Here is a 72,089-nt window from a genome sequence, read left to right on the forward strand (position 1 = left end):
CTGCATACTGCAGCAGAATATTTTAAACCTCAAAATACTGCTAAGACTATACGAACGGCACGTACAGCCAAAAGATCGACATAGTGGAGAAATAACGCTAAAAAAAGAGGGGAAGGAATCGCAGAAAACCTACTTACGTCTGAGTACCTTACGTTGGCAAGTGCAGTCCGTGCTGTTGCGATGACAACTGTGTCTTGTTGGCTCACAAAGTGGTCAGAGCATCTGCCTAATAAGCAGGATACCCGGGTTCGAAACCCGGTCCAGAACAAGTTACCAACTTCCTCCACTGATTTAAATCAATGCCCACTTGCAGCCAATGTGTCATTCCTTTGTTTCTTAATATACTTTTATATTATAGCATAGTAAAACATTAGATAAACAACCACTAACTTAGACATCAACCATATACTGTTTAGCAGAATGTGTGGGGCATACGATATACAACAAAAAAGTACTAACACAGAAGTATGCAACATACTTTTATCGTATGATACAAAAAATATACCATCATTGCAAGATTACTTGTAAATGGCAAAAAACAGCCGAAACAAGCTTTGATGTAAATATAACGAATTAATAAAGTATTAGTTGCAGCATTATCTTGGAAAAAAGTATCCGTGCTAATATGTGGGTAACCGGTGGAAAATGAATAGAAGAAACATATAAATGATTTTTTTCCACCACGTACAAATTCTAGGGACTGAAGGATGGGAGGATACGGAAGAAAAAAATCTAATGGACTTGGGTCCAGAAATGCATGGCTTCCCTGCTAGAGACTATTTATTCAGTTATCCATTGTTGCAAAGACTGCAGCCTAATATGCGCTGTACCGTGCAGCCTCGGTTACAGTATGTGTTGAAAATGTGCCTCAACTCATACCTGTACGCGCCGTAGCATGTTCTGTCGCACACGTTCACATCGGCCAGACTACCTCCGAAGAGTGTCAAAGGCAGCATGAATACGCTGCTCCAGTGTCTCTAAATCTAGAATGGGCTCTGCATACACGATACTTTTGAGATGGCCACATAACCAGAAATTGCACGAGTTGAGATCCAGTGAACGAGCAGGCCATGCAACTGGACACCCTCGTCCGATCCATCGACCAGAGAAGACACGATTGAGATGCGTCCAGACGTTAATGGCGAAGTGGGCTGGAGCACTATCATGTAACAGCCACATAAACCTTTGAACCATCAGTGGTAGTTCTTTCAGCGGGTCAGACAAAATCACTCGCAAGAAACGCCGGTAGTTCCGGCCTGCTAGGTGGCACAGAACGAAGACTGGTCCCAAAATACGATCGTCAGTCATCCTGGCCCACTCATACCGGCTGCACCTGTGCTGATGATTCATTGTCACCATACCATGGGGGCTCTGCATACTATCTCACAGATTACTGTTAGGAAAGTTGAAGATACCACTCCGCGCAAATGTGGCCACACGTGTGAATAGTATGGATGATACAAATCCCGGAATCGTGGTTTCCTGGTGAAGGAACCAGTGGAAAGGCTACTCCCGATGTGGAAAGTCTGTCACTAGGAAGCCCTGCACACCCTGTAAGTGACAGGGCAGTAACAGTTGTCATGGAGAACGTTCCACACGATCGTATGGCTTACCCTGTACTGGCGGACCAACTGCCTTGTACTACTGATACGACGGTCGCCTTCCACGGTACTAATCACATTTTCCTCCAAGCCTGGTGTCCGAAAATTTCGGGTGCGTCCATCATGGTTTCCTGTTTCCTGAAATTACCCTGTATCAGACAAACGGCTAACAGTGAATGCTGTGATTGTTGTCGGCGGGGTAGGTCTCCTGATAAAACATTTCTGCCCGCCGCCCGTTGCCATTTGCATTTCCATAAGTAAACAGCATATGGGCACGCTCTCGATTCGAATATGGAACCATTGTGTACAACGCTATATAGTTTCCATTACAAGGTGAGTCAGCAAGTGAAGTGAATTGGACACATGACCAATTATTATGCCAACAGAGGACGCTAGGACGTATGAGAACAGTTCCGCCCTCTAGGAGGGAACTATGCATACTGTAAAGGTGGCCTCGTGGTTCAGTGCGCATTAGACCTGCGAGCTAATATCCCATAGATGTTAGAGCTCACATGCGGTTCCTCGTCGTCGAAATGCCTTGGCTTAAACTCGTCTAGGGGTTGAACCGCACGTGTAGCATTACACGCTCTAAATTAGACACTTGTGACCATTTAGTTAAATTGTCTGGCTGATGGCAAGTTTGCAAAATACGAAGTTACTATAACATATAATAACAGTAATAATAATATCGGGAACCCATAAATGATGTAGGCTACACAGTTGCGATTTGGTTAAAATAAAGTTTATTCAGAAAGAAAACTAATAGCGAAAGTGGTCGTATTTATAGTTACTGTTACACTCGAGCGCATATCCATGTGACACAGTTCGATCATTCTCTTTCTTATCGCGAAACACAATACTCCACCTCGATATTTACACGACAACTTAGAGTTAACTTCAGGAGCGCGGCTGCTCACCGCTCAGAGACTGTCACGCGATACCACGCACTTCCTAGGAACTATACGGCTAAAATTTATAAATTAAAAAAAATTAAAAGAGCGAGCAAGACGCTACTTACGAATAAAATCAATCAACTGAGGTCATCTTCAACCCAATGCAGTCTTGGATCCAAAGGTTCCGTATAAAAAGGGTAAAAGTGATCTAAAAAACCGAAAAAACTGACATCACGACCGGACACCAAAAATTACCAAATTAAAGAAACATAGAATTGCAATAAAATTGAGAATGGGGGAGATATCACTTACTGCATGGAATTACTTACGTGAATTCCAGAACAGCTGTTCCCCAGTGCTGCGCGACCGGGAGCTCCTTCTATAAATAATGCTAATACGGTAAATGTAGTTAAGATTACTACCGCTGTATGTCAGAGGCTACAGGCCACGACAACCTAGTACGTTGGTAAAATTATACGCTAGCCGCCACTGAATCTATCCGTTCCCTATAGGTTTCCCAGATAGTAAATAACTTCCTGTATATACTCGTATGTCCCCCTTCAACCTCACACGTGCTGTGGGACCATGAGAATGAATACCTTCGGACTTAATAAAAAACATTAAAGTATACCTTCACCACGTTCTTCCATCAAACGCTCAGACTTTTTGCATGATAATGCAGGACAGCAACGGAATGAATATTACACAGCAAAATAAGAAGTTAAACGAAGGGGAAAAATTGCGGCTTTCGCCACACAGTTCAGCCATAGGGTAATACCATTTCCATCTCTTCGGGCCACCGAAGGACGTCCGCTTTGATCCTCCAGTAATTTTGCAATATTTCGTTCACCAGTAACGAAGAGACTATTTGGGCGCTGATACCCTCGGCGTTGGACGCCTGTCAGCTCCAAACACACCACACACAAGCACGACCAGACTTTCCCTACAAGGAATAAACAGGATTATGTATCATAATTAGCAGTATAAACTGACGCTGGTAAAAGTACACAAAAAGAGAAGCGGAAACGTTTCAGTGCACGTGGCTCTGCAAACCAGCCGTTAGCGAGATATAAGCGTATACGTGCGGTTCTGAGTCGCCGCTGATATCAGTATGAAATACTGTCCAAGTTAGTGCAAATGTATTTGGAACGTAAACTGTTAGACTGAGTCGCCATCTAACTGGACTCAAATTTTACGCACGGTATGCATTAATGAGAAATACGATGCCATACTCAAAACAAATGCCCCAGAATTTTTGCCGTGAAAGCTGTTTAAGCTTTTTAAATAAAACAAACATTATTAACATCCTATCTCTCTGTTTTCGTATCTCCACATTTATTTCTCGACATAATCATCCTGGCGAACACAGTTCTCCTGACGAGAGGTCACGTTGTTGGTAGCGTCACTGTAAAATGTTCGACGGTGGTAACAGAGCCAAATCATCGTCTCCGCTTGCACCGCTTCATCAACTGTCAAGTGAAGTCCTCGGAGGTGTCCTATGATGTTTTGGTAACAGATGAGCATTGGATGGGGGCATGTCAGGATGTGGCGTTTATGCCACATCCCTGCCCACGCTTATTATAGTCTTTGTTGCTATGTTTTCATGCACAGTACGGTAAGCTTTCCTTACGGGAGGCTAGCGAGTAGCTAGGATCAAAAGGCAGAGTCATCGAACGACGCAACAGATGCTCACAATGCGTGAGAACGGCCGGGCGAGCAAGGAACCTGTCGTACTGGAGCAGACAGGGACTGTGGGGATTCACCTACCGCGCTGCGGGCCAAGCAGCAAACCGTTTATCATTTATATTTCCTATTTAAATATTAATATACAACTCCAACCGTGCTGATAATGTTGCTTGCACTGAGAACTTACTATTAATAATTGCAGTATTATTCAAGACATCAGAAAATAAGCACAAATTTTAACAGTAAGTTTAGTGCTTACTGATGGAGAAGATGGACGAATCATAAGTATGCTCTGTGAGGGCATCTCTGTATGAAATCTGATCGCATTTAAGGTGGAACAGTTAGTTGAGAAATTGTACATGTGCGATGTTGTGTTAATTCAAGGCAGACTACGATAGGTTTTCGAAGTGGCATCACACGAACTAGTTGCTGAGGTGCAACTCCGCGTAAAGACGGAATTAATTGTCAAAGTTGCTCGGAGAACATATTTGCGTGGTCTCATGTTGATTCTAAGACGGTGTGAAGCATTTTTGTAACGTTATACTGTGCTCGGATACTCATTATTAATCACCAGGAGTCGTGTTCTCAATATTAACTATAGATTAGCTCGAGAAATAGATTTATTAAATTTGCGGTTAATGAAATAAGACAAAATTAGTTAGCATCCTAACATTTTGCGATTCTTACTATGCTTAACATTTAAAACTATCCACTTGTAACATTATTATGCACTTTTTAAGGCCTAAGCATTAGATCACGTAGCTTATGGAGAAGAAACAGAGCTGACAATGGCTACGTGACATCTTCAGAAGACGTCAGGTAGGCAAGTTGCGCTACGGAAAGCGATCTCAGACATTTCTTGCTAAAACCACCGTTTTTGTTAATCCCGGTCATCCCGGATTTATGATATTTCCGAATGGTGGCAAAAACTTGACAGTAGCGCCCACTCCGACCACACCCCACCTCAGTCGACGTCAAAAATTTTAAAACAAATGTATTTTCAAAACATGTTCGCTTTGTAGCGCACCTCTTCCTGAAGAGTTTGATATACAGTATGGTACACTGATCGTGGTCGGGCCAAATATCTCACGAAATAACCGTCTAACGGAAAGACTACAAAGAAACAAACTCGTCTATCTTGAAGGGGGAAACCAGACGGCGCTATGGTTGGCCCGCTAGATGGCGCTGCCATAGGTCATACGGATATCAACTGCGTTTTTTAAAATAGGAACCCCCATTTTTATTACATATTCGTATAGTACGTAAATAAATGATTTTTTTAGTTGGACCACTTTTTTCCCTCTGTGATACATCGCTCTGTAATAGTCACAAACATATAAGTACATGGTACCACGTAATATTCCGGCAGTGCGGACGGTATTTGCTCCGTGATACATTACCCGTGTTAAAATGGACCGTTTACCAATTGCGGAAAAGGTCGATATCGTGTTGATGTATGGCTATTGTGATCAAATTCCCAACGACATCATCCAAGTGTCCCGATCGTTCGCCCGTTAGTTACGTTTTTTAAGGAAACAGGAAGTGTTCAGCCACATGTGAACGTCAACCACGACCTGCAACAAATGATGATACCCAAGAGGTGTTTTAAGCTGCTGTCGCAGCTAAGCCGCATATCAGTAGCGGACAAATTGCGCGACAATCGAAAAATCTCAAACGTCGGTGTTGAGAAAGCTACATCAACATCGACTGCACCCGTACCATATTTATATGCACCAGGAATTACATTGCAACGACTTTGAACTTCCTGTACAGTTCTGCCACTGGGCACAAAAGAGATTACGGGGCGATGACAGATTTTTTGCACGCGTTCTATTCAGCGACGAAGCGTCACTCACCAACAGCGGTAACGTAAACCTGCACAATATGCACTATTTATTGGGCAACGGAAAATCCACGATGGCTGCGACAAGTGAAACATCAGCGACCTTGGCGTGTTAACGTATGGCGCGGCATTATGGGAGGAAGGATAATTGGCCCCCATTTTCTCGATGACAGTCTAAATGGTGCAATGTATGCTGGTTTCCTATATAATGTTCTACCGATGTTACTACAAGATGTTTCACTGCATGACAGAATGGCGATGTACTTCCAACATGACGGATGTCCGGCACATAGCTCGCGTGCGGTTGAAGCGGTATTGAATAGCATATTTCATGACAGGTGGATTGGTCGTCGAAGCACCATACCACGGCCCGCATGTTCACCGGATCTGAAGTCCCCGGATTTCTTTCTGTGGGGAAAGTTGAAGGATATTTGCTATGGTTATCCACCGACAACGCCTGACAACATGCGTCAGCGCATTTTCAATGCATGTGCGAACATTACGGAAGGCGAACTACTCGCTGTTGAGAGGAATTTCGTTGCACGTATTGCCAAATGCATTGAGGTTGACGGACATCATTTTGAACATTTATTGCATTAATGTGGTATTTACAGGTAATCACGCTGTAACAGCATGCGTTCTCAAATGATAAGTTCACAAAGCTACATGTATCACATTGGAACAACCGAAATAAGATGTTCAAACGTACCTACGTTCTGCATTTAAATTTAAGAAACCTACCTGTTACCAACTGTTCGTCTGAAATTGTGAGCCATATGTTTGTGACTATTACAGCGACATCTATCACAAAGCGAAAGAAGCGGTCCAACTAAAATATTCATATTTCTTTACGTACTACACGAATTAGTAATCAAAAATGGGGGTTCTCTTTAAAAAACGCAGTTGATATCCGTGTGACCTATGGCAGCGCCATCTAGCAGGCTAACCATAGGGCCATCTGGTTTTCCCCTTCAAGCTAGATAAGTTTCGTTCTTTGTAGATTTTTCGTTTGACGCTTATTTCGTGAGATACTTGGCCCGGTCACGATCAATGGACCACCCTGTATAGAACACATATGTAAGAGGAAATGTAAGTCGCGTTATTTGGTCTTAAATGTCAAAGTGCAGTGCCATGCCTTTCCCCACAGTATTCTTCTATGGCACGTCACTGTATCCCGCTCTGTGGAATTCATGCGAAAGAATCTATTACCTCATCACAGTTCGTCAAACGTTTTGCTACACGAAAAACAAAAATTTCGCTGTCTAATAATGAAAAAGCTGTTAATAGGAATAGTACGAAAGACTGTCGTGGTTTCTCGATTTGATTACTTCTATTTTGTCACTGTCGGCTAGATAAAACGAAATAGGCCTTTCTAATATTGCAGAAGTTGTAACAAGCGCAAAATGACACTGTTTTGGCACAGATGGTAATTTTTATGTACTTACTTTATATAAATAACACAAGAGAAATAATTCACTAAGTACCAATATCAAATGTCTATTAGGCCCACTACAGGCAAAATGTTTTGTGTTAGTAAATAGTTTCACATTTCATTTATACGCTTCAGTTTCTCGAGAATGAGATTGAAAAGTAGTACTAGCACGACATTTTTATATAAATTTGGAATCGTCCAGTTCTTCCATATAATCTGTATGATTTCACAGTTGCTTCTACTTCCTCGTTCTAACACTCAATCCTATCATCGGTAATTTTTTAACTATTCCTCTCACATTCAAAACTTATTTTCCGGGTAGTTGTTATCACGTCTTCATACAATGCTTTTTCCGCTCTATTCCGAGAATAGAACTTAAGTGGCTGCTAACCGGGGACTGTGCAACTGGTCCCTGGCAGTGTAGCGGTCTGGGTGAAATTTTGTCTCACAATTTCATTTTCTCGGTTACACCGAGAAGATACCTGTTGATCCTATTAGTCGTTCATTTCCACTCTAGTAGTTTCAGTCTAAAAGTTTCGCAAATAATTATAACAGCGCTTATTATTCGCACACCTCGTAAACCGAAAGAAAAGAAAAAAAAAAAGACCGATTAGTATTCACCCGTTCGGGTTGATTTGGGTCAGCTCGTACGTATAGAGCCGTCCCCTTTGGTCTGCCGGAAAGTTTTTTATTTATTGATGCGAGGGGGATTCTCCCGGCAGACACATCACGTACACTACGCACGCTTCAAAAATCGCAGATGATTCCTTCAGAAACCAACATAGAACGTGTTCAAAAATGTTCAAAAACCCAACAGGGATGAATAATCGATACACCAACGTGCGCTGGACGCTAGGCGCTCTGTGAAAAAATGGCTCACCGGCCATTTGACCATCTTCTGTGCGGATGCACAAACAGTGCCCGAACTCTTACGGGAATCGGCAAAAAGCCGGGAGTAGCGAGTGTAATGGGCAGGGGCACTATGAATACGGTGTGGGACAATAAGTTGGGAATGTGGGTGTCACGGGAGACGTGTCAGAGATAACTCCCTGCAGGCGCACTATCCTCTGTGTCCTCGGTGGCTCAGATGGATAGAGCGTCTTTCATGTAAGCAGGACATCCCGGGTTAGAGTACCGGTCGGGGCACACGGTTTATACTGTCCCCGTTGACTTATATCAACGCCTGTTTACAGCTAGGGGTATTCATTTCATTGTAATGATATATCTCAACTGATCTTGAGAACAGAATAAATAGTTCGGGGACATTAGTTTTCAACACTTCCTTGTAAAATGCTACTTCAGTTTCACGTTACACCTTACTGACAATTTCACCTATCAATGAGCCGTTTCATGCATTATCATCGCATTTGGATGCATTTCTACACTGGCAGGGACTAACGGTTTCTTTCGAACTCCACCATATAATCCAGTAAATCTAGTGAAGACAGTACAGTTCGACGTTGCAGTTCTTTAACTTTATGTACAGGAGTGGTGTTCGCTTTTGAGATGATCCCTGAGAGAAAAAGCCGAATGACTGAGGTCGGGTGATAACGGCGTCAAAGATACGGGTCCTGCTCGTCTTACCTCGAACCGCCACAATGTTTCAGATATCTTACACCGTTTGACAACTTCTGCAGGACAAACATTGCTTGACTGGTATAATCACAGACGATGATGACGGCATGAAACAGAATGTATATGTAAGTGAGATCGAGTGGTATATTTATAATGAATCATGGTACAGACTTCAGTACGTGGAAAATCAGGAAAACAGACATAAATAACATTCATGTTTAACGCAGGTCAGATTCAACATTAACGCAAATGTCGGCTTCTCAGTAAGGAATATGTCCTACTCGAGCGCTAATGCCTATTTTGCACCTTTTACTCGTGCTGACTACCAAACTGTTGAAGAGTCCCTGGTAGATGCTGTTCCACTCCTTGCTCAAGGCGGTTTAACGTTTTTATACGGTTCTCGGAGGTGCTGCTAGTTGAGAAACACGTCTCCCAAGAGCATCTCGGGCACGTTCTGCAGGGTTCAGGTCCAGGGCGTACGCAGGTCATTGCATATGCTCAATATCTTCACTTTCCAGTGTGTTCGTCATGTCAGGGTCCTGTGCCGGTGGACATTGCCGTCCATAAACAGAAAATCAGGAACCACCGAACCCCTAAGCAGATGGATATGATACAGAATAATCTCCCTGCAGTACTGCTGTGCTGTAACGGTACCTCGCGCAAAGGTACGCAGTGTGTTCGGCCATTGTGCATAACGCCTGCCCACCTCATAACGCCTAGGCCATATCTATGACGTTCGTGAACATTCTGTGGTGTGTAAGGTGTTATTGTTCTCTCTCTCTCTCTCTCTCTCTCTCTCTCTCCCTCCCTCCCTCCCCCTCTCCCTCCCCCTCTCTACACGATCTGGTGGCCAGAATCACTAACCACACTCCAGTGGGATTTGTTGGAGAACATTCTCTGGACCACTGTTGCTGATCTCAACCTTCATGCTCCCAACAGCAAAGAACTCCCTCTTGACAATGGCTTGGTCGATGCGAGATGCATTCAATAGGCTTCTGAGCAGAGACACCTTTACCGGTAGTGGTTGCAAAGTCGGCAGCGGCCTGCCTAGGAGTGAGACATCTGTTCATTTTCGCTAGTGTGGTATGTATCGATCCTCTTGCGATGTGTAGTAATCTGTTCTAGAACGACCTATGTCAAATATCATACTACATGACCTGAGTTATTTCGTGCACAGGCTTCAATGCAGTCGACATTTGCCGCCCTCTAAATTTCCTTTACCATCATTCCTCAGCTGTTCTGTAGCGCTTGGCGGTTGTCTGCTGGCGCTTGCCGATTGTTTGCTGTCGCTTGTCGGCTGTTCGTAGCATTGTCAAGCAGTGTACATGAACATCAAAATGAGCATGTACATACCACATTCCCCAACTATGGGCTGCAGTTAAAATGTGACCCCAATTACTTACGGAGGACTTCATGAGGAAATTTACATGTCAAGTACATTTCTACCGATTTGCACTGTAGCCAGTCGCAGATCGTGACTACACTTCCGCAATTCCAAAAAACGGCTCGCTTCTGGACCTATTGTATAATTTAATCCATGTCAGTTTTGATATTAATTATTATACGCTGTGTACTCTCTGATTTTCAAAGAAAAAAAAACGTTATTCCATTAATCACGGTAACTGTATAGTACATCTTGTGATAATATGACACAGGAATTCCACAGTGTTCATTGCACCAGTAAGACAGTGTATATCTCAGTCCCAACATAAAACACGGTTTTGATACGGGAAGTCTCACCATAGGTTGAAATAGAGTACACGTACTGAAGCTCTGCGAAAATTTATTGTGCACGAGTACAAATGAAACAACAGTAAAGTCTCTCAGTCCATTTGCAAAGCGTTGAATGCCACCGATATTGCCTGTCACCGAAATACCGTGAGGATACCCACCCCAGTCTGCATAGCACTTCCCACACGATGGTTACTTCAGTTATGGAACAAAGTTGAAGTTGCATGGACTGAGGTCTGGTGAGAAGGGTGGTAGGGGAGGATTGATCACCCACACCACTGCTCACAATTATTGACGACATCTGAAATGTTGGCTTTAGCGTTATCATGGAGTATGATAGCATTATCCAGCAGTGTCGGACATTTTCACCAAAGTGTACAGCATAGATGGCACAGCAGAAAGTTGTGGTGGTATTGGGCATTGACAGTGAAGTCGGCCCTAACAGTGTGACACTCCAGAATAAAGTGGCTGTCACACTGCAGAATGAGCATGACCTTCATGGATGATGGATTCTGTTGCATCTTGTGTCGTTATTCTGACTGAGTCTCCAATTCTGGTTCACAAGTCCATGTCCAGGCTTAATCAATTCCAATAATTCGACCTTAAGTGGAACGATGACATAAAACAGTGTGAAAAGCAGATGCCAGACTCAGATTCATGGGAAGAATCCTAAGGAAACGTTACTCATCCACGAAGGCTGTGGCTTACGTGGCGCTTGTTTGACCGCTTCGCGAGTGTTGTTCATCTGTGGTGGCGTATGACTACCAGGTAAAACTAATAACAGATAGAGAAGATCCAACGAAGAGCGGCGCGTTTCGTCACGGGATCGTTCAACAGAAGTGAGAGGCGTTGTGCATCATCGAGAGATTTACTATTGAAATTTCGAGAGAGAACTTTCTGGGAAGAGAAAGACAAAATATTACTTCTCCCCCATAAATGTCTTAAGTAATGACAATGAGGAGAGAATTCGAGAAATTAAGAAAATACAGAGGCTTACCGACAGTCATTCTTCCCACTCGTTATCGCGAGCGGGCCAGGGTTGGAAGGGTCAGATAGTGGTACAAAAACTACCGTCCGCCTCACAGCATTGGGTGGCTTGCGGAGTATGATGTAGGTGTAGATGTCATTACCACTAGAGACAGCAAGGTGCAGAGTGGCTAAATCCCAGTATGGGGCATTTTGATGCTTCAGTTGCTTAAGAGGACAGGCGATGCTTCATGAAATGGCGGCGCATCAGACAGATTGCTTCTTAAATCTCTTACAGAGCCGCTGATTATTTACAATCAGTTATTACCGTAAATCTGAATACATCGGTGATCCAGAGAAAATAAGGGGCATCCAATGCGCAACAATATACTCAATATCTTCAGAACTTCACACGCCAATATTTCACAGATAATAAACATTTTCACGATGACCTTCTGAAGTAATAGCTTTTAAACACAACATGTGATTCCAACATACGATATCTCAGATGCTACCATTGCACTATAGCTATCATATCTGAAAGCTACGTATATGTAACTCTTTTATTTCTTGATTTTTGTTACATTTTCATATCTTTTCGTTATGCAAATGTTTGTCAGAACATTTTGTCCTGCAAAAGTACACAGAAAATGAATACAGCTTGAATACCTGTCATACTTCTGTATTTATTTGATGAAAAGTTCACTATTTTGACAGTAACTTAATTCAAACATACAATGCAAGTGTTGGTAATAAAGCGTGCTAATTTAAAGGTGGTCAGTAACATGTGTTAGTGGACATCAAAACTGAGAGGAGAACCAAAAGACGCTTCTATCAAGAAAATTTAAATAATTGCTTCAAGAATATTTAATGACAATCAGTTGTCATTTAATGTGAATACACTTACACATCAATAGATGAATAATTTACGATAAAATATATTTTGGAATTATTGTGAATGAGCTGAGTGTGACGCAATATTTATGATTCCTTTATTTAGATATTATTGTAATACATTAGTTCAGTACAGAAGTGGTGGAGTTAAATGATTTCTGAAAAATGTAAGAACAATATATTTTTGGTGGGGACGGTCTTCAGCTAGCGGAAAAGTAGACAGTAGTGAAATACGAGAGTCAAGTGGAGGCTCTGACTTCTCAGAGTGAAGAACTCGAAGGAGCGATGCTGGACACCTCTACGTGAGTTCTGGAAGGACGTGGACGTGCCTGTGGTATCAAGTGGTAATCGATCAGGGATCTGTTCGATTCTGGATGGTGAACAGTTGCTACCATGTTTTAACTTCTAGAGGGACTTTATATTTTGAGAGGTGTGAATGTGCCCCATAGTAGGACCCCTTCCACCTGTATTACAGAACTGAAGATGGGCTAAGTGTGGGCTCTATTCTTTGAATCACTTGCGATAATTTGTAGATCATCATGTTGACCTCGGAGCTGTTTTGAGCTGACGAATATTTCTTGTATTGTGATTACGAAATGGACTGTTTCCATATACCTTCAATCACAATTTAGATTAGGGAATTTGCTACCATTCTCATAACGCTCTCAACATAACCGCATTTCATATGCTTACTTTACATACTACATCAGTTACAGACGTTAGAACAGAACCCTTGTTAGTAAGTTATTCATTTAAATTTTATTTTAGCTTTCTGTGTATTTTATTAACTCGCAATTGTAGCCAATGCGTCGACTATTTGAGTGCAGGATCACAGCTGCAGGCAGGTTATTAGTTGCAGCGTACTAGCTGTGGGGCATGAAAGCAGACGTGCACGGCTTGACTCTCCACATCGAGCTATTCTTTCTGAACGGAGCAGTGCATAGCCCAAGTGTCGAAATTACGAGTAATTGCCAATAAAAATACAGCTGGTTTACTCATACGGGGTGCTTTTCCGAACAGCAACTACACCAGCAGTAATCTTGCACAGCCCATACCAATACGGTGGTCTCGTACTGCGACCACTTCTGCACCTGCAGTAATTGATGTGGTACCCATTTGCAGCACTTCTTCCACACCTACAAGTGCTGCCGTAAAATACGGAACACCGTTGTCCCAGACATATCCGTCCTACACAGTTCAATATCAGCCACGGTTAGGTCGGTATGGGCAGAAGTGAGCCACCCACGTCACGGCGAGTATGTCGTGGCTGTGCGACCACATGGGAAAGTCTCCATCCAACGCGCATCTCATATTTGTAAATTATGTAGTTCACACTGAACACACCAAAATTACTGAGGAAGCATGTGTCCCGCTGCTATGCAAAGTTCTTTTGATTTTAATGTGAATTATAAATATTAATTACGATAGATACGAAGACTCGGTTGTAAATCATGAAATGCATCAATTCTAGTGCTATTTCACTGTGATAGATGGCTAAGTCTACATTTTAACATGATTATAAATAAATTTGAGCCCTTACTTCCTGCCGAACCTCGTTTAACAAATAACTTGTTTTAAATACCTTAATTGCACGATGACAACGATAATGTCACTGATGAGAGTGTCACTAATGCTAAGTTACTAAACATGGTTTTCCGAAACTACTTCACAAAAGAAGACTACGAAATATTCTAGAATTCGAAGCTAGGACAACTGCCAACATCAGTAAGACAGAAGTGGATATCCTAGCTGTAGCAGATGAGGCAGTCATTTACCATCCTGTAAAAATGATCTTCACAAGATAACTGTATGGTGTGAGAAGTGTCGTCCGCAGCTCGTAGTCGTGCGGCAGCGTTCTCGCTTCCCACGCCCGGGTTCCCGGCTTAGATTCCCGGCGGGGTCAGGGATTTTCTCTGCCTCGTGATGACTGGGTGTTGTGTGATGTCCTTAGGTTAGTTAGGTTTAAGTAGTTCTAAGTTCTAGGGGACTGATGACCATCGATGTTAAGTCCCATAGTGCTCAGAGCCATTTGAACCATTTTTTGAGAAGTGGCAATTGATTCTAAATAAAGAAGAGTGTGACGTCATCCACTTGAGTACTAAACCGAATTCGCTACATTTCGGTTACACGATAAATCACTAAAATCGAAAGGCCGTGAAATCAGCTAAAACTTAGTGATTACAATTACGAATTACTCAAATAATTTTTTGGGTAAAGCAAACCAAAGACTGCGATTTATTGGCAGAACACACAGAAATGCAACAGGTCTACTAAAAGAGACGGCTTACAACGCTGTTGTCCACCTTGTTTTGGAGTATTGCTGCGTGGTGTAGGATCCACATCAGATGGAACTGATGGAGGACACTGAAAAAATCCAAAGAAGGGCAACTCATTTCTTATCACGAAATATGTTCCACGAATTGTTATGAAAGTCATTAAAACGAAGGCGTCTCTCTCTGCAGCAGGGTTTTCTCGTGAAATTTCAACCAGCAACTTTCTCATTCGATTGCGAAAATATACTGTTGGCGCCCACATACCTAGGCAGAAATGACCATCCTTATAAAACAGAAATCACAGTCCACACAGAAAGATAAAAGTGCTCGTTTCTCCTCTGTTCCGTTCGAAAGTGCAGCGCCAGAGAAATAGCTTGAAGGTGGTTCGATGAACGCTGTGCCAGGTTCTTAATTGTGAACTGCTGACTCAATAAATACATATCACTGAAAATATCTTCCACTGACAGTACGTCGTGTCACGCTAGTTGAAATCGTGCAGACAGCCTAAACATTCTCTGAAGCTTACTTAGTTCTTCATTTCAAAACACGTTATGCATACGTAAATCAAAATTAGCAGATGTTTTTTTGAAGTCACGCGTACTGTGTCAGCTTAATGTTTCCTCTTTCCGGCGTTTCTGGAATCATACACATTTAACACCGCGTGAATCCTTGCGTGAATATTTTGTGCCGCCATTTGTCACTGCGTCCCGGCGGACAGGCTGTCTCTCAGTTGATGTCGAACGCCACATCCCTGGTCCCGCGGTGGCGAGCATTTCCGTCGCACTCTTGCTGCAGCGAAATTTAATTCAGAATAATAAATTCTGTTAGCCAGTTTCTGACTCGTAAAATAAGTTTAAAATACGTGACACCAATTCCAGTTAGCGTTCCAAAAATGTTGTCGACGTAATGAAGCAATAAGTTAATACCACATTCAGCGCGGATCCCCGGAGCTGCGACAAATTGTTGCCGCGCCAGGCAATTATTTCCTCCGATTCGTTATTTAGGAGCGCAGCGCAACAGAACGCACTGCGTGCCAGTTGCGTCTCTTTGAATATCATTTCGAAAGATCCGGCGAATTTATGTTTTCGCCAGTTCGTACAACGCAAAATAATTTGCTGGAAATGGAAACCGAATGAATCGCCCCTCATTTGCGTACCATAGTTACTGTTAAGCGAATTGCAATCATAAATGGCAAAGCAATGTTACGTTACACTTTAAATCACTTTTCGATTACATGTTCTGTTGACAAAGATAACATTTATATCTGTGAACATGACCTCAATTAGCACAGATGGGATAAAAGGCAATGCATGGAACACGTTGGCCATTTGTATTTGCGTAATAGAAGAATATTAACTCGAAAATTTAGGTATCATTGTTCGTTTCTCTCTCTCTCTCTCTCTCTCTCTCTCTCTCTCTCTCTCTCTCTCTCTCTCTCCACACTTTTTCTCCTCCTCCACCCCCCTCCTCATCTCCATTGTTCTACTCTTCGAACTACTTTCTTCCCTTTGTTCAGTGTGTTTACTATTTGTAGGTTGTCCGTAATGGCTCTCGCTGAGTGACCATGGTCTTTTAGATGCATTGCAAAGGTGTATTTATCAAAGTTATTTAGCCGGAAGGCATCCATATACTCACGGTATCTTATCTTCACATATTCATGAAATATTCAAAAACAAAACCTAATTATCCTCTGATATAATAACTAAGTAATATTCTATGGAAATTCGGTGTAGCAGTCATACAACAGTTCTAGTGTGACTATAGTAATTTGTAATGGTCACATTGCAAACACAAGCTGTAACTGTCATTGTATAATTTGTAATAGCTTTCAAAATTTCATGTGTGTAACATCATTGTATTTCCTATATCTAAGTTCTCTGACAAGTGTGGCTCAAAACAGTTGTAGCTCTCATTTTTCAATTTGTAATAGCTTTTAGTAATCTAACATCATTGTACTTCCTAGATCTAAGGTCTCTGACAAAAGTGTGGATTAAAAATTTCATAATGTGTATAAAAAAACTTCGCAATCTATAATAGCTTTTTAAGTTTCTATATGTGCAACACCCTTCCACTTCATGTGGCTAAGTTCTTTGACCATAACCTACATGTTTCCGTATGAGCAACATCTTTACAACTGCTACGTCTAAGTTCTTTGATCACAGGCCACATGTTTGTTTGTAAACACAGTGTATTTCACGAATGCACATCGTAATAGTGAAATACGCGCCTAAACTTTTAAAAACTGAAATATGGACGTGAAAATAAGTGTGTAACTAAGTGGAAAAACTGTCACCACAGCCTAACTACAATAATGTTGCTTCATCTTTAAGTAAGTACAGATATATTTTCGACAAATGCTGCCTTGCCACTAATAAGTGTCCCACTTGCATCTGTTTAGTCACCAGTAAATAATTTTTTTGTATTTATACAGTGATTTCCAGCAATATAAACATGTGCCTGAATGTATAAACACGTGAGGATGGGCGCAAGCCGGAAACCGGTCGTGAGACAAATAACCTTTTATTGTGACTGGTAGCGGAAATTTTTATACACCCTCTAAAGGAACAGTCACGGAGTTCAACAGCATCCACTACGGATAAAATTCACGAAACGTTTAGAATCAAGCTTTTTTGTAATAATTGTATATTGCCGACATGATAAATAAACCAAACGATTAATATATCCAATTGCAATCAATTCCACATTCCTAATAGAAGAAAAGGACTTACACTTCATTTTTAATTTTTCTTTATTGTGTTATTTCTAGTAGTGTAGTCAGGCCTTGTGCAATAGTGAGTTGCTTATATTGTACGTTACCTAAATTCAGTTACAGGCCATTTGAGGAGAACTGATAAACACAGGTGAACGGGTAAACATTGACAGTAGAAACCTTTATCAGAACTTCTTACCTTGAAATTTTTATCTCAAAGGAAGAAATAGTAAACTTGAGCTAAGACACAATTGTTCATGAGAGAAATAAACGATGTATACTCTTTCTGGTGCGGAGTCCTTCGTGACAGCATCCTTGAATAAAAAGTTCTCGGTGAACTTGGCGTGTCAAATGAAATCCCAAGCTTTCGATAACAGCCTACATCAGTGTCAACAGGGCCTCAGCCTGACTGACAGCCAAGTGGAAGCCTCGCCTGTTTCACGACAGAGCACAGCATCCGATTCGCTGGATTACATCATGATATCAAGGAAATTGCGCATATTGGGCTGGCGCTGCCTGTATTCACAGATAAAGTTTGCCGTTTCTACACAATGCAGCGCCCCCAATTGCACATTGCGGTAAATTACGAGAAGAAAGAATGAGGACAGAAAAAGACTTCTCATTTGAAACTTCCTGGAATATCAGAACAGCGTGCAGGATCGGGACGCAAACCTGTGGACCCTTGCTTTCTGTGGACACGTACTGTATAGACGGAGCTATCTGAATATAAATCTTCGAACACACCGCTGCAGACTGAAAATTAATTCTGGAAAGAATACCCTAAGCCAGGAGTGCTAGTCCCCAAAGGTACGCAGGACATTTTCAGTGAAGTTTGGAAAGTAGGAGAGGTACTCACAGAAGTAAAACTATGAGGGCGGTTCAAATGGCTCTGAGCACTATGGGACTCAACTGCTGAGGTCATTAGTCCCCTAGAACTTAGAACTAGTTAAACCTAACTAACCTAAGGACATCACACACATCCATGCCCGAGGCAGGATTCGAACCTGCGACCGTAGCGGTCTCGCGGTTCCAGACTGCAGCGCCAGAACCGCGCGGCCACTTCGGCCGGCTATATGAGGGCGGGTGTAAGTGCTTGGATACCTCAATCGGTAGAGGAGCAGCCCGCGGAAGGTAAGGGTCCGAGTGTACGAATCCCGGTCCAGCACACACTTCCAATCTGCCAGGAAGTTTCGTACGATACAACACTCTACGTGAAGTGCATTCCTAAGTGAGTATCCGCTGTGTCTACTGAACATATTAGCACAGTCTAAGTTCAACAGCTTCTCTAACAACACAGTCGGCATAGTTTGGAGTGTGGGACAAAATTTTCGTACGTTCAAACAAAAGATTTTGTTTATTTAACAGGCTGTGCTCGGCCACCTCTGATTCTTCGAAATCCTTGTACTTATAGTGATGTTGTTCAACACAGCAATTACCAGCAATCGTTATAGACTGTTCTTATGACTTCGTACTGTTGTATTTGTTCTTCTTCAACCGCTATCTGCTTCTAAACGCTCAAGGCTTCATTATCATAATGTGCAACTGCGAAATACAAGGTGCGTCTGAATAAAGGAAACAAGAGTTACAAACAAAATCCCTTTCCTGACCACAGTAATCACCATCATCTACTACACACATCTGTCATTGGTGGCAAAGCTATTGGAAACTGTCTGCCTATGCTTCTTGCGGTATCTCTCGAAGCACCGTAGTCACGCGTTCCAGCACCGCGACTCTGTTGTAATGATGGTTTCCAAAAACTACGAATTCCGGGCACAAAGATGAGTGAAATCTCCGGACGACTTTCCATCTGTTCGCCTGTCAGCATGTACGGCTTCAAATGCTTGTGAAAAATAGTGCTCATAGTCTCTTTGCTTAAATCTTCTATCTTTGTCAAAGACAACAGCCGATTATCTCCAAGCATCCGTCGCATTCGTGCGATGTTGTCTGGGTTTGTGTGTTGACGATCGACCCGAAAGCAGCTCGACACCTCCCTTTCCGTCTCTAAAGCGTTTAAACCAATTGGGCGCACACATTGAAAGGTGGCTACACTGAGCCACAGCGCCAGAGATCGCGCTAGAGAGTATTGTTCAGCTGCCTCCACTGGCAGTGATTATTGAGATGTCGTAGTGGGCAGTGCTTGTCGAGAGGTCGTGGTGGAGAGTGCTTGTCGAGATGTTGTAGTAGGGAGTGCTTGTTTCATGTTTTATGCAGTTGTTTGATGGGCTAGACAGCAGATGTTGTTCTAATGGAGATATTGTAATGATTAGAGTGCTTTTCATCAATATATATGAAGGTAACAAAACTCGCTTTTTTTCTCATTATTTCAATGTCTTGAATAATGCGTCATTACAGGTTCAGTCAACAAAGCATCTGGCTCGTGTTCTTGTATTAGAGTGTAATTCTGGTTTTCTTGCATACTTACAGTATTTCTATTTTTTTTTTTTCAATTACTTCAGTATAAATGGTATTTAAAATTTCTTGTCTTGTTGAAGAAGAACCGTACCAGATGTGTACGTTGAATCACACTCCCACACACAGAACAATTACACTTGTGTTTTGGTTTCGTAGGTTTTATAGTTGCTGGGGACTTAATTAATTAATTGTGTTAACGAAAATTATCATTTCATTCTTTGTTGTTGTTCTATGCAGTCAGATTGCGTACAAAAACTAGTCAGGGCCAACCATTTACGATACTGCGTAATCGGACTTACAACGACTGAAAATTAAAAGTATTTGCATGCATTTTAAATAATTAAGCCCCCATGCAACATCTTAGTCTCTGCTTCAACGCCGGACACTTGAACTAAAATTACATGAGTATTCGCCGACGTTTTCCCCTTTCCAGAAGAGAAACTTCATGTTTACACGATGCTCCATTTTGCGGTCCGTTTTGCAATGACCTGAGTTCTCACTCTGACTCCATTAGCCTGGTCGCAGCGTGCATCACTGCTTCACTTTGCACAAAACAAAACCAACGAAAATTATAAAAGTCTCTTGTTTTTAATTTTCGTGTGTATTTACTGTAATGTGAACGTTCTTTCAACTGAACACTGCAAATAGTAGTCTTACGTAAAGGCTATCTAATGAAAGCAGTCGCCAAATCCATCTGAAATTGTGTAACTGTTTTCCAGCTAACTTTCAGTTTTACTGAAAATAATTTGAAAAGCTAAAACTGCAGACTAAAAACAAAAACGCTATCATGTGAAACACTATACGGTGGAGTGAATAGTGCTACAATGTGTGAAGTCACAGTATGTATCTTGCAACTCTAATGCACAAAACTAATAGAGTAAAAATCGTGCGTAACATTACAAAATAAACGTCGAAAGAACAAATACCAAAAATGCTTCCGCTAAAATGACCTCCGATTTTACGCAGCCAAACTAAATAAAATTCCGAACCTTGAATAATACACATGAGGGCCAGTAACAGAGCGTAAGACTGTCTGAGAAACGAAATGGGAACTGAATTAAACTTCAACTGAACTGACAGTGATGGTAATTTGTAATGCAGTGGTTGCCTGTAAACAATCTTACTGTGTTCTGACAGTGATTTTAAACTGGCCCAGCAAATTTTCGTGCTCTACGTTACGGGCAACGGAAACTCCTGTATTGCTCAAAAGTAGCGTATGTTAGAATGCAGTACAGTACCAAGCCAATGAAAGAAAAGCTGCCCAAATGCAGCGCAAGGAAAAGCTACGGTACTAAGTACATCATACTTTAAGCTTTCAGAAATTTTGTTCCACTAAGTGCAGTGCGGTGACACTCGATTTCAAAACAAAACTTTTGAAAAGGAACGGCGAAAGAAATTTAACCTACTGAATGATAGAGTAAGGCCTGTCATTTAAAAACTATATTATCAAACTGACTTATCGATTAGGATAGTATTTACAAAATTCACTTTTTTTATAAAAAGAAATATATCTGCCATGTAACTCGATAATCTAGATGGCAAAGGAGTAATGACTCTCGAACTCAAGTCATGTGAGCAGATAATTTTGTCTAATCTCTTCTCGACAATCAAATTAACCGACCATAATCAATAAGGAAAAATCGTACAGAAAATTTGGCTCAGTCAAACTCATGATAAATTACGCGCGGGCAAGCAACGTAGCGGCAACGTTATCAGACTGTCCTGACACTTCCAAAATCAATCTTTAGAAAACCCTGTTTCCAAAAACGAACATAATGTGCATCTGCGTCTCTGTTTTCTGGTAATCATTTTCCCAAGCAGCAGTTAGCTGTCCAGGTTTCGAGAGAGTGCGTTTCTGGATGAGATTTAGAATATATTACTTCCCCCTACTTGTAGCTCACATGGAGATCACGAATGTAAAATTAGAGAGATTCGAGCGCGCACGGAGGCTTTCCGGCAGTCATTCTTCCCGCGAACCATACGCGACTGGAACAGGAAAGGGAGGTAATGCCAGTGGCACGTAAAGTGCCCTCCGCCACACACCGTTGGGTGGCTTGTGGAGTGTAAATGTAGATGTAGAACAGCGGGACCGTCACAAGACACTGCCACTTAGTACACGCGAATGCTACGTTGGCAACGACAAACTACTAACAACAGATCACATCGCGTGTACTCAGAACCTCTGTGGACTTACATATCCAGTATTAAAAAATGTCTGAGAACTATCCAGCGTGCGAGTCTGATCTATGGCTCATCGGATAAGACGAGAACTTTTGTCACTCTTCTTCTTCTTCTTCTTCTTCTTCAGTAGAGCTACAGCCCTTGGCGAGCCTTGGCTTCTTCAACGATCTTTCTCCACTTCCCTCGGTTGTTCGTGCTCTTTTCCATCCGCGGACTCCCGTACTGATGAGATCCACAATTACGTCGCCAATCTAACATCTTCGAGGTCTCCATTTTCACCTAGCTGAATAGATCACATCTTTCATCATTTTCCTCGGAATTCTATCCTCCGCCATTCCCTCCACGTGTTCTAACCATAGTATTCGCTGTGATTACACGAATTTTACTATGTCCCTGCCTTGTATTAACACTTGTAATTCGGCGTTGTAGTATATTCTCCAGGCTTCTGCCTCTCTTATTTGACCATAGATTTGGCGTAGTGTTTCCCGCTCAAAGGTTCTTCGTGCATTTTTGTCATTTTCTGCCAACGTCCATACCTCTGACCCGTATGTGATAACTGGGCGGACTAGGGAGTTACGTATTAGCAGTTTCGTTTTTCTTGTAACAAGGGTATTTTTGAAAAGTTGCATATTTGGAAAGAAAGCTCTGTTTCTCGCTTGCATTCTTTCCCTTATAGCTTTTCCAATACTGTTATAACTTGTTATTAGGGCTCCCAAGTAGTTAAGAGAACACTCCTTCGAAGCATTTCCCATTTCTCTTTAGGTCCTTAGGGATTGTTCTGACCTCAGATTGTGACATTACCATATATTAAAACGGGAACTCGTATCACTCTCATCGGCTACCAAAACTAAATTAGAGACTATATTGTAAGCTTGTATTGTTAAGATGAAAGATGCGTGTCGGAAGGAACAGGCCCTGCGGCGACTACAGCCGTTAGGAAATACTTGGAAGGTACTCACAGTTGTGAATAAGAACAACCATCAGCTGTGTAAGGTAATGTGCCGGTCCGCAACAAACGTTCATTGTTGTCATTCCCTTGTAAGCTCACAGTTGTTAACACATTCCATATACAAGCTAGAGACCTTACATCACCTTAAAACTTCGCTGATTTGCACGACAGAGGGCGTCTGACAGGTCTTAATGCGTGTGTTTGGGTCTCATCCATACCAACGGGACCATTCGCCAGACTTCTGAGACACGGCTTGTACGTTATTTTATAGCTGTGAATCACCACCAAGCTTCCAGCTTAGCTGCTGTGGAGATTTATAACCATCCACGACTATGAAATACGAGGTATGGCTAGAAAAAAACCGGACTAGTACTGGTGAAACAATAAAACGAATGCAATAAGGCTGAAAGTCGCGTGGCCTGTCACGTGACTCTCGCTCCGCCTACTGCTCGAGTTTCATCTGCCTCCTGCACTCAGTCTGCCCGTGGCGTCTGTTTTAAGTAGTTGACGTTTTGTCCGTGCGTCGGAAAATGTTGAGTGTACAGAAAGAACAGCGTGTTAACATCAAATTTTGTTTCAAACTAGGAAAATCTGCAAGTGAAACGTTTGTAATGTTACAACAAGTGTACGGCGATGATTGTTTATCGCGAACACAAGCGTTTGAGTGGTTTAAACGATTTAAAGATGGCCGCGAAAACACTAGTGATGACACTCGCACTGGCAGACCATTGTCAGCAAAAACTGATGCAAACATTGAAAAAAATCGGTCAACTTGTTCGACAAGATCGCCGTTTAACAATCAGAGCAGTGTCTGAGTTACCAGGAGTTGACAAGGAAAGTGTCGAACAAGTTTACCGATTTTTTCAATGTTTGCATCAGTTTTTGCTGACAATGGTCTGCCAGTGCGAGTGTCATCACTGGTGTCTTCGCGGCCATCTTTAAATCGTTTAAACCACTCAAACACTTGTGTTCGCGATAAACAATCATCGCCGTACACTTGTTGTAACATTACAAACGTTTCACTTGCAGATTTTCCTAGTTTGAAACAAAATTTGATGTTAACACGCTGTTCTTTCTGTACACTCAACACTTTCCGACGCACGGACAAAACGTCAACTACTTAAAACAGACGCCACGGGCAGACTGAGTGCAGGAGGCAGATGAAACTCTAGCAGTAGGCGGAGCGAGAGTCTAGTGACAGGCCACGCGACTTTCAGCCTTATTGCATTCGTTTTATTGTTTCACCAGTACTAGTCCGGTTTTTTTCTAGCCACACCTCGTACACTTCGCGTTTGCACAATATGTCGATGGGCACTACTTGTGTCTAATGATGAAGCCTTCAGCACTTCCAGACACAGCGACTAATGAACCGCATTGCACTGAGGTGACAAAAGTTATGGATTACGTCCTAATGTTGTTTCAGAGCACCTTTTGCCCGACGTGACATGGACTCGACAAGTCGTTGCAAGTCTTCTGCAGAAATAACGGCTATGATGCCACTAAAGCTGTCCATAGTAGCGAATTTGTTGGCGGCTCTGCCGCGCGGGATTAGCCGAGCGGTCTGCGGCGCTGCTGTCATGGACTGTGCGGCTGGTCCCGGCGGAGGTTCGAGTCCTCGCTCGGGCATGGGCGTGTGTTTGTCCTTAGGATAATTTAGGTTAAGTAGTGTGTAAGGTTAGGCACTGATGACCTTAGCAGTTAAGTCCCATAAGATTTCACACACACACACACACACACACACACACACACACACACACACACACACGCACTTTTTTTCTTTTTTTTTTTTCTTTTTTGCGGCTCTGGATTTTGTGCACGAACTGACTTTTCGATTAGGTCCCATGATTTTCGGCGGGATTTGTGCCGGGCGATCTGGCTGGCCAAATCACTCGCTCAAATAGTCCAGAATGTTTTTCAGTCCAGTCACGAACAATTGTGCCCCGATGACATGGAGCATTGCTATCAATAAGTATTCCATCCTTGTTTGGGAACATGACGTCCATGAATAGCTGCAAATGATCTCCAAACGTAGCCATTTCCTGTCAATGATAGGTTCTCTTTGACCAGAAGACGCAGTCTATTCCATTTAAATACAGGTCACACCATTATGGAATCAATCACCAGCTTGCACAGTGCTTGCACTGTAGTTCCCTCTCTAGATTGTCGCACAAATGACAAAATGACAGAGGTATAGAGAAACAATTAAAATCGCTCAAAAGAGGAAAGGCAGCTGGACCTGATAGGATACCAGTTCGATTTTACACAGAACACGCGAAGGAACTTGCCCCTTCTTGCAGCGGTGTACCGTAGGTCTCTAGAAGAGCGTAGCGTTCCAAAGGATTGCACAAGGGCACAGGTCATCCCCGTTTCCGATAAGGGACGTCGAACAGATGTGCAGAACTATAGACCTATATCTCTAACATCGATCAGTTGTAGAATTTTGGAACACGTATTTTGTTCGAGTATAATGAGTTTTCTGGAGACTAGAAACCTACTCTGTAGGAATCAGCATGGGTTTCGAAAAAGACGGTCATGTGAAACCCAGCTAGCGCTATTCGTCCACGAGACTCAGATGGCCATAGACACGGGTTCCCAGGTAGATGCCGTGTTTCTTGACTTCCGCAAGGCGTTTGATACATGTACTGCGAATATATAGAAAAAAAAGATCCTTTATCATTTAGCTACAATATAGCAGGTCAGCAACTGGAAGCAGTTAATTCCATAAACTATCTGGGAGTAGGCATTAGGAGTGATTTAAAATGGAATGACCATATAAAATTAATCGTCGGTGAAGCAGATGCCACAGTGAGATTCATTGGAAGAATCCTAAGGAAATGCAATCCGAAAACAAAGGATGTAGGTTACAGTACGCTTGTTCGCCCACTACTTGAAAACTGCTCAGCAGTGTGGGATCCGTACCAGATAGGGTTGATAGAACAGATAGAGAAGATCCAATGGAGAGCAGCGCGCTTCGATACAGGATCATTTAGTAATCGAGAAAGCGTTACGGAGATGATAGATAAACTCCAGTGGACGACTCTGCAGGAGGGACACTCAGTAGCTCGGTACGGGTTTTTGTTGAAATTTCGAGAACATACCTTAATCAAGGAGTCAAACAGTATATTGCTCCCTCCTACGTATATCTCGCGAAGAGACCATGAGGATAAAATCAGAGCGCTTAGAGCCCACACAGAGGCATACCGACAATTATTCTGTCCACGAACAATACGAGACTGGAATAGAAGGGAGAACCGATAGGGGTACTCAAAGTACCCTCCGCCACACACCGTCAGGTGGCTTGCGGAGTATGGATGTAGAGGTTTCGTGGGGTCTGCGCCACTCTCGAACACTGCCGTCAGCTTTTACCAATTGAAATAGGGACTCACCTGACTAGGCCACGGTTTTCCAGTCGTCTAGGGTCCAATCGATACGGTGACGAGTCCAGGAGTGGCGCTGAGATGATATGCTGTTGGCAAGAGCAGTCGCGTCAGTCGTCCCTCATTCACGCCAGATTTCGCCACACTGTCCCAACGGATACGTTCGTCGTATGTCGTACATTGATTTCTGCCGTTTTTTTCACGCACTGACAACTATGCGCAAACGCCGCTGCTTTCAGTAGTTAAGCGAATACCTTCGGCCACTGCGTTGTGTATGGTGAAAAGTAAAGCCTGAAATTTGGTATTTTCGGCAACCTCTTGACCCTTTAGAACTCTGAATACAAAATTTCGTAACGATTTACAAATGGAATGTCCCACGTGTGTAGCTCAACTACCAATCCCTGTTCAAAGTTTGCTAATTCCCGTCGTGCGCAAATAATCACTTCGGCAACCTCTTCACACGATTAACCTGAGTAGACAGCTCTGTCAATGCACTGTCTGCAACAAAGTAACAGCACTCGCTCTGCGCAACTACGTAATTGAAGCCCAGTGCCTGAGTGGACGAGAACGATCACCTCGCTACTTTCGGATCTTGAGACGGGTGGTGTCGCGACTACTCCCTCCGCACGCACGGATTCAGTTGCGGCGTGGCGAGCGCTCCGGTAGAGGAAACGCCAACTGCGGAAGACTGGCGCCAGTTGCTGCAGTTTGCTAATCTAATGAGAACTCCCATTAGAGCAGGCGGCGCAGTTATCTGGCCCGAGCCGCGCCGCGCCTCTCCAGATGCAGCCAACTCCAGCCGCGCCTCCCCACCCCAGGTCTAGCTCCAGACGGCCTCCTCCAGCACACGGCACGGCCTGCCGGCCGCCGGGCGGTTCACTGCGCGCCCAATTTCGCCGCTTCCGCCCATTCTTTCCGGCTGAGCTGCTCTTGTTAAGGAATTAGGCGACCCGGCGCACCGTGCGCCTTTGCCGTTGGCTCGTCGCTGGACCTCAGGTAGAAGCGGAGGCAGCCGCTCACGAAATTAAAAGCGAGCCCTCACTACCTTTTGATCAGGGGACGCTGTTAAGCCGGCATGAACAGAGGAAGTCTCTAAGAGGCAAGGATTACGTCACACAGACTACTTTGGTGATATACTTTGGTCTCGTATTATTCCCTTCCTTTCTCCCCATTTCTTATTCTGACGTGGCCACTTTTCTCGGAAACGATCCACTAACATATTTCAGAGGATGATATGCAAATTCCCTCGATCAAGTTGTTCATTACATTGCTCTGTAGTTAGTGTGTGGGTGTGATGTTGACGAGTTGCACAACAGATTTATCTGAGAAGTACCCTTTGGCTCCTGCAAGAACCAATTTCCACCCCACAGTACTACAGAAGTCGGACAGATGCTCCTAACGTACCAAAATGAAATGCCTGAAAAACTTTCAGCAATAAATATTTTCTGGAGTCGTGCGCTGTAAGGAAAATGCACAAAAATATTTTATTTTCTTACGTAACTAGTGGGATACTTGCGTATTGGAGTATTACTAGTTAGTCTAAGAAAAACATTAAAACAACAGAAAATATTATTTATTGGAAAATTTAAGAAAAATCAAACGAAACTTTTATTTATAAACTGATACATAAATTTCCGGTTTTTTTTTTAATAGGTGGTCACCTCTTATGAATAGGAATCCTGTTAACGACATTTATATACAAAGTGTGGAAAAGCTCTTTTATCACTTTTCTTTAAGAATGTTATTTACTCGGCAGAATGGCTGAGAGCAGCGCCTACTCAGCTTGAATAACTATCCGACTGAATTTTTCTAAGTACAGTCAAGGCTGTCGCGTGAGAAATGTAATGGAGTGCCGTGAATGAAGTATGTTACTTCTAATGGAGGAAAGACGGGGCTCGCCTACGCTGTAGCGCACAATACCGTGAGATGCGATAACTGCTGTCTGTGTCGCTCGCCGCTGCAAAATAACAAAACTATCTCTTTCTGTCTGGATTGACCTTTGTCAATCGAACTCTCCCTACACCTTGATGAAGTCAAGACTCCTATCTGCCCCTAGTCTAAATATTGGCATGGTCATATAACCAGTCCACAGTGATGCCACTCAATGTTCGCTTACAGGCACTAACTAATACTCTGTGTTCACACCGCACATTGTCACGGCCAACACAGTGAACAAACGCTTAATCGCAAGCAACTCAATATAGAGTATCACTCCCATTCGCTAGTGACAAATGTGCTCTCTCAGTGCAGTACTAAGTAGAGACTGTTCCTCACTGTCTGTGTACACGCACGAGCACACTCGCTCCCGTTACGTGTTCCTGCTACAAGAGCGTCACCGGGACGACTTCCCTCCATGCAAAAAGCGAAAGGGTATATCATCCACTGTCTTTCCCTCACTCCTCTGGCTCATTGCATCAGAAATAGTCCACCAATCAGCATTACTCTTACAAACGGGAGAATCACGTACCATTTAAGCCGACCAATCCGTAAATATATAGCATCTGCGTTAGGCATTTACTGTCCACTTGCGAGAACACTGAAACTGCGCACTAGGTCCATCAAAAATGCGCGTTCTGGGGCTCTCCCAAACAATACAGCTGGTTTTGGTTTTAAGGTGAACACATGGGCCATTATCCCGTTTCCCTGGCAAAAACTGTTTTGGTCCGTGGTATGTAGGCCGGCCAGCACAGTTGCATGCTAACCCACCCTCGTACAGACTTTCCAATGGGCTGGTTGCCTCCGCCGAACAAAAACTCCTGTGGCCATCGTGTCTTGAATCTTTGTGTACGCCAGCCTTGACTTTTTAATCTTAATGCGCACTTGCGATTTATTCATTAGATTTGCATATCGATTAAATGGAAATATGTAAAATTGACTCAACCCTATCGAGTTTGGGCTCGAATGAAACGTCTTGATACACAGAATACGATGATGTCGGAATATGTAATAAATGAAGGCCAGGAGACCACGCTACCTTACAACCGTTCTGGATTAGCATCGTCAGTGACTGTTTTCACTTCATTGTTTGTTTCTCTCCATTTGATGGAAATTTCGTACACATGAAGGCTCACAAGTCGGGCGCACAAGAGAAGTTCCTCTTAACAGGTATTCTGTCACGTCTGGAGAGGTAAGCAGGAGGCGTTATGACTGACAGGCCTTACCTCGATCGATGCAGTCGAAGAGCGACTGTCGCATGGGCAGCTTGAAGGGCACTGTAAAGAACGTACAAGGTAATCGGGGTTTCAGGGACACAGAACTGGTGTAATTCCTCCAGGAAACCCAGGACTAAGTGAAACTCTCAATAACCAAAATTAGACGGAAGTCTTCTCCAGGCACTACTGAACAGTATTGTTCAGTACTGCATGCAGTCTACGCAGCTCCTCTGATTAGCTGCCTGCGATCTCGTGATCCATCTCCTCGATACTGCTGTTCTTCAGACATTCCCTTAACCTTAAATACTAGAAGTCCGCAGCCTGGCGACGATCGACGTCAGGGTAGCGCCGCAGGGGAGGCGAGAAATGTTGTGTGTGAGGACTTTCTCGTTAAATGAAGAATGTTTTCTCACAGTAATTTAATCTGTGCGTAGATTGTACACCGTCCATTCACATTGCGAACGCGGATTATGTTGCTCGTCAACGTGCAACAACCACCAGTAGTGGAGGGTATATGAAGCATGTAGGGGGATGTGGAAAGCAGTGCAGCCGTTGTCGTAATGCTCAAACGGAGCGATTTATCTGAAGACCATCGGCTTTCTGGCCAAAGGTGGTAGCATTTCCGAAACGGCTACAGAAGACGCCTGCTCCATGCGCCCAGGATGACTGCTGTTCATTGGCGATGAAGGCTGGAATTTGCACCCCAGTACCGCAACTGGACATCGACTGAATGGTAACAAGCGGCATTTTCAGATGAACCACGTTTAATGCTCCATAGAACAGATAGTCGTTGGCGTGCAGAACGTGAAAAGTCTGAAAGAAAGCTAATGACGAGGCGGAGGAGAGAAATTCCGCCTTATGCAAGACACCTATTTTTCGGTTTTGTTTCACCGAGGCATGTTACAACACATTTCAGTGGCTTCTTTTCTTTTCTTTTTTTTTTTTTTTTTTTAGCTGAGATGTGTCACAGAAGAGCAGTACCTTGTCACTGAAGCTGACACTTTAACAGGGAATGAGGTTCACATACTACTGTGAGGACACCTACTGGGAGTAATAGCTGCCCACCTAACACAAGAAACAACAGTCATCGTTGAACCCAGTCAAATGAAACACAGTCCCATACGCCGCCACGGAATTCCGTATGGGACTGTTTTTCATTTGACTGGGTTCAACGATGACTGTTGTTCCTTGTGTTATGTGGGCACCTATTTCTACCAGCAGGTGACATTAATTTTCCAGATTCAGAGCTATGGTCTCTCAAAGGTAAACTGCGTGAAGCTATAGTAATTATGATGTAAATAACACGAAGCAATACATCCCGCCACAAAGTAATTTTACTACTGATTTCACTTTGCAATAAAGTATCCATCGTATTATCTTCTAACCAATTATTAAAAGAAAGAGCACCGTTAATGTGGTGCTATGAGTTTTCATGACCAGATATACATTGTGCAAAATTACTTCTAATTGAAGCACAGTTAATCCATATGGAGGAGTATGATTTGCTTTGATCGTCTGCAAATAACCAGCGGAAGTGACATTACGGTTTGTTTAAAATACAAGAATATCCATAGCCATAGCCTTGGCCTTGAAATTTTTATACCAGCCCTACTGAAATACTGTATAAGTGGTGATAGGCTGAAAATCGTCGCTTCGTTTCTGGATCCTTTGGAAACGGTACTTGTGGTTTAAATGGACCCAATTAAAAAATTATTTTTCGTTCCTATTCAGTAAGGCTGTAACCAAACTGTAGGGCTAAAAATGTTGATAAAACAAGTATTTGATTTTTAAGTAATCTTTAAACAGGTCCGGCGAACCCAAGTTGTTTGACGGCCTCCCTGATAACATGCAACGTACACGCGCACGCGCAACCATTTTCCTGTCGTGCCGTACGACTGCTACGGTGGAGATTCGACGAATACCAGTGATATTTCGTGGAAGCACTTTCTTCGCTGAGTCATAGATATTCGTATGTTGTACACTCTTCTTCTAACGAATATGGCATTAACGTAAGTCGGTTCTGATACAGATATTTCCTGAGTGAGAGAAGACTGATATTTAAAGTACGGTACTTACTAAACCTGTACGGTCCTGTTACGTACACGTAGCCTTGAGGCGTAGAAAAAGTAATAATGTGCCAGAAAAGCTTTCCTCACCCTTCTAGTGATACTAGAAATTCAACTTAGCGCTCAACAAAGCGATAATAACAATAATAAAACATATGACGTAACTGATACAGCAGCGCAACACAAATGATTACTACATAGACTGGCCGATGTATCAAAGCTGTACTGAAAGTTATAAGCATCAGGGTGAGATTTCTTCAGAACATCGGGGGATCGTCAAAATACGAATAACGTAGCAGAGTACAGGGCTTAGTTTGTGCCTGAACACAGCGGAACTGCTTTTCGGCACCTGCGAGGGAAGATATTTTTGGAACCAAGTGGAGCAAGTCTGCACCGGAGATCGAAAGTAGTACACTTATTTTAAAACGTAATGTAAAACAGAATTCGCCGCTGCACAGTTACCGGTGAACGTAACAGTGATTCACCTCTGTGTTATGAAAGAGTGTTACTCATTTGATTGCAAAAAACATTCCACACGAATATCAATTCGCAATAGCTGCAAACCTGCAATATATTTGTGCTCTTCCAATTTGTCATGCTCTGTGAGATTGGTGTACATTGAGAGAGATTTCCGTTCGTTCATGCAAACTTCTGTAAAGCGTTACTTATGTACATATATTGTAGTGTTCCTGTTCTTTCTAGATCTAAAACTTGCTTTTCTTTTCTTTTCTTTTCTTTGGTGAGCTGTTTTTTCATACTCTCAGTTCGTGGCAAATGAATGTTGTAATAAACACTATGTATGCATATTGACCTACGATGTTTTCCAAGGCGCATCAAGATTAGAAACAAATATTTGTAGTAGCTTTAAGAAGTAACTAACGGTCGTGTGGAATACGTAACCAAAGTCAACACACAGAACATACATACTGGAATTTATATCGCTGATTGAGACGAACATACCATACTGGAATTTATATCGCTGATTCAGACGTTGTCGTGTAACCTATAATCCATCGATCTTATTCGAAAAAAAAATCTATTCGTACTTACAACGAATTTTCCATCTGGCCAGTTCTCCCAAGGAACTGTATTTCTGCTATTTGATGTATGAGCGCTTGTTTTCACTGTGCGTGACAAAGCGCAAGTAACTGTAACACATACTTCTATAATCTTTCGTTAAATGTACTGTAAACGCTGATAATCGCGTCTGCCGATCTACAATACGTTAGGAACGAGTCAACAGTTTGTAGTTCTGTACATTCACTACAGAAAAAAATTACTGTCACATTGTGTTAAAATGAAATTTAATTACGCTTGGGACTGAAAAAAGTTTGTAATTCACCTTAACCAAAACGAGTGTTTATCGACAAAATTATACTATTAGAACTAATGTATTCCTGCCTAGGCCAATGGTTCGTCTCCTGCGATTTCGCGATGACGAGATTAAACAGTAATGCCGTACTATATTTCTTAAAATTTTATTTTATTACATGTACACTTACTAAAATCTACATTGGCTGAGTCTATTTTTCGTCGTCTTTCCCACACCAGATGTGTTGCCTGGAAGAGATCCCTTCCTGATATAAGCTCACTGTTATAAATAAACTTAATGCATCACCGTCTTGTTAATTCTGTACGATAAAAAAAAAGAAGCGCGTGAAATTAAACATCCATGTACATACACCTAACGTGGAAAAACGTGTGTACATAAAATTATGGAATGTATTTTCTTGTAAAGGTGCATGTGTACAAACCTATCGGACGCGCTGCTTGCATATATTTAACTAGTGCGATTTGTCTGAATATATGATAGACCTAGATGCAACTGTTCAAACGCAGCTGCTCTCGACCGACATGCATCGCGCGCGCATCCTTCATCTAACCCTATGAGTTGTAACCATAATTCAAATAAAATTATGTATGATGTACATTTCCGCAATGACGTATAATGATACTTCTGAGTCCCACGCTACACAACGTAGAAAGCTACATAACGTGACCTAAATTACAAACAAGAAGTATTTTCTTCTGTGGAGATCGATAAGCTTTTAGTACTTGACATTGCAAAGTAAATCATTCACAGAACCTGGCTGCTGAAAAAAATTAAGAAATTTTGGGCAATTTCTTTAGAACTTCCTTCTTCTGTTCATTTCTTCTTTTCATAGTTCCACTGGGGTAATCTCATTTTCTTTCGCTCATTTCTTCACAATTAAACTTACTAACGAACAGATTATCACTAGATATACGAAGTTTGAGGGTCATGAACCGCGTGCACAGATTGAAATAAACGCGTGTAGATTGTTATCATTCAGCTGAAAAGGAGAAATACCGTAATCACTGTTGTCTACTGGCGTGCGCGGCGGGAAATCTGAACGATCAGTGTTACCAACATTTGGACGCCCGGAATTACACTTTACAGTCCCTCAAGTTATTTCCCCATGTCCTGCAAGAAGCCGGTGTTCTGCCGTTAGCCATCGGCTCTACTAGTGCTTCTTGGGCTGACAACATGAATTGTTCTTTTCCATGGAACCCAAGGTCAGGTGCTGCAAGGAGCCCCCATGAAACTAGCAGTCATCTTGGTGAGCCAACTGTGTGCTTACAGGAAACGCCTGGTATCCTACCAGATTTAATCGTGGCCGTAATGTTAGCTTACAGTGAAAGAACCTATTGCAATCAGCGTAAAAAGGTTTACCTTAAACCACTAAATTAAATTCATAGATCTAGTAAGACATAATTTACTCTGTAAAACGATAAGTGAAATTAATGATTCGATAGTGAAACAAAAATAATGAATGTAGAATAATATAAGGTCGCCACAAACGGAAGTGGAGGACAATTAATAGCCAAATGGCGGACGTTAAACAAATAACCCGACATTAAGTTTTATACAAAGAAGCGCCAAAAAAACTGGTATAGTCATGCATATTCAATACCCGAGACATGTAAACAGGTAGAACACGGCGCTGCGGTCGGCAACGCCTTTATATGACAACAAATGCCTGGAGCAACTGTAAGGTAGCAGATTTTGGCCCACCGGTAGGAGAGAATGGACACAGAAAAGGAAGTTGTGTGTGTCATGTCAGACTAACGAGATGGGCTCAGAGGCTGGAACACGGCCGGATCCCCTAAGGAAGGTGTTTATATAATGTCAAACTAACGGGATGGCCGCGGCCGGACTCCTTTGTCGGCTGGCACTTCAGACCACCAAAGACGTTCGGAGAGGCTGGTCCATCACAAAAAGAAGTGAGAAAGAGCTATATGCGAAAGAGAGAGAGACGATTTCGGCCACAGTGGAAAATTTGCGGAAGACTGTGATGGGGTTGGCGCAGAGCGCGTAGAGATAACGTGTTAAACGTTTGGCGGCAACAGTAACCGCGGGAGAATTCTGTGTCGTGGTTGGGTACAAACACGCACGGATCCATGCGGCGAGGAACGGCCAGGTTTGCAAAAACTCTGAAGGAGGCCTCTGGGGTCGGCTGTGGAGGAGAGCAGTCGCGGTGTCTGGCTGCCCTGCTTGTAGAGCGTGGAGAGAAGTAGGTTGGAGAAGTTACCGGCATTGAGTCCAGTGGTTACTCTCAAAGTCTGAATAGTTTAGAGCATACGACTCCACACACGTAGCATTATCTGTTCCTCTGAGGAGAGAAACAGATTTGTACTAACTTGTGGTGTTCATATGCAATCTGAAGTGTACCTTTGCTGCCGCGCACTTAAGTCGACCAACTACTCTTGGCATATGTGCAAGTAGCTTGAGCATTGACTAGTGACGGACTCCGCAATTGAACACTAACGTACAGGAGTTTACGAGCGCAAACCACGTCCACGTTAGAGATTAAAGCCAAGCTCTCTCACGGGAAAGACGGCATCACGACGTTGGCTGGGCCGACCGCCGTAATCATCACGGAGAATTACGGTGATATTAGCAATCATCAGCCAAAGTTTGGCACTGTAATTCTAAATAAGTTCGTATTCCGCTAGCTCTTTGACTGGCGCTCTCTGAGTCTGTGTCCGTTCAGGCAGAACTGCAATAGAGTCACTTGCGGGTGCAGTGTTGACTTAAGTAGTTCGGAAAAGAGGATACATTGTGCCATTGTGCTAGTTAGGTTAGCGAGTATATTGTATTGTCATGTTATGCTAGAAATATTGCTCATCCTATTCTGAATGAATCTTAATTTGGTATCATATTCTAATCACCGCATTATTGATTTCGTAGCTAGCAATCACACTAATTTTTGTTTAGTAATTAGAGTGTAATGTTAATTTCGATGAAAATGATACTGGGGCATAACCGCGTTTAAACAGAGTCAACTTAAGTCAGATAGCAACTCAAGGTCGACTAAGACTACCAATAGATATTTTTGAATATATCGATAATTTTACAATAAATCCCACGTACGTTACACAATTGTTAGCTCGGTTACTGCTGCTACAATGGCAGGCTATCAACATTTAAGTAAGATTGAACATGATGTTACATTGGATGTACGAGAGAGGGGACACAGCATCTCCGAGGTAGTGAAGAAGTGGGCATTTTCCAATATGACCATTTCACGAGCGTACAGTGAATATCAGGAATCCAGTAAAACATCAAATCTCCGACATTGCTGCGGCCGGAAAAAGATCCTACAAGAACAGCACCAACGAAGACTGAGGAGAAACCTTCAACGTGACAGAAGTGCAACCCTTCCAGAAATTACTGCAGACTTCAATGTCGGGCCATTAACCAGTGTCTGCGTGCGGACGAGCTGCGTGGGGTAGCCGCGTGGTTTAAGCCGCCTTCACACGGTTCGCGAGGCTTCCCCCGTCGGAGGTTTGAGTCCTTCCTCGGGCATGGGTGTGTGTGTTGTCCTTAGCGTTAGTTTAAGTTAGGTTACGTAGTGTGCAAGTCTACAAATGAATTAAGTCAGCAGTTTGATCCCGTAGGAAATTACCACAAATTTCCAAATTTCCGTGCGAACCATTCGACGAAACATCATCGATATTAGCTTTTGGAGCCGAAGGCCCACTCGTGTACCCTTGATGACTGCACGACACAAAGCTTTACGCCGGCATTGGACTGCTGATGATTGGAAACATGTTGCCAGGTCTCGTTTCAAATTGTACCGAGCGGATGAACCTGATCAATCCACAGACCCTGCATGTCAGCATGAGTCTGTTCAAGCTAGTGGAGGCTCTGTAATGTTGTGGGGTGTGTGCAATTGGAGTGATATTGGGCCCCTGACGACTGTGACAGGTGACACGTAAGTAAGCATCCTGTCTGATCACCTGCATCCATTCATGTCCATTGTGCATTCCGACGGACTTGGGCAATTCCAAATTCCAACAGGACAATGCGACACCCCACAGGTCCATAATTCCTACAGAGTGGCTCCAGGAACTCTCTTCTGAGTTTAAACACCACCTCCTGCTACCAAAACAAACTCCACAGACATGAATATCATTGAGCATATCTGGAATGCCTTGAACGTGCTTTTCAGAAGAGATCCCCTTCTCTCGTACTCTTACGGATTTACGAACAGCCCTGCAGGATTCATGGTGTCAGTTCCCTCCAGCACTAATTCAGACAACAGTAAAGTCCATGCTACGTCTTGTAGCGGCACTTCTGCTTGCTCGTGGGGGCCCTACACAACATTAAGCTGTACCAGTTCCCTTCTTCGGTGTAGACTAACGAAACAATAACAGAGGGCTAAACCCACAAATGGGATGTCACGGAAAAGTACAGCTACGTTGAATGTCAATAATGTCACGACTACCTCCCCATTAACTAATAACATAAGTGGTCATTACACCTTTACATTCACAAGAAGGGAAATAGAAGAATAATGCTCGTGTTACGCCGCTGAAATTCCACAACGCATATGTACTAGAATTACCCGTGAATTTAAATGTTCTGATAGAAAGTCCTTCTCCAAAGTATTGCAGAGTTACGCGCCAACCTCTCGTATGGCAATGACGTCTTTCCACTGTTAGATAGCGTACGTGGCGGCAGACAACACGCCTCGAATGTCCGCCCGAGTATGGCATTAGGCGTGGGAAGGATCGTCCGTACACAGCCAGTGCTTGCAGACTCTGCGCTCCATCGTGGGAGATGCCTTCCGAAAGAAAAAGTTTTAGACTGAGGATACAAATGGCCAAGTTACTTGCCGTCCCGGAATGAGTTTGTACTCGCCTCTCTGGCTTCTTATCTAACCATGGAACAGCGCTCAAGTCCTTCCTTCGAGGCCAATCGTAGGGAAGCCCCGAAACCGTCTTCCAGTCACAGAGAATTATAATGAACTTTTGCCCCCCTCCCTCCCTCAGTATGGTGACTGTCAACCAAACAATGAACATACTCTGCACGAAGCAGCGTCCGGCTGGCCAGATTACCACGGCGTGGCGGTCTTTCGCCCTGCTCGTAGGATTTATGGAAACACGAACGAAAAATTTTTAGGGTAATTGTTCCCGCGGAAGACTGAGTCTGCATTCTCGAGGCTGGATTAGTTTGACTAGCGAGTGGTATTCCTCTGCCTTCCAGCGGAATGTTTGTTTGTTCTCCAGCTGTCTCCCACTCCACTTTTCCTCTGATTAGCGGGGATGGCTCGTCACTCCCTGACCTTTTACTCAGGAACACTATTCTACTGACGGCATTTCGCCGAAACTCGGACTAAAGGCCCACTTTTGATTCTGCTGTAAGCGGCTTAGCCATGGTCCGGTTAGCGCTAGATTCTTCGTGTCTCGCACGGAGGTACCTGCCGAAAGTATGTGCTGAGGGTCCACTTGTATGAGAACCAATGGAGCCGCGACTTCAGACGCACCCATACGTAGCTACAGAAACTGTTCTCACGTGGCGGAAATAATAGGTAGAAAAAAGAATGTAGTACTGAAAACAAGTTAAAGAAGGTTGCAATTGAGATAAAACGAACTACAGCACCCATCAAATCTCATACTCACTCAAGTTTCATGTCCTCATTGAAACTGGAAATAAAGATTCCAGTGCGGTTCTGCGTTGTTCCAAAAACGTGAGGAAAAGCCCAAGACGAGGCCGACGCCTCACAGTCCTAACATACATACGTCCTGTCAGCCTGTCCCTTCTTCTTTTCAGTGTTTTCCGTATGTCCAGTTCTTCGCCCATCGAAGTGGGCCACGTTTGTCAGGATCCAGCTACTGCCATACGAATATGGAATCAGTGAGCTCACGAAGGCCGCACTCAGCGTTGGACAGGCGGTCAGCAGGCCTGCGTGACTAGCGCGCGAGAGGACAGACATTATTCCCTCGGCCGTGTAGAATGATACGGCCATGTCACTTACTTTGAGTCTGGAAATGGCTTTGTTAGTGAAAAGGAAGAATCCACACAGACAGTGTGATGACGTCTGGCGCGCAACAGACTGTTAGCTCGGTAAACAGTGTAGTGTTTTCCAATGACGTGGCAGCAAAGGAATTTGCTCAGATAGCGGTACGCCCAACCACAATAATGCACGAAGGAGGGACGCGACGACCTTTTTCCAGAGGTATCCCAATATAGCATCGTGATGAGTATATTCATGTCTTCTCAAAGGACAGCGGAATTTGCCAGTTTGTACTTATCATCGGGTGCCATTGTGTACACACCACCATGTAATACGTTCGTCATGCGTCAAGTCCGGTGAATGTGCCAAACTTTGAGTTGTCAGTGAAGGTATATTTCAACTCCATAATTGTTCTATTGCGTCAACTGCGTTAATGTTAGCTTGGCACTGTTGTGAGTACTGCTGACTGTCTGGTATTCGTCAGTTAGTGTTTTTATTTAACGATAAGAACTTACGTTTGCACCTACGAGGTGTGATTGTATTGTAAAGTGCCAAGAATTGGCTTGTAATTGTACAATGGTGGTATTTACATTCCTGTATGATGCATCTCCTTCAAAACACACAAAATAGTCAAATCGCTTCCCTTTCAGTGAAAATTTCAGTTTAGGAAACAGAAGTTCGTAAGGGCAAAATCAGAGGAATATGGCCGTTGTGGAAGCAAAGGAATTTTGAATTTGGTCAAAAATTATACGATGGAGAAGGCACGATGAGCCAGAGCATTGTCATGGTGTAGCACCCAATTCCTGCCTTTCCACAATTCAAACCGAGCGAGGTGGCGCAGTGGTTAGCACACTGGACTCGCATTCGGGAGGACGACGGTTCAATCCCGTCTCCGGCCATCCTGATTTAGGTTTTCCGTGATTTCCCTAAATCGCTTCAGGCAAATGCCGGGATGGTTCCTTTGAAAGGGCACGGCCGATTTCCTTCCCCATCCTTCCCTCCCCCGAGCTTGCGCTCCGTCTCTAATGACCTCGTTGTCGACGGGACGTTAAACACTAATCTCCTCCTCCTCCTCCACAATTCAACCTTTTCTTCCGCACCTTTTCACGCAAACGCTGAAGGATACATTTGTAGTATTCTTGGTTAATTGTCTGTCCTCCAGTGGTAAATTAATGATGCACAGTACCGGTAGAATCGAGAAAAAACAGCATTTTCTTCACCTTCGACCGACTTTGCCTTCTTTCCGTCTTGGTGAATCTGGAGCCTTCCACTGCGAGACTGCACTTTGGGTTCAGGCTCATGCCCATATACCCACAATTCGTCACCTGTTATTACATTATTTAACAAATCTGGGTCATTTTTAGTTAGATTAACCAGTTCTTGACACACTTCAAGTCGGTATTGTCTCTGCTCACTTGACAATACTTCTGGAATGACTTGCGCGGACACTCGACCCATGTTCAGATCGTCAGTTAAAATTGACTGAACTGCATAGAAACTTAAGTTCATCAGCCATCTCCCTAATTGTAAGTCTACCATCAGAGCTCACTAACAAGGGAGGCCGCCAATTGTGAAATTCAGATTCGATTCATACTGCGCATAATAAAAACTCTTGGCCAGAGGTGTGATGTGGCAAAGCACCAAGATGCACTTCTCAGCCGTTGTCGAGAAAATCGACAGTTAAAAGAAACCGTTGCGGTGAAATACTCTCTACGATTAATAATTTTCTACAGCGTCGTGGCGCAGCGGTAAGCGCTCGGGTTCGTAATCCGAAGGTCGCCGGATCGAATCTCGCGCCATGCAACCTTTCTTTTAGTATTTGTTTTTTTGTAATTCAAATATATATAAACTATTAATGAATTGCTTATGCATGTTGGTGAAGGCGGATTGCTCTCCAATTGTACCGCCTCCATTTTTCCGTTTGTTTAACAGTGCGGACGGGAGAGCTTTGGTACACCCTGTGAATAAATATTTGAATTACAAAAAAATAACAAAAAAATTGCATTGCGCGAGATTCGATCCGACGACCTTCGGATTACGAACCCGAGCGCTTACTGCTGCGCCACGACGCTATTGAAAATTATTAATCGTAGAGAGTATTTCACCGCAACGGTTTAACTGTCGGTTTTCTCGACAACGGCTGAGAAGTGCATCTTGGTGCTTTGCCACATTACACCTCTGGCCATGAGCTTTTATTATGCGCAGTATGAATCGAATCTAAATTTCACAATTGGCGGCCTCCCCTTGTAAGTCGCGAACTTTAACAACATTTTTATTCGTTTTTGAGGTGGAAGGACGGCCAGACCGTGGTTCATGTTCAAATGATTCGCTGTCATTTTAAAATCTGTTTAACCAGACAAAAACATTTGACTGGCTGATATAAAAATTTCCAAAAGCTTTTTTTAATAGTTCGTAAGACTCAGAAGCTGATTTCCCGATTCCAAAACAAAATTTCACACAAACTCGTTCCTCCATTTTTACGTCCTTTTTCACGCAGACAGAATCCGGCAACAAGCCCTAACAGACCAGCACTCAACCAGCTGCCACAACGAACTGAATAAAGAAAACGCAGTTCCTGTCCGAGGGCGTTCAAGGACAAGGCAATGACTCACTCCCCACCCTTCTTGTACCTGCCCGCCAACTCAGTAAGCAGTAGCGAATCCATTCTTAAAACTTTCCAATCACAACTTGTAAAACTCTCCTTATTGTTCTCCTGTGGAAACGGTAATTATGTTAATATGGCAGTTTTGTAACTACTGTTCACTGTGTGGTATTTGCTACCCAAAGCCATAAATAAATAAAAATGAAAAGTACGTTTCAACAATACAACCCAAAACGCATGTTGCCCGTGCAGTGGCGACCTGCTTCGACACACTGGTGACTGTTACCCTAGCAAGCACGCTGTCCATATCGTTCACCCACTGGCATCATTTGAGCGTGGGTTCCCGAGAGGTGGGACGCCACCACTCCCTGGCCGCAATGATTGATATACTGTAGTATAGAGTTAAAGCGGTGTGTTATCCAAACACACAGACCCGATGCACAGCTGTTCTATAGCCGTTGCTGCTGCCAGAGGGGGCAGCTTTTTGCATAATTTTTTTTTTTTCCAAAACATTTTAAAGTTCTATGATTTACTCTTCGTACTTTACGTGCACGTAGAAAGATCAGAATTTCGTTATTCGCAATAATTATTTTGGTTGGAAATGCTAATAGCCAGTAATACAAATAATAAATTGTATCATTTCGGACCTTTTTTGCTTAGATCCTTCCTGCTGCACAAACAGCTCTTTGTGTAGCCAGCGTTCGTTCTCAAACTTCTTCAGACGCTGCGAGCGTTCGAGAACTAGCGTATATTCAGCTCAACACCTCATGCATCAAAGTTGCTGCCAACAATAATGCACAGAAACATGGAAAAGAAAAATGGGTACTGTTAAAATATCAATCTGCCTTTCGTAAAAGGACAAGGCACCAGAGGAGCAGTTTCGATATTGCGCTTTATACAAGAAGCAAAACAAAAATCAGGGCATTTAATAAGATTTGTTCACCTACAAAAATCATACGACAAAATGATAGACGCAAGAAGTTAGAAATTCGGAGAAAATAGGAATAAAATATGGGAAAAGACAGGTAAAACATATGCACAAAAACCGACAACAATACTTACGGTGTACATGTCGATGTTGCACGCAAAGGAGGAGGAGATACAGAGAGCATATCATGGTATTGAACAGGTAATTCATTGCGTAATGGGAGATGAAAATCAAATTGCCACGAGGTTGTGGGATGGGGTTTGTAGGACAAGGAGTAGAAAGAAATAGTTCTGGGAGAATATGGGGTTGATTCTAGGAATGAGAGAGGAGCAAGACCAATTGAGTTATGTAACAAATTTCAGATACTCTGTTTGTGAGTCAAAAGAGGAGGTGGTATACTTGCAAAAGGCCAGGAGATACGGGAAGATTGCAGTTAGATTACATCGTCCTCAGGCAGAGACTCCGGACTCAGATACTGGGATGTACGACGTATCCAGGGGCAGATAAAGACTCAGACCACAATTTAGTGATGATGAAGAGTAGACTGAAGATTAAGAGACTATTCAGGACGAATGAATGTGCAAATAAGTGAAATATGTAAGTACTAAGCGATGACGAGACACACTTCAAGTTCTCTGAGGCTTTAAGCACTACCATAAAGAGCAGCTCAGTAGGCAGTTGAGTTGAAGACATCCCTAAAAAGGGCAAACAGTTAAGTACGAAATAAAAAAGCTGGAAATAAATCTTAGGAAGAAGGAAGATAACCGCAGAGAAACCATGTGTAACAGAAGAAACACTTCAGTTGGTCGGCGAAAGAAGGAAACAGAGAAATGTTCAGGAAATTGAAGAATAGATAAATGCTTGCTACTTAGGAAAGATAGAAATTGGAAGCTAAGGCGAAATAGCTAAATGAAAAAGTGAAGAAATCGAGAAATAAATGATTGTCGGTAGAGCTGACTCAGAGCGAGGGAAAGTCAAAACAACATTTGGCGAAATTAAAAGCGAGAGCGGTTCCATTGAGAGTGCGCCGGCCAGGATGGCCGAGCGGTTCTAGGCGCTACAGTCTGGAACCGCGCGACCGCTACGGTCGCAGGTTCGAATCCTGCCTCGGGCATGGATGTGTGTGATGTCCTTAGGTTAGTTAGGTTTAAGTAGTTCTAAGTTCTAGGGGACTGATTACCTCAGAAGTTAAGTCCCATAGTGCTCAGAGCCATTTGAACCATTAAGAGTGCAATGAGAATTCCGTTAAACACAGAGAAGAGAGAGCAGATAGTTGGAAGAGCACATTTAACCCCTCTGCAAGGGAAGACGACTTCTCTGACGACTTCTCTGACGACTTCTCTGACGACTTCTCTGACGACTTCTCTGACGACTTCTCTGACGACTTCTCTGACGACTTCTCTGACGACTTCTCTGACGACTTCTCTGACGACTTCTCTGACGACTTCCCCGACGACTTCTCTGACGACTTCCCCGACGACTTCCCCGACGACTTCCCCGACGACTTCCCCGACGACTTCCCCGACGACTTCCCCGACGACTTCCCCGACGACTTCCCCGACGACTTCCCCGACGATGTCACAGAAGAAGAAACACGGCTGGACATTGAGGAGATAGAGGATCAAGTATTAGAATCAGAACTTAGCTTTGTAAGACTTCAAATCAAATAAGGGGGAAGGGATAGACAACAATGCTTTCGAATTTCTAAAATCATTGGTGCGATTGGCAACAGAGCGACTATTCATGTTGGCGTGTAGAGTGTATGAGACTGACGATACACCATCTGACTTTCCAAAAAACCTTATTCACACAATTCCGTATATAGCAAGAGCGAGAATTATTGCACTATGAGATTAACAGCTCATACATGCAACTTTTTGAGAAGAATGATATAGAGAATAATGGAAGAGGAAACTGAGCATGTGCTAGATGACGGAAGCAAGGACGAAGAATAATCAAGAGATGTTCATTGGATTTGTCGACCTGGAAAAGACGTTCGACAATGTCACATGGCGCAAGATATTAGAAATTCTAAGGGAAATATGGATAAGCTATGGAAACAAGAGGGGTTAAAATCCAAGGTGAAAGGATGTCAATGATAAGATTCGCTGATGACACTGCTGTCCTCAGTGAAAACGAAGAAGAACTGCAGATTCTGCTGATGGGAATAAACTCACATGAGCATGTGATATGGACTGAGAGTAAACTGAAGAAGGGCGGAAGTAATGAGAATTAGCAGAAATGAGATTAGTGATAAACTTAATAAAATTGGTGACAACGTTGTAGATGAAGCTCAGGAATTTGTTGCTTTGGAAGCAAAATAATAGATGATGGATGAAGCAGATTCGCATGACAGAGCATTTCTGGCCATAACTAATAGTGCAGTAGTATGAAACTTCGGCCTTATACTATTACTTAGAACGTGCGTCTGCAGAACAGTTTTATGTGGAAGTAAGTCATAAACTGTGGGAAAACTTGAAAGAAGCTGAATTGAAGGGGTTGAAATGTGGGGTTACAGGACGCATAAAAAAATGATTTTTCGCTCAATCGGCGAGGAGAGTAACATACGGGAAACAATGACAAGGGACAGAATGGTACGACATATTTTAAGACATCGGGAAATAATTTTCGTGCTAGTAGAGACTTGCGGAGCGTAGGAACTGCAAGGGAAGACGGGGCTTGGAATATATGCAACAAATAAGTGATTACGTTGGGTGCAAACTATGCTCTAGTATTAAGAGGTGGGCACAACAGGATTGCGTATTGTGTAGCATCAAAGAAGACAAAAGACTGAAAAAGAAAGATGTCAACTTGTTAGTGAACGCAGTAAAGTGAAGGTAACGGGTATTTTTTTACGCTACAGATGTCGCTTGCTGAGCAGTCGTCAGCGCCCGACGGTTTAGACATCTGCCTGGGCGCGCGTCCCGGGTGACTGCTTGGTGGCGCCTCCGTTGACTGGGTGAGCGCCGCCTCACGGTTGGGCGCCCGGCAGGCTGAGCCTGAGGCTGGGCTGAGCTGCAGGCGACGCTGCGTGCCGCTGCCCTTCCGGCGGCTGCCGACCTTTGGGGTGACATTTGGGTCGGTGGCAGCGCTGCGCGCGTTACGGGGGGCGTGGCATTTACAAGGGCCGCCGTCTCGAGCCCTCCGCTGTTTCCTACGACGACAAATAACGGCGCCACAGCCTAACGTCTGGAATCAAACGAGTTCAGTTCGTAGGGGCTGCCAGATCCTCTAGGTGCCACTAGCAAGTACGAGACGTGTTTTTTTTTAAGTAAGTACCGTTTTGAAATTTAAAAAAGACGTGCTAAGATATCTCAATAATTTTATTTTTACATGAAAGCCTGTACCTTAATCTACGCACTGATGCCATTACAGTCCGATTCTTCCTTGTTCACGTTGTGTACTGATAAGGGAACCTCCCTATCGCACCCCCTTCAGATTTAGTTATGAGTTGGCACAGTGGATAGGCCTTGAAAAACTGAACACAGATCAATCGAGAAAACAAAAAGAAGTTGTGTGGAACTGTGAAAAAATAAGCAAAATATACAAACTGAGTAGTCCATGCGCAAGACAGGCAACGTCAAGGAGAGTGTAAAGTTAGCAGCGCCGTGGTCCCGTGGTTAGCGTAAGCAGCTGCGAAACGAGAGGTCCTTGGTTCAAGTCTTCCCTCGAGTGAAAAGTTAATTTTTTTTTTATTTTCAGACAATAACTATCTGTCCGTCGGTCCGTCCGATGCGAGGTAACTGCACCGTAGTATCGGGCAAGGTAGAAGAACCTTTTTACCCATTTGCCAAGTGTACAAGTTAGGTAGGTCGACAACATATTCCTGTCATGTGACGCACATGCCGTCACCAGTGTCGTATAGAATACATCAGACGTTTTCCTGTGGAGGAAACGGTTGACCTATGACCTTGCGATCAAATGTTTTCGGTTCCCATTGGAGAGGCTCGTCCTTTCGTCTACTAATCGCACGGTTTTCCGGTGTGGTCGCAAAATACAGACACTAAACTTATTACAAGGAACAGAGACGTCAGTGAACGAACGGACAGATCATAGCTTTGCGAAAAAAAGAAGTAAACTTTTCCCTCGAGGGAAGGCGAACCAAGGATCTCTCGTTCCGCAGCTGCTCACGCTAACCACGGGACCACAGCGCTCTTGAGTTTACACTCTCGTTGATGTTGCCTATCTTGCGCATGGACTCCTCAGTCTGTATATTTTGCTTATTTTTTTTCATAGTTCCACACAACTTCTTCCTGTTTTCTCAATTGATCTGTGTTCAGTTTTTCAAGGCCTATCCACTGTGCCAACTTACAACTAAATCTGAGGGGGGTGCGATGGGGAGATTCCCTTGTGAGTGTTTAAGATGCTTCCGAAAATCGGGAGTCCCGCCGACTGTGAAGTACGTTCTGTTATAAGATTCCTCACTGCTTAAGGCCTAAGAGCGATCGATATTCATCGTGAGATCTGTGCAGTTTACGGAGAAAACATTTAGTGATGGGATGGTAAGAAAGTGGGTGAGAGCATTTAAAGATGGCCGCACAAATGTGCATGATGAACAACGGAGTGGGCGCCCTTCGGTCGCTAATGAAAGTTCGGTACAGGAAGTGGATAATAAGGTAAGAGAAAACAGACGCTTTACGATTTCCTCCTTGTGGGATGACTTTCCTAATGTTTCTGGTAGTGTTTCGTATGGCATTGTGACCGAGCACTTGAATTACCGAAAATTGTGCGCACGTTGGGTACCGAAAATGTTGACGCATGTTTGCAAAACCAAACGTTTAGACAGTGCATTGGCTTTCCTTGAGCGGTACCACAACGACGGTGATGATTTCTTAAGCCAAATCGTTACGGGCGATGAAACATGGGTGGCCTGCGTCACATCAGAATCAAAGCAACAGTCCATGGAAGTTGATCAAGGATATCGTTTTGCTGCAAGACAATGCCCGTCCGCATGTCCCCAATCAGACCAAAGATCTCATCACATCTTTTCGATGGGAAACTCAAGCTCATCCTCCATACAGCCCCGATCTTGCGCCCAGTGACTACCATCTGTTCCTGCACTTGAATAAACACCCGGGCGGTCAGCGTCTTAAAGACGATGACGAAGTCAAAACATTGGTGATGCAGTGGTTAACAAGTCAGGCGGCAGACACTTATGAGGAGGGTATTCAAAAACTGGTACAACGTTATGAGAAGTGCCTCAATATTGACGGAAATTACGTAGAACAGTAGATTAAGGCACAGGTTTTCATGTAAAAATAAAATTGAGATACTTTAGCACCTCTTTTTTTAATTTCAAAACGGTACTTACTTTAAAAAAAAAACACGCTTCGCATCTTAATAATCCGTTACCTTTAGCGAATCCTTGTCTGTGTCTCCTGTACAGTGTGCAACAAAAAGGTATTTATGGTCTTCTCGGGATACATTCCTCACACACAAAGGAATAAAATGTTTGTTACCCTGAGATGACAGATCTCGTGACCGAGAACAGCGGCGTTTGTTTATAGTTGTCAGTGCTAAACAGACAAGCAACACTATGTGAAATAACCGCAGAAATAATTGTGGGACTTTCGACAAACGTAAGTGTTATGTCAGTACGGTGAAATTTGCAATTAATGGGCCATGACAGCAGACGATCGAAGCGAGTGCCTTTCCTAACAGCTCGACATCGCCTGCAGCTCCTCTCCTGGGCTCGTGGCCGTATCGGCTCGACCCTAGACGACTATAAAGCTGCGGCAAGATCTGATGGTACGGTGCACCCCACGAACCCATGGACCCAAGCTGTCTACAAGCCGCTGTCCAAGCTGTTGGTGGCCCCTTCATGGTGTGGGCTGTGTTTCCATGGAATCGAATGCGTCCTCTGGTCCAACTGAATCGATCGTTGACTGACATAAGTTCGGCTACTTGGAGACCGTTCGTAGCCATTCATGCACTTAATTTCCCAAACAGCGATGGAATTTTTATGGATGACACTGCGTCGCAGCACCAGGGCCCACGTCAATTGGAGGGAATGATTTGGTCACTCATCGAACATCTATGGGACACAATCGAGATGTTAGTTCGTGCACAAAATCCTGCACGAGCAACATTTTCAAAATTATGGACGGCTGTAGAGGCAGCATGGCTCTGTATTCCAGCATGGGTCTTCCACAGGCTTCTCGAGCCCACGCCACGTCTAGTCTCTGAACCACGCCGGGCAAAAGAGGTCTGACACGATATTAGGAGCTACCCAGTGACTTTTGTCACCTCAGTGTATGGACGTGGGTCCGCAAACACTGCACTCGTATTTTCATGTTAAAGCCCGTTTTCTACTTTTCTTCATAACCACATTAACCCTGGGAAAAACGCAGAAGCAGAACGGCCATCACTATATGAAACGTTTCCTTACAGGAAACGTTCAAAACATTCACTGGGTAACGCATGGCTTGAATGTATAGTAAATTCTATTTCTTAGGTTCACCGCCAGTTTTTGTTGTTCCACTGGGACGAATGTAATGTTCACACGCCGTGACGTCCCTTCTTTACGCCGCACTATCGTTTTAGGGGAATAATTGTTTATATTTCAGCTGTTAAAAAAGATTGTCGTTACTAAGCAAGACGCAACAGGTGCAACGCTTCTGAAATAAGGCATCAAACGAAAACCATAAACATTGAAATGATTTCGAACATACGATTCTGTGAAATCTCTATAGTATCCTAAGTCTCCTGACAACTCACGTTAACCGGGCAACTAACTAGAGGTACGCTGATCAGTCAAAACATTCTGGTCACTACTCATCGTGACGCTGGATGCCAACTGCGAGCAAGTTACGCGGTAGGAAAAGTATGCAAGCGGAACAGACACGGACGGCGGATCACTCTAGTGAAGATATGGGCTGCAAATTGGGAAATCCATTGACATAAACGACTTCGACAAAGGGTAGATTATTATTAGACAGAACCTGTGAACGAGTATCTGGAAAACGGTGAAGCTGGTGGAACACTGACTTGATACTGTCGTGAACATCTGCGGAAAGAGGTAGGAGGACAGCGAAACTACCATTAGGCACTAAGTGGCTGGACGTCAACGACTCATCACAGAACGTGGACTTCGGAGTGTTGTTTACTCTGTCAAGCCAGATAGTTGGTAATCTGTGGCATCTCTGCCAAAAGAGCACACTGCTGGTGCACGCAAAAGTATTCAGGAGTACACCATTCATCGTCATTGTTGAACGTGGAACTCCGCAGCAGACCACCCCTACGTGTTCACATGTTGATCCAACGACACGGTCAATTACGACTTAAGTGAGCACGAGACCATCAGGATTCGAACGTCGATCAATTGAAACCTGTCAGCTCTTTGAGTGAATCAGTTGTTGCCACAGTAGGTCGATGGTCATCTCCACATATGCAGTCATCGAGGTGAACGGCGGCTCGAAACCTGCAGCGTGCCACTGTCATAGGCTGGTGGGAGCAATATTATGCTACGGAAGAATTCTCCTGTGCTTGCATCGGACCTGTGGTGGTAATACACTCCTGGAAATGGAAAAAAGAACACATTGACACCGGTGTGTCAGACCCACCATACTTGCTCCGGACACTGCGAGAGGGCTGTACAAGCAATGATCACACGCACGGCACAGCGGACACACCAGGAACCGCGGTGTTGGCCGTCGAATGGCGCTAGCTGCGCAGCATTTGTGCACCGCCGCCGTCAGTGTCAGCCAGTTTGCCGTGGCATACGGAGCTCCATCGCAGTCTTTAACACTGGTAGCATGCCGCGACAGCGTGGACGTGAACCGTATGTGCAGTTGACGGACTTTGAGCGAGGGCATATAGTGGGCATGCGGGAGGCCGGGTGGACGTACCGCCGAATTGCTCAACACGTGGGGCGTGAGGTCTCCACAGTACATCAATGTTGTCGCCAGTGGTCGGCGGAAGGTGCACGTGCCCGTCGACCTGCGACCGGACCGCAGCGACGCACGGATGCACGCCAAGACCGTAGGATCCTACGCAGTGCCGTAGGGGACCGCACCGCCACTTCCCAGCAAATTAGGGACACTGTTGCTCCTGGGGTATCGGCGAGGACCATTCGCAACCGTCTCCATGAAGCTGGGCTACGGTCCCGCACACCGTTAGGCCGTCTTCCGCTCACGCCCCAACATCGTGCAGCCCGCCTCCAGTGGTGTCGCGACAGGCGTGAATGGAGGGACGAATGGAGACGTGTCGTCTCCAGCGATGAGAGTCGCTTCTGCCTTGGTGCCAATGGTGGTCGTATGCGTGTTTGGCGCCGTGCAGGTGAGCGCCACAATCAGGACTGCATACGACCGAGGCACACAGGGCCAACACCCGGCATCATGGTGTGGGGAGCGATCTCCTACACTGGCCGTACACCACTGGTGATCGTCGAGGGGACACTGAATAGTGCACGGTACATCCAAACCGTCATCGAACCCATCGTTCTACCATTCCTAGACCGGCAAGGGGACTTGCTGTTCCAACAGGACAATGCACGTCCGCATGTATCCCGTGCCACCCAACGTGCTCTAGAAGGTGTAAGTCAACTACCCTGGCCAGCAAGATCTCCGGATCTGTCCCCCATTGAGCATGTTTGGGACTGGATGAAGCGTCGTCTCACGCGGTCTGCACGTCCAGCACGAACGCTGGTCCTACTGAGGCGCCAGGTGGAAATGGCATGGCAAGCCGTTCCACAGGACTATATCCAGCATCTCTACGATCGTCTCCATGAGAGAACAGCAGCCTGCATTGCTGCGAAAGGTGGATATACACTGTACTAGTGCCGACATTGTGCATGCTCTGTTGCCTGTGTCTATGTGCCTGTGGTTCTGTCAGTGTGATCATGTGATGTATCTGACCCCAGGAATGTGTCAATAAAGTTTCCCCTTCCTGGGACAATGAATTCACGGTGTTCTTATTTCAATTTCCAGGAGTGTAGAAGACGCAATGACAGCTGCGAACCACCTGCATCCCTTCATGCTTGATACGACATGGCTGTGCCAGTGTTATTCTGATGTATGATGTAAAGGAACAGGCTCTGCGGCGACTACAGTCGTTATGAAATACATTAAATGTTTTCTCAATTGCGAATATGGGCAACCATCAGCTACTAAATGGACTGACAACGAAAATTTTGCCGGGTCGGGACTTGAACCCGGATTTCTCGTTTATCGCGAGCGGTCACCCTACCATTTGGTTATCCGTGCACGGCTAACGGCCAGACCCAAAGTTACATGTGTCTGCAACCTGTACTCGTACAGCCATTATGTACATTCCTGTAAAGGCGAGACACTTTACTTAAAAGGCGCTTGCCTGGTTACAGCGGGTTAATACGATATTGCGGTGCTTGTATTATTCCGAATTGCAATGCAGCATACATTTCGACATCCATATTGAAAAATCAGTAACACCTAATATCTATCTGTACATAACAATTTGTGCAACCGCAACTGAGAGATTTTCTGCCAGATGTGGTTTTACCAGATGGTGCACCACTGGATCGAAGACTGCATGTACGGAATTTTCTTAATGAAACTTTTCTTGACAGGTGGATTGGGCGTCATGGTCCCACTGCCTGACATGCAACGTCACCTGACATAAAGCCCTTAGATTTTTTGTGGGGTTACTTATAGATCAAGGTTCTACGCTACATAAATAAATGATTAGTATACACTGAGGAGGAGGATAACAGATACTCTTTGCGGTGTTAAACAAGGAATGTAGTCGAACGTATGGCGAGAAATCTAATATCGATTAGACATTCTTCGGCCAACAAACGGCACATAGTTAAAGTTTGTTTGGCATCATAACAAAACCTTGGTGATTAGTTCTTTCATTTGTCACAAAGCACACATAAGTTTCATATTTTTTGTAAAATAAATATTAAAAGTTCTACAAAGACTTCAGGCCCACTCTATATTTTATCGGGGGACTGAGAAACTCAGAACTGAAAGAAGAGTCACACAAGGAGATTTTGCACCGTCAAAACTATTCTCAGCATTTCTAGAGGAAGTATTCAGAGCATTAAATTGGGAATACGAGGAAGGAATATCGTGTTGTTTTACAATTTTTGTTACCTCAGTGCCAGTAACGTACAGGAAATGGAAGAAAAAGAATTGGAATGCAAACTTTAAAACCAGTTGCAGTGGAATGACAATAATATGTAACCAACATAACGAAAAGAAAAGAGTACAAATTTGTAAGTCAGAGAGCCAGTGTATGGACGGAGGGAGGATGAGAGAAAGCGAGAAACATACGAATAAAAATGACAGGCATTGATATTAGTAAGCTATTTCCCATAGTTGAGCTCAAGATTTGTCTGGAACGTAAAGTCTCAAATTGGCCGTGGAAGTTGTCTTGTGAATGTTGTAATCAGAGTTAAAGAGACTTGGGCAGAATGAAGAACGGTAAGTCTAGGAAAGTGAGACCACTTTTTTACTTCAACATAGAATTCATGTTTTGCAGCCTTTTTTACTCCTAGCTGCATGTTCGTATAGGGTGTCCTACAAAATTAAATACAATATATTACTGAGACACAGTCACTTAAAATAGAACATACGATAAAATGAAAATCTTCATTAGCGGCCCGTCTCACCAATAGGTGTACGGGTTCGATGGAATAGTGTACAGGGAGAGACATACCATATAAAAATTGATGTAACCTAAGAAAAGAATCAGTTAAAATTATTTTTTTCTTTTGGAATATGTTTTAATGAATACAACGTAATACCTAGTTGAAAACAAATTCATCAGTTTATGGTAATCTTCATTGAACATTGGCTTTTTTAATGAGTTGGTTTTTCTTAGTCAAAGCTAGCTACCTTTACCTCACCACAGCAATACACTTACCACCAAAAGTTGAAAAACATTAAATGTGACCATCGTGAACAGGAAACACACTGAACTCAATCGTCTTTGTCATTAGTTTCGTAATAGACTTCGCCTCACCCAACACCTTCAGCTTCATCCTATTCAACAAAGCTATTTTCGTAATTTTTCACAATGTTTTCAATGTTGCAGCTTTCTGCATCTGATGAACACGGCGAGCTATTAGCAGTATTTTTTTCGTTCTTAGCTTCTTTGGTCTGTTTTTATCTTAACTCGTATTTTCTTTTTGTTTCTTTTTTTCTGTTTCCTTTCTCTTCTTATCCAATTTTTTCTTTACAGTTTCTATATTTTGAGCAGAGTTTAGCACTCTGGGAACAGTTGCTGCCTTCCTCTTAAAATTCTTTGTTTCCTCAATAGAAGCAACACGTGACATATCTTTCAAAAGTTTTGTCTGTATTGGCTAAGGGGTAGTCAATTTTGAAGTGTTAATCTTGGAGTCTCACGTTTAGTAGGAATGGAGTCCGAAGTTTCGTGAGTGAAGAAATTTGACTTAAGCAGATAACTGTGCTCTTTTGGTGTGCTTGGGGTCACTAGGCCTTTTGACGAGCTTCGAAGCTGTTGGTTGGCCCGTGTGAGAGATTCTGCCCTTTCATTCGTTAGCAAAGTCGTATCTTCGGACAAACGGGCATAGTTGAGGACTGCGGCCATATTCCGTGGCATAATTTGTGGTCCACCTAGCCTACATTAAAACGCATCGTCCATCTCTACCAAATAACTATGGTCAGTCGCTCCCGATGATGTGGGAAAGATTGACCTTCCAAACTTCTATCTTCAGGTAGCGAACTCGGTGTCGATTGTAGGTCAGTTTCATGCCTACACATTTGTCAAGCTCGCAGTAAAAAACTGCCTCAATATTGAACAAATGAAGTCTTACTACTAAAATTTTGTAATTACACGATAAAAACTTTCGGCTTACCAGAACAGAAAATGCGATTGTTCTTTTTTTTTCGTCCAGAACTAGGACGACAATAACAGCGACACTTGTGCACCACGTTTGGTCACAAAAGAGCTTCCTCACAAGTAGCGTGAGCTGATATCTAGCGGCAGATTTGTGAATTACGCCCCTGGTCCGTGTCACAGTGGTCCAATTCTCCTAGAGACACCCTACTTCAGAGAGCTGCATCAAACTTACCATCAGACTGAAGAAGAAGAAGAAGAAGAAGAAGAAGAAGACAGACTTCATGGTGGAAGGACGGCACGATGAGATGATATAATATAGTGGTGAAGTAATGATGACGCTTTGATAATGGTGATGTGATGACGATGGCGGTATGACGACGACGACGACGACGACGAATTTTTACAAATCATATGGCTTAATTCGAAAATACTGCAATCTCCCTCCCACCCCCCTCCCCCCCGCGTCCGCCACCACTATTAAGCCACAGTATGTCCCACATGTATTACATTCGCATATTCCACAGCTTCCAGACCGTCTGCCTGCCACATTTTAACTGCGGACGCAGGGTACTAGGTCAGCGCGCGTGCACGCAGGCGTCATTTAGCCATATTCATGCGTTTGCTCTTACTTCAGGGCTTCATTTCCGCTGTTTATTATTCTAATGCTTCAGGCATAATTTCAGAGCATTGTTCCGCTATTTAGTGGGAGAGGATTTAATTTCCGCATTGCTGCTGCACCCCTCCCTCTCCCCTCCACCTTCCCCTTCCGCTTATCCCTCCCTCTTCACCGCCTTCTGCGTGTTTGCAACCTGAGTGTCTATTTTACCAAATGCGCTTTCCTCCTCTGCACTAGCTTCCCTCCTGTATAACAAATACAAGGCTGAAGTTACAAGGATACTTCTTTTCCTCCTTGCCCGATTCACGTTATCTTTCCAAAGTAATTTCCTCTTCACACAGCGCTTATTTTCACCAAGAGAATCTCTACATCGAAAGGTCTTTGTTTTTTCAGCGCCTTTTCGAGACTGGGCATACCTGTGTCAGTCACACGGAGACACTCGTCAACGGTTAGAAAAAACGCTTTCGAAAACAAGGAGGAACGACACGAAGCAAGATCAGTTCTCTACATGTGTGCTGAAGTGCTTTCAAGCTTACTGTAGCCTAATGTTCAATAAGTAATCGAACACATTTTTCCTGAAAGCAGGTTGGTTTCATTCAGGGTTCCAATACACCTCATTATTCCTCACTTTAGTGGTAAAAAAACCCTATTTTTAATATATTCTCCTTTCTGTGGGGTCGGCCTTCCGCCACATTATTGGGAGGGGTCAGTGCGTCCGCACAGTACCACTTGACTGGTCGACGCAAGAACCAACGTCTTGCAGCATCACCAACCACCCCAACATCCACTTATTGTTTCATTGGGCTAAAGAGATGGAATTCGGAAGGTGCCAGATCGGCTGTAGACTGGACTAAGAAGAACAGTCCAATGAAATTTTGTGAGGTTCTTTCGTAAGCAAAGACGTGTGTGAGGCCTGGTGGTTTGAAGGTCAAGCTCCTTCGAATTCTTGTGGCTACGAACTCACTGAAGTTATATCTTCAATTTCCTAACGGCACCACAATACAGTTGATCCTTGCCTCATGAGCGAGGACATCAAACAGAATAACCCCTTAGAGCCCCGTGAATTCACACCAGTCGAGCATGCAGCTTTGAACTTTCCTTCGAAGGGTGTAGCCTCCCCCTGACTTATAGAACTTAATGACAGTGAAAAATTAAACCAAGTGCACCTATTGGAAGTTCGGGAAACGCAACCGTCACCGAAGTTAATTTGTCAGGAAAGAGGGAGGAAAGGGTTACATCTAAATGAAAGGAAAAATGAAAATGAAATTTGTGGAAATTAATTTTGAGAAAAGAGTAAAATTAATAAAGAAAGTAAATGTGCGGTCGTTACGTTAACAATTAACTGGCGCTAATGAGATATTTGAGGTTTGGGGAAAATAACGGTCGCCGGTCCTATGGAAAACTACTATAATAACTGAAAATGAAAGATTAATGCACATATAATTAGCATTAAAAGCGTGGCAACTGAAGGTTGACACGTGTTGTGTGGAAACTGAATGTTTGTCAGAAGTAATAAATTTCGCTACACTCTGAATTAATTTAGCAAAAGAATTAATAAAACCGGAAAATTGAAAGTTAATTTAGTGACTGAAATTAATAGTGAGATTTGTTTCTGAAGCACTACGAAATTCAATAAAATAAAGTTACTCTTCGGCTACCTCAACAATCATTTCAAAAGCTACTTGAATCCACGCAATTTAGAAATAAGAGATTTAACTTTGGACTTGAATTAAATGATTCTAAACAATTAACAGTAGTAAAATTTAGTACGTACCAAGCTGAGCTGCAGACACAGGTAAGCTAAAATACGGTAACAAAACCCGCACTCTTAATTTGCGCTTGTGTAATCTAAATATTGTTGCCAGCTATGAATACTTTAACTGAACTTTGAAATTAAAGCAGTGAAATAGAATGATATTACTTTAATGCTGGCGTTTGAATTTCAACGACACTCGGGTTCATTCCGGAAAAGCAAGGGACCCTGCTTGGTACTGCAATTGGGACAATGAGCAACAAAGTTCATGCTACGTTGCTCTAATTTTCTGAGACAAATTGACCAGTTTGAAAAGCTGAGGTCTGCCATGCAGTTCTAAAACGTTACGTGCTTCCAGTCCTCCTTGTTGGTTGATTGAAAGTTCGAAGTCGTCGATCGAGGAGGTGGCGACAGTCACTCATTGTCGGCCGTCGCTGTTGCAGAAGCTGGATGTTGGCGCGCCTTCTTCTCGACACGGTCACCAGGCGAAACGGGCTCTTAATGTGCGCCAGCTAATGCTTCCCGTCAGCGACATCGTGTCAGAAACTATCATAGCAAGTCGAGCGCAATTACATGCTGCCAAACCCCGAAACGCGCCCGGGTTCGATTCCCGGCGGGGTCAGGGATTTTCTCTGCCTCGTGATGACTGGGTGTTGTGTGCTATCCTTAGGTTAGTTAGGTTCAAGTAGTTCTAAGTTCTAGGGGACTGATGACCATAGATGTTAAGTCCCATAGTGCTCAGAGCCATTTGAACCATTTTTTTGAAACCCCGAAAGCGCGGCAACTCGCGGGAGCGTTACCCAACACACCTGCCCCACCGCCCTACTCCAGCCACACTCTGCCCGCGCTCCATGCGGCAGAGTTAACACTACCAAAGATCCTAAACACTTTGGTTCTCCACACGACCTATCGATGTAATCGTTCGATAGCATAGTTTTCCCTAGGACAGACCCAGCGTAAAAATACAAATAATATTTACAAAACAAACCAATGATACATCGACATAAATATATATATATATATATGCAGGGTGCTTCAAAAATGACCGGTATATTTGAAACGGCAATAAAAACTAAACGAGCAGCGATAGAAATACACCGTTTGTTGCAATATGCTTGGGACAACAGTACATTTTCAGGCAGACAAACTTTCGAAATTACAGTAGTTACAATTTTCAACAACAGATGGCGCTGCGGTCTGGGAAGCTCTATAGTACGATATTTTCCACATACACACCATGCGTAGCAATAATATGGCGTAGTCTGAATGAAATTACCCGAAACCTTTGACAACGTGTCTGGCGGGATGGCTTCACATGCAGATGAGATGTACTGCTTCAGCTGTTCAATTGTTTCTGAATTCTGGCGGTACACCTGGTCTTTCAAGTGTCCCCACAGAAAGAAGTCACAGGGGTTCATGTCTGGCGAATAGGGAGGCCAATCCACGCCGCCTCCTGTATGTTTCGGATAGCCCAAAGCAATCTCACGATCATCGAAATATTCATTCAGGAAATTAAAGACGTCGGCCGTGCGATGTGGCCGGGCACCATCTTGCATAAACCACGAGGTGTTCGCAGTGTCGTCTAAGGCAGTTTGTACCGCCACAAATTCACGAAGAATGTCCAGATAGCGTGATGCAGTAATCGTGTCGGATCTGAAAAATGGGCCAATGATTCCTTTGGAAGAAATGGCGGCCCAGACCAGTACTTTTTGAGGATGCAGGGACGATGGGACTGCAACATGGGGCTTTTCGGTTCCCCATATGCGCCAGTTCTGTTTATTGACGAAGCCGTCCAGGTAAAAATAAGCTTCGTCAGTAAACCAAATGCTGCCCACATGCATATCGCCGTCATCAATCCTGTGCACTATATCGTTAGCGAATGTCTCTCGTGCAGCAATGGTAGCGGCGCTGAGGGGTTGCCGCGTTTGAATTTTGTATGGATAGAGGTGTAAACTCTGGCGCATGAGACGATACGTGGACGTTGGCGTCATTGGGACCGCAGCTGCAACACGGCGAACGGAAACCCGAGGCCGCTGTTGGATCACCTGCTGCACTAGCTGCGCGTTGCCCTCTGTGGTTGCCGTACGCGGTCGCCCTACCTTTCCAGCACGTTCATCCGTCACGTTCCCAGTCCGTTGAAATTTTTCAAACAGATCCTTTATTGTATCGCTTTTCGGTCCTTTGGTTACATTAAACCTCCGTTGAAAACTTCGTCTTGTTGCAACAACACTGTGTTCTAGGCAGTGGACTTCCAACACCAGAAAAATCCTCTGTTCTAAGGAATAAACCATGTTGTCTACAGCACACTTGCACGTTGTGAACAGCACACGCTTACAGCAGAAAGACAACGTACAGAATGGCGCACCCACAGATTGCGTTGTCTGCTATATCTTTCACATCACTTGCAGCGCCATCTGTTGTTGAAAATTGTAACTACTGTAATTTCGAAAGTTTGTTCGCCTGAAAATGTACTGTTGTCCCAAGCATATTGCAACAAACGGTGTATTTCTATCGCTGCTCGTTTAGTTTTTATTGCCGTTTCAAATATACCGGTCATTTTTGAAACACCCTATATATATATATATATATATATATATATATATATATATATATATATATATATATATATATATATATATATATTCAGGGTGTTACAAAAAGGTACGGCCAAACTTTCAGGAAACATTCCTCACACACAAATAAAGAAAAGATGTTATGTGGACATGTGTCCGGAAACGCTAAATTTCCATGTTAGAGCTCATTTTAGTTTCGTTCTTCCACCTACGCTCAGTGGAGCACGTTGTCATGATTTCATACGGGATACTCTACCTGTGCTGCTAGAACACGTGCCTTTACAATTACGACACAACATGTGGTTCATGCACGATGCAGCTCCTGCACATTTCAGTCGAAGTGTTCGTACGCTTCTCAACAACAGATTCGGTGACCGATGGATTGGTAGAGGCGGACCAATTCCATGGCCTCCACGCTCTCCTGACCTCGACCCTCTTGACTTTCATTTATGGGGGCATTTGAAAGCTCTTGTCTACGCAACCCCGGTACCAAATGTAGAGACCCTTCGTGCTCGTATTGTGGACGGCTGTGATACAATACGCCGTTCTCCAGGGCTGCATCAGCGCATCAGGGATTCCATGCGACGGAGGGTGGATGCACGTATCCTCGCTAACGGAGGACATTTTGAACATTTCCTGTAACTAAGTGTTTGAAGCCACGCTGGTACGTTCTGTTGCTGTGTGTTTCCATTCCATGATTAATGTGATTTGAAGAGAAGTAATAAAATGAGCTCTAACATGGAAAGTAAGCGTTTCCGGACACGTGTCCACATAACATAGTTTCTTTCTCTGTGTGTGAGGAATGTTTACTGACAGTTTGGCCGTACCTTTTTGTAACACCCTGAATATATAAAAACAATTACAATATATAAAGACACAGAAATGTCATATCTTCAGGTAACAAAATAAGGGAAAAAATTTATAGTACAATAGATGGAAATAGGAGGATATGCATTTCCAACGTTACATGGGGAAGCGGTGTGGCGCCACCCTCCTATCGCCGTTTTGTTTCCGTTTCGAAGTGATGAACACTATTTCATCGCCTGCGACGATGTTCGAATAAAATTGTCGCGATCAGCACCGACCGCGCAAGTAATTCCGCAGGCATAGTCCTTCGTTGCTCTTTATGGTCTTCTGTAAAGCGGCAAGGAATCCTGCAAGCACACAGCTTTGAGTACCCCCAACTGGCGGACGAGTGTGTCTGCACTACCAACAACCACATCCAGCTGTTCATCGAGGTATTTGATTTTCATCCGTCCATCGAGTCGGAGGAGTGTGTCCGAACGTTGCAACATAGCTGAAGTCACCACTGTGTACGGTCGGCCGGACAGATTTGTGCGACCTCGTTGGTTTACGGCAGACGCCTCGGCCGAAGCCTCACCGTGCTTTCGTTCACTACCAGGTCTCCGTAAGCCTACGAATACATGTAATGCTCTGGCATTCTATCAAAACAAACCCAATTTCAGATCTCTGCTTGGAACGCACCTGCGTCACAGACGCAGTATTTAAGGTATAGACAACATCACCATCAACCGATACTTCAAGAAACTGCAGGAGCTGGAGCGAGAATATTTCAAGATGTCCCACAGCAAAATGTACAGTTTTGCAAACGAAACTGGCCGAGAAAAAACTTTGGATTGCTTACGGAACGCCCCTCGTACTACTGACTGCTATGCGACGAGTAATCATAACGGAATGACCGTCTGCTCTCGATAATGGACGAATGATGTCGATCTCGACGTATAGTAGCAATTTTTTCTGAGTCACCTTGCAGTGGAAATTTTTTTTACTGTTAACGTTTTCAGCTTTGGTCAACCCATTACGACAAGTAGAGCAGCTGCGAATTGTGCAAACAAAACTTGGTATTTTAATCGAAGTTGATCGTTGAGTATTGGGCTATAAGTGGGTCGTTAAGGGCTAATTAACTCTGTTGGATAACCTAGTTGCCTATTTTGTGGCTCTATTACATTTGCACCGGTGGGGCTTTGTGTAATATGTAGATTAGATTTACTTTCATTGCAATTGATCCGTAGTGAGGAGATCCTCCAGGATGTAGAACATGTCAGAAAAACAACAATACATGGCAAATACTTAAAATTCAAACAAATAAGCTAATGTACCATTCCACAGGTCCAAAGTGGAGTGATCGTCATTTTTTAATGAACACTATATGAAAGAATTATTTTACAAATACTAATGCACTGAATTTATATAAGTTTATTTATTTATTTATAAGGTAATAATACTACTATAATACTTATTTACAATGAACACATTACTGCACTGAAATGATGCAGAAGTTAAATTGTACTTATATACATAAACACACAAATAAGTTGGTTCTACTGAGAAATTCATCAGTGGAGTAGAAGGAGTTGGCCACAAATAAATCTTTCAGGCTTCTCTTAAACTGAATTTCTCTTCTACATGTAAGCGTAAGTAACTGTTTATACCCTTCCATAAGCAAAAAGCACATGGCCAGGATGAACTTCGTGAGGGCCTCCACAGTGCATCGTGCTCATGGTGGCTGATGTCTGGGACATCTCTCCTCAAACAGTATTTGTTACGTACCGTTACGTACCCAACTATATACATAGGTCGAGGTTGATATTCGCATAGAAAGAAAACAAGCTTTCCACCATTCATCTGAGAATCTTCCGGTGTCTGTTCGCGAAACACTTGCAGTAGGGTGAATTTCTTTCTTCACTTAGCCCAATCCTTACACTCAAACCAATATGACGGGCTAAAATGCCTGTATGAGTTTGGTGTGAAACAGAGCGCCTTCGTTCAAATAGTGCAATCATGACGCACTGAAGCGAATAGTAATAAGCGATGCTAGTGTTGTGAACAGTCGAAGTCATTAAAAAAAGAAGCAACAGCCATGGATGTTCGCATTGTGTGCCGGTCTCTTAGTACCAAAGGATCATAGTGTAGAGGTCCCTTCCTCTGATTTGTCCGATCCGAATTAAGGCTCTGTCTCTAACGATCTCATCGACCAAGAGATATTACATCTTTGTCTTCTTATTCCATCTATGTTGCAACAAAAATACAGTTGACAAACTGCAGCAAAATATCAGCTGTACTGCAGATGACACAGAGGCATAGGAGCAAGAGCAACCGCAGGTGATGTTAATAAAATATCCGTGATTAAACTTCAAGAAATTGATAGTGATATTGTTGGGGGGAAATTTTAGGAGGTAGCGAAAGGATGGGCTAATAATAACTTGAAGTGGTGCATTCGTCGCAGCAGACAAGTTGAAATCCACCGAGATGGAAAGTGAAACTGCATGCGAGATGATCTGGGCAAGACTCGGTGTCAAACGTGGACATAAACGTAGTCAGATCCTTCAATCGACCAGCAGAATCATTTGCACATGCAACAGAAAATTTTAGGAAAAACGTAATTTCACTAGCACGTACCAGCGGCAGAAGTATGTAACGGGAATTTGGTTGCAACAATTACACGTCTGTGGTTTGAAACGGATAAACAATATTTTATCAAAAATATCTCCATCGCTATATATACATTACTCCTACCTCTCCGGCAGGCCATGAATGACACGCCAAAAAGCAGTTTTTGAAACGAACCAGTCAGCGAGCCATTTTCGTAAATTTTTATACGAAATGAAGCGTTCTACAGCGAGAGCGTGTCCCAGTGATGCAAATAGGTGATAACCGGACAGAGCCAAGCCTGGAGAACAAACCGCATGCCTTAGTATCTCAAAACTGAACGCCTCGATCGTTTCTCTGACCCGTTTGCTGTGTGTAATGGGGCGTTATCATGGAGCAATATGACTTTGTGTTGCCTTTCTCCATGTTCCGTTCGTTTCTCACGTGATGCTCGATTTAAATCTATCGTTTTCTGTTGGTAGCGATCAGTGTTAACGGTTTCACCAGCTTTTAGCTACTCATAACGTATGACACCCTTCTGATCCCACCAAACACAGATGACTGTCTCCTTTCCAAAGTGATCTGGTCTTGCAGTGGACGTCGATAGTTTGCCTGGATTCATCCATGGTTTAGGACGCTTAGAATACTCAAAATGTATCCAGTTTTCATCAACTGTCACTATTCGATGTAGAAACGACTTTCTTTTGTATCTGGCGAGCAGCATTTCAGCCGAGTGGTCTTTCGATTTGCTTGCTGTCTTTCAGACGGCATGCGGCGTCAACTTCAATTGCTCCACGAGTTCCTATCGAGTTTTAGCATCATCTTCATCCGATAGGGCCTAAAATTCGTTGTCTTCGAATTTTTCCGGTGGTTTCCTGCGCTCGTGTGTCTCACGTCAAAATCACCGCTTCTGAGTTTTTTGAACCACTCGAAACACTATGCTTTCCCAAGAGCATTTTTCGCCGAATGCTTCGACAAGCATTCGATGAGATTCTCTAGCAGTTTCCTTCAAATAACAGAAAACTAACGTCCGCAAATCGTAGTTTGTAGGAATAACATTTGACAAGTTTATAGTTTTGAAACCGATACCGATGTATGGAACTTGGATTACTGTGTTGACATTTGTCGTCAGCCATTACAGGAAGCAGATGGCGCCGCAGATGCGGTCTCACGGGCCCTACACTGCCGACTAGCACCAGCTATAGGGAAATTCCAGGTAATACTTCTACAACTGGTAAGTTCCACGGGAAACTTTTTCAGCCAACAATTAATTAGGAAAATTGCGTATTTTTAAGTGTTAGACGTTCCGAGATGCCCTGGGAGGTGTACACACACACACACACACACACACACACACACACACACACACACACACACACACACACACAGAGAGAGAGAGAGAGAGAGAGAGAGAGAGAGAGAGAGATATCAGTGACCACGAGGCAACTGTAGCAACAATCAATACCAGAGTACAAAGGGCAAATAAAACGAGTAGAAGGATTTACATTTTCAGCAAAATAGATACAGGATGTGGTGTCGTATCTCAATAAGAAAATTGGCACATTTAGCTCTGGAAGGCAGCATGTGAGTAACTGTGTCTTACGTGTAGAAGACCAGTTGAGTACGCACTCCAAAGGTATGTACCGCGTACAATAGATCACGATGGAAGAGGACCTCCATACTATACACTGTACAGAAACATCTAGAGACATACAAATTACTGCACGATAAAGCGTTGGGCTATAGTTACAGAGAAGCTGAATGAAACACATTTGTCTGCCAAGTCTTCAACGATTACCGAAGAAGAATTAGAATGATGTCTTGCAAGACCCAAAGAAATTTTGGTCCTGCGTAAAGGCTGTTTCATGCTATGAAGTTAGTATCCTGATGCTCGTGGACGAGACAGGGACCGAAATCGAGTGTAGCAAAGCAAAAGCGAAAAACCTGAATTCGGCTTTTAAATATTCCGTTGCGAATGAATTCCGTTGCAGACCAGTGAAACAGAGATTAGTATCCTAAGATGAGACGTAAAATCGCGAGCGCTTGCGAGATTTATGAGCGCGATGAAAACTTGAGCGACTTACGCCACTGCTGAATAGGCCGTTAGAATAACTGGTCACTTGCTGTTCAAAAGTTCTTACTTATTGATCCCCTTCGGGCACAGCTCATCATCAGAACATCGGCAAAAACAGTGCTACGCCATAAACTCAAGCCTAACTGACGAAAGCCACTAAGAGTAAACTTACAAAAGATCATAAAATATGGAGACATACGAAGAAGAAAAGGCTTCATACAAAGTATGGAGCCAGCATTAGTACTCCACTGACAGAAAGACATCGTTACAGAACTTAACCAATAAAACATGCCACCAGGTGGCAGGAATGCACAACAACAATGGCGCAGTTTGTGCCCACATAATAAATTGATATTGAAACATAAAAGCAAGATAGAAACGAAGATCTAAACAAAAACACAAAATATGAAAACAGGAGTGTATATACAACAGTGCATAGAGCGTACATACTACTTGGTAATGAAATACACTAATCTATGCGAGTAAATATCCATCTAAGCACTTTGATGTCACAATAATAATTGACACCAGGTGTTTCTCATACTGTTATTCTAAAACATCTTTCCATCACTCCCTAATACTAAACATAAAAACAAGTTAATAAACTTAATTTTGCAAAAGGTAATACATTCAATTTATCATCTTTATAAGCACCTTTCAATTAAAAGGTCCCCCAGTTTCCTTCCAGTGGCCGATAACTCACTACACTTTTTTGGGAATATATATTCTGTTAGCATGTTCCTTCTATTTAATTCTGTTCTCTTCTATCTTGTCATTAACTTTCATTCCTTATTTTATCAATTTTTACAGCATCTTATATATCTCATGAACGTCCTCTCTCTGATTGTATACGTAACTTCTATTTGTTACTGTCCATGATTCGCAACCATATCAAGAGCACGTACAGCAATGACTTATAGAATTTCATTTGTGTTTATTTTCTTCCCAGAGTTCTTTCAATTGTTCCACAGATAGCTTAATATTTATTAATCTTCTAAATGCCTTTGTCATAATTAAAACTAAATGACATCCTAGATAACTGAAATGGGATACTTGGTCTAAAATTTTCTCATTCATTATTATTTTCGGTCTCACTGGATTCTGTCATTTGAAAGCCATTACCTTTGTCTTGTTTGAGGATATCGTTAATTTGTAATAATTGCATTTTGTCTCAATCTACGAGTATGTATTGCAGTTTCTAAATTATCTGCATAATTATCTGATCAGTAGAATAAAAAAATATTTAATGACACTCTAGATTCTGTTTTAAATTATTTTGTCTTTCCACTTCATAACTAGGTCATCAGTACATAAACTGAATGAAGTGGGTGATGGACGGTGCCTTTGTCAAACATCTTGGTTTACTAAAATTTCAGCTGATCTTTTTGAACCTAATCTTAAAACTCTCCATGGTATTAATAGGACGTTTTGGAAAAGCTTTTATTTCCAATATTTTCCACAAAAGTGGTCTTTTTACCTTATCATAGGCTTCCTCAAAATTCAATAAATGCTACATGCATTTCTAAGTCAAATTCCCAACATTTTTCAATAATTTGTCTTACTATAAGTATATTATCATTACATGACAGTCCCTTTGTGAAGCTTGATTGTTCTTACGATATTACTGCATCAGCTACAGTCGGTAGCCTTCGATTAAGAATTTTCCCATAAATATTACTTCCTGTATTTAGTGAACATATTCTCTAACTTGCTGTGCATTTCCTATTACCTTTTTTAAATATAGAACGAACTCTGTCTTCCAATTTTCAGGTACAACACAGTTCTTCTAACACACATTTAAAAATGGAGTAAACAGAATTCTAAAATGGTTCCTCCATATTTAATTCATTAATGCCACCTAGACCAGCAGCTTTTCTATTTTGTTACATTGAAAGTCGCTTTTAATTTTGATACGTCTGCTTGATCTGCATAATTAGTATCAATTTTGTAGAATAACTTCCTTCACTATGTTCATCAACCAAAAATTTATGTAATGGTGCATCCACTGATAATATGTTATTACATTGTCTGCACTGTTTCTCTGTTTTATTCATATAATTCATCAGTTCAAACGCTATCTTCTGTCTCCTGTGAATGTCATCTTCAACATTAGCAATGAATTTTTCTCAGGATAACTATGGTTTCTTTTTATTAAATTCTTTGTTTTATTTATTTTCTGTTTATATATTTTCCAGGCTTCATCTTTTCATGTTCATAAACAGGCATTATAAACATTTTGTTTTTCTTTAAGACTTTTAGCTATTTCTGTATTCCGCATTTTCAGACCTCTTTTTCGGTTTGGTACTTCACTTTTCCCTAGTGCCTCATTAAATATTTCCAACACTGCTGTTTTTAATGTTTCCCATTCTTCTTCAGTATTATCGTTAGTTCAACAATATGTAATTCCTGTGAGTTTTCGTCGATATATGTTCGTTATGCTTTCTTTCTGTAGAAGATGAACTTTACATTTCAAATTTTGGCTTCGGGTTCTCTTTACATTTGTTTGTTTCCTCCAGCTTATCCATATTTCAGTCTCTGAAATAACTAGGAAGTGATCAGAGGCTAAATCATTACTTATAAACACATGAGTATCTCGCATTGAAAAGCTTATTTTTTTCTTAGATGTTAGATAGTCAATAAGTGAGAGCGATCCTCTTGCGTTCCAGGTGTATTTATTTCTTTGGCTTTCTTTCTTAAGAAAATATTTGTAGCTGTTAGCTGATTGAATGTTGCAAACTCTCTTAACGTAATGCCAAGTTCATTTAAAGTTACTTCACCAAATGTGCCTACTGTATCTGCTATTGGCACATTTACAATTATTACATTTAAGTTTCTTTATATGAACAAATGATAAGTTTTATTATGTTGATTTACTTATTTAGCAGTTCTTCATAATATATTTGAGAACCTGCGTGTATTCCATCTTTTGTACGTTTACTCTTCGGACATACAAATGTCCATCAGTTCAAAATCTAGCAATTACTGTATTTCCATTTATGTTGTCATAAAACCCCATCTTTCTTTTCTATTTTTTGTCTGATTTTTTTTCCTACCTGATTTGCTGGGGATGTGTAGGAGGGACACATTCTGGCAACGACAGTCCAGTTCCCTGAGCTCACTGGCGTAATAAACAAGACACCTGTAAGGTCTGCAGAACGCGAAGTGGCTCCTGACATATTTTGCGTGTATCCACTCAATAATGTCTTGAGGAATCATTGTCTGGGGTAACTCGTACCTTACTAAGTACTGATCGCACAAAACTGAGCAGTAAGAACATGTGTTTTTGAGCAACAGTCGTTGCTCTTCAATGAGTCAGGCATTCCAAATACACCTTCACAATTTTTATATTCTCTATTAAAGTTCATCACAAATAATGCATCACAATTTGAGAATAGCTATGTCCATATGTACAACAGTAGAAGCAGAAAACGACCTTTCTTACTCCGTATTAAACTTGCCAGTGATTTAAAAATGCATATCAAAAAAAAATTTTGAGCAGTTGCCCAATTAAATGTATGACGGATAGTAAAGCAATGGTTGAATCAAACCTAAAACAGTTTCTCCTGGACAATTCGTCTTAATAGGTAGACGAACTTTCATTTAAAAACTTGTTGCTAGTAAAACAATTTTTAGCCTGAAAAATACGCTCGTTAATGTTTAAATGAGGCCACTGTGCCATTGAGGAACTTATAAAAGGCTAGGATGTAGTCATCTAGTGGAACTAACCACGTGTACGCACCATGTTAACTGATGGGCTTCATGTTATTTCGAGAAACAAATCGTTCTAATGATCAATGGACCTTGTAACTAATTGAGTCACAGGCGGCGTGACTAAGGGCTTGACGGAAGAGAAGCCGTATCAGAAGAGCGCGCTTTCGCCCTCGCGGCGGCCCAGCTGCGCGCAGCCGAGTCTCCGGTCCGGAATTAGCGGCAGGGGCGGCGCAGCAGGCGAGCCGCGTCTGCGAGTGATAGCCCGGCTCGCTGTATAAAGCACTCATATTTCATGAGCAGCCCGATACGGCCGTTTCATTCCGAGCCGCGCGGTAACTGCAGCGACGATTTATGTAACTTGCGCAAAATCCCATCATTACTTGCTCGCTGCCCACTGGCCAACTGTTTCCCGAAACACTTCGGTAGAAATAACAGCGCAAGAGAGAAATCGCCATCGTGTCACATTTCCATTTAGCGTCTTCTGTTTGATTATCCTCATTTTTGAATCGCTTCATGTATTTCATTAGCGAAAATTAAGCAACATTGACGAAAGATGAACTGCGTTAAAGAGAGTAAATGCTTAACTGAAAACTACGAGGAAAAGGAAACACGTAATTCCTACAAACCTTACGTTACCATGGACCTTCAGTGTGTGATGTAACAAATATTTTTCGCGGCCAGTTCCGGTTGAAAATATGCGAAGTTCGTTGTGGATCATCGTGGAATATTCTCGCTTCAACCCCTACAGTTCCATGAAGTTCAGATTGTTGGCAGCGCTATACTATATAGCCTTCAAAATGGCGTCTGGAACACACGTGCGTTCCAAGCAGATAGCTATCACTGAATATTTGCTGGCGGAAAACCAGAGCATCGTAGATACTCATAGGCGCTTGCAAAATGTCTACGGAGACCAGGCAATGAAAAAAAGCACGGTGAATCGTTGGGCGGGGCATCTATCATTGCAATCACGTAGCGCAAACTTGTAAGATCACCCGCGTGCCGGCCGGCCGCATACAGCTGTGACTCCAGTAATGTTAGAACGTGAGGACACTTTCAATCGCGGTGATAGGCGAATCACAATCGGACACCTCGCTGCACAATTTGACATCTCTATCGGTAGTTGGGTTGACCTGGGGGAGGAGACCAAACATCGGATTAGGGAAGGATGGGGAAGGAAGTCGGCAGTGCCCTGACATGGGAACCATCCCGGCATTTGCCTGAAGCGATGTAGGGAAATCACGGAAAACCTAAATCAGGATGGCCGAACGCGTGATTGAACCGTTGTCCTCCCGAATGCGAGTCCAGTATGCTAAACACTGTGCCACCTCGCTCGGTCTATTGGTAGTGATGACACACTCGTCCGCCAGTTGGGGTACTCAAAGGTATGTGCCTGTTGGGTTTCCTCACTGCCTATCAAAACATATAAAGAAACTGTATGAAGCTGATCGTCGAACATCGTCACAGGCAACTAAACATGGATTAATCACTTCGAATTGGGAACGAAACGGCGCTCCATGGAGTGGCGCCACACCACGTCTCCTCCGAATAAAAAGTTAAAAGCCGCACCCTCAGCCTGTAATAGCGAAGGTGTTCTGGGACTCTGAAGGAGTTATTCTGTTTGATGTTCTCCACAATGGTGCAGCGATCAACTCCCCAGTGTATTGTTCTACCCTCAGGGAATTGGAGAAACCATTTCAGCGTCTTCTTCGCCACAAAAATGGAGACGAACTTCTCGTTTTCCATTACAACGCAAGACCTCACACGAGGTTGCGCATCCGAGAAGGGCTTACAAAGCTTTATTGGACTGAACTCCGAAATCCAGTCTGCAACCCGGATCTCGCACCTCCAGACTTTAATCTCCATGGCTCAATGAAGGACACACTCCGCGGGATGCAGTAAGTGGATCATGGAAAACTTATTGATGCGGCAAGATGTTGACTCCGACATCGACTGGCAGAGTGGTACCATCTGGGCATACAGTTCCTGCCAGAAAGGTGGCGTAAGGTCGTCGTATTCAATGTAGATCATGTTGAAAAACAAGGTTTTGTAGCCAAAAGAGGGGCAAATAATATGGTATATTTGGATCCCGAACAAAAGCAACCTGCTTTCAAAAACAGAAATGTCTTGCGTTACTTACTGAACGCCCACTCGTAGCTGCCACATGAAGGGGATGGACAAAAATATGGAAAGATCTCAGAAGAAATGCATCCTTGAACGTAACTCCAGATATTAACCAAGCTTGAATTTTGCCCTAATCTACACGACCACGAACGGCACTTGTGCATTGTTGTCAATACGTTGCAAGTGTCAGTCAAGGTCTGTTTTGTCTTCTATGTAGTTATGAGTGCATTATCTTGGAGGTGCATGAATTGGAACGTGGGCAAATTTTTGATGTATGTACGGTAGATTTTGTAACCAAGGAGGTCGCAGTGTTTGGTATTTCAAGAGACACCTATCGAAGTCTTACACCACAAACAGCGAAAGCGACAAAACATCGTCCGCTAACTCACAACGCGGACGAAGGTGTTGAGTGACCTTGTCGGACGGTCAGTGACGGAAATGACAGCTGCAAAAGCCGCTACAGGACTGAATGTCTCATTCGCGAGCCCCGTTGGCACCTAAATAACGTGATGGGAGCTTTATAAACAGACAATTGGGGAGCGAACAATAAATAGAAAACCACTCCTCAGTGATGCAAATACCCGTAACAGGAAAACGTCGTGCCGAAGCCATAAATCCTGGTCTACGAAGCAACTAAGGAAAGTCATTTGGTCGGATAAGTCTTGCTGCCCAATTTTTCCAGTTTATGGTGTTGTTTACGTCCCAAGAGTGAAATATGTCAGGGATTCGATGATGATTTGGGCAGTGATATCGTAGTGTTGTATGGACCCTGAGGTTACTCCACAAGGTCTCATTACTGCCAAGTATTATGTGACCGTTTTGTCTGATCAGGTCCATTCCATGGTAGAGTGGTTGTTGCTTAATTTTGGTGCGTTGTTCTAAGACAGCGTCCAGATTTGCATAGCCCACTCGTTCAGGATTGTTTCTTCGAGCATGAGGAAGAATTATCCCATCTTATCTGGCCATCAGTATTATTGAGCCTTCATGGTCTAAGTTGGAGAGACTGGTTGGTGATCGCTATCCACATCCATCACCGTTGCCTGAACTTGCCACTATTTTGCAGGAGGAATGATAAAAAAAATCCTTGACCTGCATTTGTCCATTTCGAGGCTAGTGGAAGCTGGTTTGAACGCCAACGGGTTCCCTACACCGTATTAGGCATGGCATTCTGTTGTGTTTTTGGCGTTTTCATATTTTTGCACAACCCATGTAGCTGCCACGCAGTTACATTGAACATGAGGGCACAATGTTGGCGTCCTCGATCTCCACAAGATAGAAGTGGAGCGTTCTCAATATACTGAAGTTCTTCTTTACGATAAAAATGCGGTCATCTTGCGAAGAACCTTCCTTCCATTTCTGTACTCTCTGAAAGGATATCACATTATGATTCTGGAAGATATCAACAGTTTATGTTGGTCTAATGTACTGAGCTATTTTTCGTCACTAATACTTGGTGCTGGTGATGCTCTAAAGCTTCTATGTAATTCAAAGCGTCTAGTGCAGATAATGCTAGAGTTACCGTCTTCTGGGCCAC

At 43.1% G+C, this 72,089-nt stretch overlaps 1 protein-coding gene across 1 annotated transcript; it reads left to right on the forward strand.

Annotated features, from left to right (window-relative positions):
• Positions 1 to 35,161: 35,161 nt before the first annotated feature.
• On the forward strand, positions 35,162 to 54,621 carry LOC126210386 (germ cell nuclear acidic protein-like). The gene is made up of 3 exons (XM_049939653.1): positions 35,162 to 35,274; positions 43,837 to 44,130; positions 54,498 to 54,621. Exons 1-3 carry the CDS (start codon positions 35,162 to 35,164, stop codon positions 54,619 to 54,621), a joined length of 531 nt encoding a protein of 176 aa, XP_049795610.1.
• Positions 54,622 to 72,089: the final 17,468 nt, after the last annotated feature.

This window comes from Schistocerca nitens, chromosome 1 (assembly GCF_023898315.1).
Source record: "Schistocerca nitens isolate TAMUIC-IGC-003100 chromosome 1, iqSchNite1.1, whole genome shotgun sequence".
Lineage (NCBI taxonomy): Eukaryota > Metazoa > Arthropoda > Insecta > Orthoptera > Acrididae > Schistocerca > Schistocerca nitens.

What these genes read in the sequence shown, in the direction of transcription:
- LOC126210386 (XM_049939653.1), top strand. Translation starts at nt 35,162, where the DNA reads ATGCGGCGAGGAACGGCCAGGTTTGCAAAAACTCTGAAGGAGGCCTCT. An exon ending in CTTGTAGAGCGTGGAGAGAA is followed by an intron (nt 35,275 to 43,836) that starts GTAGGTTGGAGA and finishes CCCCTCTGCAAG; the next exon opens with GGAAGACGACTTCTCTGACG. An exon ending in GTCACAGAAGAAGAAACACG is followed by an intron (nt 44,131 to 54,497) that starts GCTGGACATTGA and finishes TCCGTGTCACAG; the next exon opens with TGGTCCAATTCTCCTAGAGA.